This window comes from Nicotiana sylvestris, chromosome 11, assembly GCF_000393655.2.
Source record: "Nicotiana sylvestris chromosome 11, ASM39365v2, whole genome shotgun sequence".
NCBI classification, from domain to species: Eukaryota; Viridiplantae; Streptophyta; class Magnoliopsida; order Solanales; family Solanaceae; genus Nicotiana; species Nicotiana sylvestris.
Window position 1 is genome coordinate 118,894,662 of NC_091067.1, and position 72,089 is coordinate 118,966,750.

Consider the following 72,089-nt stretch of genomic DNA (forward strand, 5'->3'; position numbering starts at 1 on the left):
CTCCTCAAACAAGGCACATAAACAGCACGACTCAAGCACAAATAAGGGCCTTTTGTTAAACAGTATCCTAAGGCATGATATCTAAGTGAATATACAGAAGCCAGGCAGTTTGCTTTATAAACTCAGAAGTAATGACCCTATCAGTTGCCTACTGATTTTAAAGCTTGTTTAAACTAGAACAACATTAAGCCACAAGAACAGTTTTAGAATTGCAAGTTTTGAAAACACCCTACAGGCTTGCCTATACGCAGAATACTGATGACTATATTTTGTATAGTGAAACAAGGTAGGTTTTGAAACAGACTCTTTAATCCCTAGAGACATGATGTCTAGTAACAAATTAAGGTAGTTTTTAAAAAGAACTCATTTCAGGGAAATATAAACCACTTAATTAAACTAGTTCAGAAGTGAACTAAAATACAGATTGGGTTGATTTATTTAAACTAGTTTAGATCTATAGACAGAATTCTGGTGTCATTCCCTATAGGCATGATATCTAATTGTTTAACACTGATTTTAGAAGCTTGCAAGCATGAACACATGTAAACACTTGTTATAACATAATTTGGATTGAATTATATCCTATAGGCATGTCATCTACTTGTAAAGCTGATTTTAAGACTTGTAAACATGATTTCTGTTATGTCATCAATTGAGTCCTATAGGCATGGTTTCTACTTATAAAGGCAAATACATCAAATTGTAAAGTCCTATAGGCATGATTTCTACTTATAAAGGCAAACACAATAAATTGTAAAGTCCTATAGGCATGGTTCCTACCCGTATTACCCCATAAACATATAACTACCCACCCTTTCATTAGTTACCCCAATATTCGTTTACAAATTATTACAGACCATATGAATGAATTACATAAGTAAATAAGGGAATAAAAAGTTATTCTATAGGGAGCCTATAGATAGGCCCAGATTTCCAAAGCCTCCAATAGCCTCAAGTGCCTCAATTCCATAGACAATGTCATAGTCTAGGTGCATCAAAGTTCCCTAAGGATCTCAAGGATCCCGGGCAGTGCTTACACCTAGACTTGGTAACCAAAATTGAATAAGTGCAATGTGGAAGGGTCAGCTTCAGTATGCCAGAGTTCAGAGGGTTCTCAAGAGGATCCCAATGCAGTACACATACTGGAGAGGGCAGAACTTATTGACTTAGGAGTAAAGTGAAAGTTTGCTTGACACAAGTTGAAAGGTTTTAGTGGGAAAACTGTATTAAAAGGAAGTTTGTTTGAAATAATTTAGTAAAATAATAGAGACAGTTTGAAAATATAGTGGAGTAGTAAACAACAGTCCAAACACAACACCCTTAAGACAGGTTCATACACAGCCAAGGGTCACAGAACCAAAGCAAGTTCAGTAGTCATAAACAGCGGTCAAGGGATTTGGGGATACATAGAACACATGATTGTAAACACATAACAAGCAAAGGTCTTAGGAATTGGTACAAGCATGCTTAGACACAACTGATCAGACATAGTCACAGAACTAGCAATTCTTAAGGGGGTTCAGTATAAGATCCACATGATTCAATCCCAGAACCATACTAGTTAGGAGTGCAGACTACTTAGAGGGGGTAACATGCTCATACATATTCTAAGGAAGAGGAGTTCACAACATGCTAATCATGCAAGCATATTAACTGCAGGTTTCACAACAAAACCATAAGTAAAAGCAAACTAGAAACATGATGAACTGAAGCAATAAAAGAACCATATTGTTTTTGGAACTTGAACTGAAATTAGAACATATCAGTAAAGAAGACAGTAGGCAAGAGTGAAAGAGTAGGAGAGCACAATAGTTAGCCCTTCGCTTGTAGCCAGCTAACTCATAATAGTAGCAAGTAGCACAAAAGAGAGAGAGAGCAGAAAATTTAAGTGTGTGAGAGAGAGCTTTTGAACCAAAGTGTTTGTGTCCTTGTGTTAATGAGAGTGTGTGTATATATAGTAGTTTGAAATTAGATAAAAATATGTAAGTTTCATAGTAGCATAGTAATTATGGAACTTAGAATTAATTAGAGTAAAATCATGACAAGTACTCCTTAAGTTAAGGGAATTAATTCAAACAGTAAGAACAAGTAGCATATAAGGAAAGAAATCAGTGTATGACTAATAAGGAAAGAATCAAATCCAGTAAGTATAGGGTAAACAATTAGGGCTAAGTTCAGAAAAACTCTAATTAAGGAAATAGTTCAGTAAGAATAAAGTACCACAGCAGACAAGGTAGGCGAATCAGTTAATTTGAATAGAAAAGGTAAAACTTGAGGGTTTAAAGGAAGGTCTTTCAATCAAACCCCAAAAATAGGGAACCCCGAATCAATCAAAGAAGGAGTCATGATTCAATATTCAACATATAAATAGAGTAATATAGGAATAACCAATCATAGCAAACATGCAGGTTAAACAGTATCGATAGAAAGAGGCAAGTCTGGACAATCAAGATGAATATAATCACATAGAGGTGATATAAGTTAGGCATAAGAAACTCAGTAGAAACACATTCGAAGTGAAATAGTCATAGAAACTCAAACAAGAGCAAGATAGTCACAAAATCAAACGAAAAACCCTAGAAAATTAGGGCTTTCAACATAGGCAAGTTGAAGAGGTAGTAAACTCACAGAATCAGTCGAAGTATGCGAAAAATAGAAGTTTAAACATAAAAAATCAGTTTAAATAAAGTTTCAGAAGAAGTTCCGAAAACCCTAATTTTAGAAGAAGATAAAAACTCTTGAAATCACATGGTTCTTGTAAAGATTTACAAGGATAGTGTAAAACATCAAAAAAGCAAACTCAAATCGTTTTAAAATCGTACAGATCTAGGAGATGTAGGCAGAAATTAGGGTTTCAAAAGAAACCCAAATAGAGATGAAAGAACCTGTCTAGAATCCCAAGGATCGTAATAAATACAACACGATTTTGCTCGAAATCACACTGAAGTAGCCAAGAACAGACTAGTGACGAACCCTAGAAGCAAGTCGGCGTGGCCCTGGGCCCTTAAAGACCTTAGAGAAGGCAAGCAGGCAATAGAGGAGCCATTGGAGGCTTAGGAGTTGAAAGGAGATCACCAGAGAAGATCAGAGAAGAAGGTTGGCGGCTGAAGGAGCTAGGGTTAGGTTGAGTGGTTGAGAGAGGAGAGGAGAGGAGATGAGAGAATACAGATGTGGCGGTCTCTGAATAATGAACTAGGGTTAGGGGTCGTTTGGAATTAAAAATGGTAAGGGCTAATACGGGTCGTTGATCTCTTAGATCAACCGCCATGATTCAATTGATACTGGTTCGGGTAGGCGGGTTTAGGGTTTGGGTCGGGTAGTTTAGTATGAAATTGGGCTGGGGATGGGTTTAATTTGGGCTAAAATTGAAATGCAAATCTAGCTATATTTTAAATAGCCAATTTTTCCCTATATAATTTACAATAAATAATAGATAATTTCTGAAAAATAATTTTGTATACTAAAATGATTTAAAATATATATTTAACATTTTAAAAATATATAAGGTCAATTTTATGCATATAAACGTAATTATACATTAATAAGGCTAATGTTGCAATTATATGCAATTTAGCTTTAAAAATACAGAATGCAATTATTAAAATGCATAAAAATATTTTAACCATATTTTGGCATAAACATAGAAATTAAATGACTAAATCACCCCAAAAATAATTTGAGGGATAATTATTGGGGATTTTATGAGTAAAAGGGAAGGAAATAAATCAATTTAAATCCTTAAAATTATGGGAAAAATTATAAAAACCTTGTGCATGCTTATATATATATATATATGTATCTGCTATTGTAAAGGTATTTATTCATATAAAAAATATAGGAAAAAATTGAGTATCAACAGGGTCTTAAAAAGCAACACGACTAGTCAGGTCGTTACACTGATGATGCCAAAACTTCTAATGAACCTTCTGTAATAGCCTGATAATCCCAATAACCCTCTCAAATGTTTAAGGGTAGTAGGAATGGGCCAATTCTGTATAGACATGATCTTCTGAGGGTCTGTAGAGACACATTCAGCAGTAATGAAATGCCCAAGGTATTCAATCCTTTGAACTCCAAAAAAACACTTGCTTATCTTAGCAAATAACTGTTGCCTCCTCATTTCTTCAAATACCAGTTGTAAGTGTTGTAGATGATCTTGTATACACTTGCGGTATATCAAGATATCATCAAAGAAAACCAGAACAAACTTCCTCAAAAACTGATAGAATACAGAATTCATAAAATCTTGGAAGGTAGCTGGTGCATTAGATAAGCCAAAGGGCATAACAAGGTACTCATAATGACTTGAATGAGTCCTAAAAGTTTTCTTAGGAATGTCATCAACAACCATTCTTAGCTAATGATAGCCTGATCTGAGATTTATCTTAGAAAAAACCGCCGAACCTCCCAATTCATCCAACAGATCTTCTACAATAGGAATTAGGAATTTGTTCTTGATAGTCTGTTTGTATAGATCCCTGTAATCTACATACAACCTCTAAGTACCATCTTTCTTTCCTACCAAAATTATAGGAGAAGCAAAGGGACTGCTACTAGGCTGAATTATGCCTTGATCCAACATTTGTTTCACCAGACCTTCAATAATATCCATCTTTACTGCAGGATATCTGTAAGGTCTTTTGTTTATATGTTCTATTCCATTTTGAAGGATAATCTGGTGATCAAATATCCCCTAGATGGTGGTAATACAGTAGGTTTAACAAACAAATCCTTATACTTTTCTAGCAATGCTGTCAAATCAGGATTATTGCTACAATTTCAATACTAGTCTCCAAAGAATACCACTGCATACTTATATCTTCTACACATGGAATAACCTGAATCATTGCAAGTTGAGGCTGATTACCTGACAACTTAGCTATCTTTCCAACATTGACAGACTTGATTTGATTCTCCGCACCTCTGAGCACATGCTTTATTTTCTTGTAGAAGAACTCCATAGTAAGCTTCTTGAAATTCATCTTGATATCTCCAAGAGTAACCAGCCATTCTATACCTAATACCACATCATAGTTTGCCAGAGGTAATAACATGAAGTTGGCTTCAAACTCAGCACCCTGCAATAGCCAAGACAATCTGCAAACCTTATCTACCTTCATGCCACTACCATTTGCAGCAGCCACTATCTGAGAGCAGGTAGTTGTTGCAGGACACCTTAGCTGTTTTACTAAACCAGAATTGATGAAGTTGTGTGTACTCCCGGTATCTATAAGAATGAGCAGAGGTTTCTTGGCATTATAGCCAGTAGCTCTCAAGCATTTGAACCCCATAGATCCATTCAATACATGAACTGAGATCTCCATATGTTCTGTTTGTTCAGCCAATTCCACTATCTGTTCTGAATCCTCAAAACTCTCAGCATCTTCAGAGTACTTAAGACTCTGCAATTCTTCAACTTCTAATGCATAAACCTGCTTAAGGTTCTTGCATTTGTGACCTGGTACATATTTCTCATTGCAGAAATAACACAATTCTTTGGCCCCTTTTTAATTGGCTTCTTTAACACTTAGCCTTCTTCTGTTGAATCCTCTACTATAGTTTGGTTGTGGATGCTTCTTGGGAGCAGGTAAGGCCAGTAATGGCTTGTTCTGGAATCTTTGATCCACATTCCTTTTAAAATTGGTAGTTTGAGCTGAAAGTAATGATATTCTTTGCACGATCTCCTTTGACTGAGCATCTATATAGGCTTCTTGCATCCTGGTTGCCTTGAGTACTTGAGCAAGTGATCTGGGATTAGTCATTTTCACAACTATGTTAAGCTGCTCTTTCAGTCCTCCTACGAAACAACTGATTGCATTTTCCTGTGATAAGTTCACCCTTGTAAGACTCCTTTCAAAAGCTGTCTTATATTCCTTCACATTACCAGTTTGAACAATCTTTTTCAATTCCTCCATATGATCATCATAATTCTCCCCAAATTTTTTAGTAAGAGCCAGAGCATACTCGGTCCACGTAGGTGGTTCAGTGTAACTCTTATACTTCATAAAGGCCTGATGCCACTCCATAGCTTCACTTTCTAAATGCAGAGAAGCCACCATAACTCTTTCCTGAGCTGGTACTCGATCGATTTGAAAGAACTGTTCCGCCTTGAACAACCATGATCTCAAATTATTTCCAAAAATCTAGGAAATGAAATCTGAGTATATTTGAAATACTGCCTACCATCTGTTTGATTTCCTTCCTCCTCAACATGATACTTCTCAGATGAATCCTTGCTGTTAGATCTAGATTTAGATCCACTAGGGCCAATTGCTTCATCTTCATTCCTTTTCGTAGAGTTCAACATTTGTTCTTTCAATTCATCTACTGCCTGATCCAAGCCCTTCAAGTGAGCAACTTCACCAGCTAAAGAGCCTACTGTTGAAATCAACTGCTGCATCAATTCTCTGTGATCACCCAGTTCTACCACTGAATTTTCAACAGATTTACTACCCTTCATCATTTTTTATATCCGAGAATCAACTGCTCTGATACCAATGTTATTCAAAATGCAGGGATTAAGAGTCATTCGAGGTTTGAATATAGCCACTAGGAGCTGAAACAGAGAAAGCTCGAAGCTCGGCTATAGTAATGAAGAAGAAAGAGAGTGTTGTAGAAAGAATTGTAAAGAGAGAGTGTTGTAGAAAGAACTGTAATTCTTATTATGATTTCTAAAATGTAATACAATCCCAATATATAATGAATTAAGCTGTGACGAGAGATTCTCTTTTAACAACTTCTCAACTAACTCAAGTAACTCTAACTAACTTTTGGCTCCTAACTAACTTACAGAGTTGATCACTAACTATCCTAACTGTCACTCTTCTTTATTTAAACCAGCTCACTTATAGTAATTGCATCACTAATTACAATTTGTATAACATGATTCCTCCGCCCCTATTGTCCGTGCCGCAGTAATTTAATATTCCTCCATTTTCTTTGACACCCCTGCCACTCTTGGTTAGCCCCCTTCTACTTCATCCATTTATCTATTTTCTTGCATAGTATATTGCTATGTCATTTGTGTTGACGGAAGATCTTGGGGTTAGATAATCTTGACAACAAGGTGTTTGTTGTAAGTACTCTTAGACAGTAAGCAGATTCAATTCAGTTAAATTGTTGAAATTACTTGTAGTCCATCCTTCGATTGATCACTATTTCTGTCAAAGTGTATGTGTTCTTGAAAGATAAGAGATTATTGCATTGCTAGGGGTTAGGGCTGTTAACAATTTCTTTTTCTTCCCCTTTTTCTATGAGCATTTTCAATTTTTTTGCTTTCTTTTGTATTTTCTAATGATGCAGTTCGAACCTTATTGGTGAATACAGCTGCTTAGATAAGTCTTGTTGCTTTTGAACTACTATAAGTTTTTTGAGTGTTTTGGATATGAAGGTCTGTCTTTTTCTTTTTCAAACAAACCATAAAAAGAACTATAAGAAGTTCTTCTCTTTGAGATAGCCAATGAATTCAGCCTCTAAGGCGTTGGTCATAATGTAGGCGAGACTGGAGAGGACCGATCTAATTGGATAGCAAGGATCAAGATAATTTGTGATATTATGGTTTAGATTGTGATTTCTTAGCAATTGGATTATTTTAAAATAACATTTTGATAATTTTTTATGCTTAAAATGTGCAACTTTTTTCTAAACCAAAAACCTTGAGATCAATGAAGAGAAAAATGATTTGTCTTTGGGTTGAGACGGTGTCACTTTGATTTATTTTCTTCCGTCTTAAGTAGTTGGATATTATCATTAAAGGTTGTGGCGGGATAAATAGAATTTATGCATAGTTAATCAGAGATCTCGAATTTAAGTCCTAGAATATAAAATCTTGGTAGAGGCACTTTCTCCTTGAATGAGCCTTACGCAATATGAATCCAAATTAATCGGATTTCAATGCAGGTATCAAATATCGGATGAGAAACCTAAAAATAAAAGATCCTCTAAAAGAGTAGTTGGATACTCAATATGCCCAAGTCTAACGGACTTTGAGAGGCTGGGCTATATCATAGGATGTGACAAAGGCATTGGGTTAGTGAGAAAGGCAGTATATCATAGGATGTGAAGTAGGCGTACTTCACGAGTTTGAATCCTCACAGGTACTAAAGCGCACTTAAAGCGGGTCTTAGTTAAGAATGCCACAAATGAAGAAAAAAATGTAGTTACACATATAATGCAAGAAAATAAGCTATATATTTAGACAATTATTATATAGACAAAATATTGAGCAGAGAAAACTACATGAACTAAAGAAAAACCTTGTGCATCAAGTTCATTTTTTTAATTTCTCATTTAGATGCAGATGTATGGTTGTACAGTAAGTTTTATCAAGTAGTTTTTTCTAATTTCTTATTCCTAGTAAGTAGAAAATTCATTCATAGCACTTCCTTAAATTGCTTCGCCAACTATATTTGTTGTTTAGTACTGTCATCCTTTAGCTTGAGCGAAGACAAAGGCAGACATCTCTTTTTTGGAGTTTTCTGCTTCATGAGCTGGAGTTTTGGACTCCTCAAGATCGATCACATGACGATGGGCGCAATGCCTTGACACCTCAGTGCAGGGCACTGAAGTACCTTCTAATAAGACGAGGCATCCAACTTGCATGCACTTTTAAGCAAAGGCTTTAATAACATGCACACTAACATCGGGACCGTCTCATTCCCCTCCTAAAACCTAAATTCCTTTCCACTGCCAAATTGCTGGTACAGAATAACATACAGTTGAACCAAAAAGAATTTCAGAATACATCTTTAACCAAATGAAGGATAAGGTTTAATATGTGTTTTAGTTTATGGTCTTCAATCTTCGTTCTGACCTTTTCCAATTCATCTTCACCATTATCCATTCACCTGTATGCACCAACAGAATGACATATCAGAAATGATGCTATCATCTCTGTGAATGATAAAAATGGAATATCGCAACGTTGAAAACATCATGGAATTGATCCCCTGGAAAAAAGAAGAAGAGGAATTGTATGTAAGGAAGAGCACTTGGCACCATGATCTTCCCTTCTTAGTGGATGATACTGCAGGTAAGAGCAACTGAGTTTTCCTTCTGATAAAGTGATGGTAGATACGGCATCTATTCAATTAAGGCAAGGGATCACAAAGGCCATGAGAACCTATTCAGCAACTTGCTTATAAATCGTTTTAATACATAGAATATCTTTTACTTCCAAAGCATGCATGTCTTCAATATCTGGTAAAATTCTCCCCTGCTGTCTCAGCTCCTTGCATCTGTATGCCACTTAATCATTGGACACACTAGCCGCAAAAAAGGTCGTAGGAAACTTGGATGAGATCTGACAGTGTTTTTCTCACCTTCAATATGGGGAAGGAAAGAAGAATGGAGCAAGGAGTTCAAAACTTTAGTTTTAGGATTTGAAGATTTCCATTGTGTCGTATTAAATGTGTGTCCTTAATCAAAGAAAAGAGCTTCTGATTTGGGTGCTCATGTCATATTTCTTTCAAAGTTTTCCGGTTAATGGTGCTTTACTTTGATTTTCTCCTTCAAAAGTTCAATTATATTCAACTATTTTTTGCTTTACCATGTGGTTCTCTTGATTTAGGATCAAATATACCTAATTGGTTATGAGTAGAGTCTTTGACTTATCCATTATAATGCAAGGTTGAATTACATATTATTTAATAGTTGCTATCAGGGAAAAGTATGACAGTTCAAAGTTAGAATGTTGTTAGGAGTGTGCCTATCCTCAATCAATCATGTCTTGGTCAGTCAAGTCAAATTATAAATTTTTGCCTTCTTCACTCTCTGTATTTTGCACATGAAAAGCAAAGGTTTTGTTCTAGTGCATGGAACAGAAAGGAGGCAAAGACATCTAGTTTTTTCCTGAAATTCTGTTTGGTGCCTTCTGCATTTAGGGAGCTAGTATTTCATCTAGAAGTTTTCTGGTTTTGTTGAAACTCTTGAAGTGGGGTAGTTATTGCTTAACATTTTTGCAGATAAGGCAGAGATGCTGCTCTTTCACGCGGCTGGTCATGATGCTCAGCTGGTGGTGTTTCCTGAAGCATTTATCGGTGGTTATCCACGTGGATCAACTTTTGGTGTCTCAATTGGGAATCAAACAAACAAGGGGAAGGAAGATTTTCGAAAATATCATGCTTCTGCGATTGATGTGCCATGTCAGAAACTCTTTGATTTCCTGACCAATTAACTCTCTACCATGAAATAAGCACCATTAAATTTTTCACTCGTGGTGATTTCTGTATTTCAAATTCAAACGAATATATCTAACTGGAGTACTTACAAAGGAATTCACATATACAAGAAGATGATACAGTCATTTCGCGACACATTCCTAGGATTTTAAGTTATAAATTATCTTTTAATAGTATAACTTAGTTCCATTTTCTAGTTAATTGTGGTTAGAGGAAAATTGAAGGGGAGCCTTGGAGCCACGCTAAAGTTGTCTTTGTGTGACCTATAGGTCACGGGTTCGAGCCGCGGAAGCAACCACTAATATTTGCATTAGGGTAGGCTCTCTACATCACATCCCTTTTGGTGTAGCCCTTCCTCATATCCTGCATAAATGTGGTGGATGCCTTGTGCACCCGACTGCCCTTTGTGGTTAGAGGAAAATTGTAAGTATTCATTCAATATTAAGATTCAGCACCAGGAGAAAGGACCTTAGCTAGTAAATTCAGATCACAGAAGTCAAAAATTGTTTATTTGGGATAAAGAGAATCAACAAACATGTTATGAAATTTAAATTCTCATTCTTGGCTTCTTGGCTAATATAGCTCATCGTAAAAAAATTCTATGTCCTTTACATTTCACTAAACATATGTGTACTTTTTTTTTGTCTGTGTCCCTGCAAAAGCTTCCCATCCTTCCTCTCTTATCTCCCCCTCAGTCCCTCTGTCTTTCTCTCTTACATCTATTTGTTGCAGGTGAGGTTGATCGTCTGGCAGCAGCTGCTGGAAAATACAAGGTGTACGTGGTGATAGGTGTTATTGAGAGAGACGGACATACACTATATAGCACAGTTCTTTTCTTCAACTCTCAAGGTTGCTACCTTGGGAAGCATCAGAAGATAATGCCAACGGGATTGGAGTGAGTTATGTGGGGTTTTTGGGATGGATCAACAATTCCAGTTTATGACACTCCACTTGGAAAAATAGGTGCTGCAATACGTTGGGAGAACAGAATGCCACCTCTAAGGACCGCGATGTGTGCTAAAGGTCTGACATTTGCTGCTAATCTCTTAGGTTCTTCTGTTACTATAACTTCGAGTATCATAGCATTTAGGGACACTTTGAATTGGGAATAAGCTATCCTTTCTCTGTGTTGCCTTTAAGTTCCTTGCACTTGGTGATCAAATTTATCTAAGAAAGCGGTTGCTTCATTTGGTGCTATTAAAGTAATGAACCCGTATGGCTTCGAAGTTCTGGTGTAATCAGATATCGATGCAGCTTCTTGTAATAGAGTTCTGGCATAAATTTTCATCCATAATTCACTGTGCTTATTCATGCTGCAGTAATTTCTGATTATAATGTCTTCAAACTTATGAATTACTGGATACATTATAGGGGAATTCTGCAAGACCTATTGTAGGGCTGTAAAGCAATTCTATTCTAATCTTATGCTTTGGCTCATGAAGCTGAATTTCAATCTCTGTCCACAGGTAGAATGATACATCATAACTTTTGTAGATATGCCTTCTGGAACGATTGTCCTCATTTAATGACCTGTTTTGAGCCCCTTGGGCTTCGGTTCAATGGAAAAGGTAGTACAGTGTGGTAGGTACACGTCACGAGTTTGGAACCTAGTTGTTGCACCAAGTTTGGTATTTAAATGAAGGGTAGAGGAATGGACCCATTATCCTAAGAGTTTCCAAGCTGAAATAGTGGATATTCTCGGTCATAAAAATATGGCCTTTTTTTATTCAACTTGAGTACGAATAGAAAATTTGTTTAATAATGTAACTACGAGATGTATTCATCCACTAATCTTGACCTTTTCAGGAAAGAGAGGGGGGGGGGGAAGGGGGAAGGGGGAAGGGGGAAGTTGTATTTTAAAATAGCATTACTGGGAATGTGATTTTTGGAAGGGGGAAGTTGTATTTTAAAATATCACTGTTGTATAACACTTGTTTGAGAAAAGAATTTTACATGAGATGTCCCAGAAAAGCTAGTGAATTTTCATATAGGAATCGTTGTGGTGATTTTAAGAACAATATCAGGTTAAAATTGGGCAATGATAGGAGGATTAAGTTGTGGACTGACAAGTGGTCAGATGAAGGGTTGCTGAAAGATCAGTTCCCAAATCTGTTTACTGTGGTTTTAAATAAAGACCATCTAATTGGTTATTGTTTCTCCAGATTTGGATGAGGTGTTAAGTTTACAAGGAACTTTAATGATTGGGAACTTGAAAAGTAGGTCTCCTTTTGCAGAAGCTACAGTCAGCTGAAGGGAAAAAAGAGCTTGTTTCTTTTGTAAAACATAGATGTATACAAAATCTGTATTTCTGGCGTTAGGAAATTTTGTAATCAACTTGACAGAAATTATGGACTTGTTAGACTCTCTTGATATGTCTCTTGAAATTTTGTACTTTCTAGAGTACCCTCTTGGTACGTTTTATTCATAAATTACTTCATTTCTTGAAATGAATATGCTCCTAATTGAACTTCCACAGAATTTCTAAGCTCTTTTGTGTTGACAGGCATTGAAATATATTGTGCACCGACAGCTGATGATAGGGATGTGGGGCTGGCATCTATGACGCACATTGCATTGGAGGGTGGTTGCTTTGTTTTATCGGCCCATCAGTGTTGTCGGAGGAAAGATTATCCACCTGCACCAGAATATGTTTTTTCCGGCACAGAAGAAGATCTTACACCAGATTCCATTGTTTGTGATGGTGGTAGTGTAATTATATTGCCATCAGGGGTTGTGCTGCCCGGACCACTCAATGGAATGGAGGGATTTGTCTTTGCTAATCTAGGTACGTTACTGAGCTGTCTTATTTTGCATTCTCTAATTGAAATTAATTATGTGCCACGCATGGAATTGTCACACATCAGCTGTTGAAAAATGATTTGCTCAACTCCTTTGTTAAAGTAGAAAAAAGGAAAACAAAAAAGAAGTCTTCTCGTCCTGAAAAAAAAAAAGAAAAGTGAAGAATGAAAACAGGATTGGTGCTTGTTTTACTTGTCACCAAGCCTATGCCAACTTACTTCTCCACGTAGCATGTATGTGCTTCTCACGAATTGCTCTGCTTAATAACATTGGTTATGGATGAAATGTTTCTTCATTGTGAGACTATGAGGTAAATGTATCTTAGATATACATGTGTATGCCCCTGTATGCATATTGGTTATGCCCCGGCACATTGTTTCTTGTTGTGCATTTAGATCTCTGAGCTCTTGCAACACTATCTTTATGATGATCACTCTAATTAATCCGGTCAATTTGACTATTTTGTGGTCTCTAAAGCTTGGTCTACGTCAGACAGGATGTGTAGTCTGCATTTGCTCCTCTTGCTATGTATATTTACTCGGATAACCAAGTGCAGATGACTGCAATTATACTCTGGTTTCCATATTCAATACGATAAATGAAAATAAAAGAATTTCATTTGCCTTGACCATACCTGTATTGAACAGGCGTGACATGTTTGTTTATACTTTGTATGGATTCTTTAAAGCACACTAAAAATTACCAAACTGCATGTACCTGTACAGATTACTTTTACACACCTGTATCTATGTGTATCCGTAGCTGAATTCATTCAACACGACTCACGCGTGATTGACTTGCATTATCTCCAGACTTGAAGTTGTTAGCTTGACCGTGAGGGATCAGCCGGTGAACCCTATTAGTTTCACTTCTAGACCTAGTTAGGCAGATAGGTCTTCCAAATAACAAGGGTCAAATCTCTGTGTAAGGTGAAAGATTGCTGAAGGTTGTATACTAGTCCTTTATTTTGTATGCCATGTACATTTCTTAAGACTTACCTATTGGCTAACAAATTAGTAAATACGTGAAACATGTTGATATTCAATTTTGGTCCAATCCAGCTTGTTGTCTGTCTTGCTCTTGATTCCTGATTCATTTGCTGGTTTCTGGAAATCTTATAGTTACTCTTCTGTACATTCATATAGCTTACAGTTAATGTATAGCTTGAATTAATTTTGAAATTAATCATATCTTATGATAACAAAATGTTACTTTAAACAATTTCAGTACTTTAAACTCATCAGACTCCCAATACCTTTTGGGATTGTCTGCACGAGACCAAAAAAATAATAATATCCGTGGATTGAAATTATACTTTTCTCTCAATTTTCTTTCTAGTGAGCCTAAGTGACTACAATTTTAAGTCCACGGAGTACAGCTATAGCATCAATCTCGTGAAAACAATTATTTACTGTATCACTTGTTTCTTGTTGAGATTGGTGGATGGGTGTAGAGTGGGAAGAAAACTAAAAGACTCAAATAGGAGCAAATGGAAGAAAACAGTCTTGTAACAAACAAATAAATAAATAAGATGTTGGACTTAACTAGCGCAAACATACTGTTAATATGGTGCGATATTATTCGCTTTGGGCAAAGCCTGTATGATTTCCCTAAAAGGCCTCACCATTAAGATTGTTGAGCTAAAACATCCCAAATAAGTCTTAACATGCTGGGAGGCCTTTTAGGAAAATCGTGCGGGCTTTGCCCAAAACAGATAATATCATACCATGTTAAGAGTATCTTTGGGCAAGTTGAGCACAACAACTGGTATTAGATGTGAGGCTCGTTATGCACACACAAGAAGAAGTTAGTTGCTAGCTTCAGTTGCCATAAATACTCTAACGATGTGGGCGGCACGCAATGAATCTTGGAAATTGACCCGTGGAGCTCAGTTAGAGGGGAGACCCGTGGATCATGGTAGTGGACCATGTAGAACTTAGTTCGACGGGGGAGATTGTTGGGTGTCCGAACAAAATCCCAAATTGGTAGCTAAAAAAATTGGGAGTCTACATATAAAGTGTATGAATCCCATAAGAAAATTTTACATTCTATACACTATATGAAACTATATTACCTTTCCTACTCAAGTTTTACTATAATTATATTTTATATACCCAATTACCATTTATGTACATTTTAAGGGAATTAATGATAATAATTAGTGTCCTAAAATTACTCTAACATATCTTTCACTCCCCCACATTTCTTTCTCCACATCCCACCCCCTCCCCACGTATCTTGCACAAGAGAGCAACAATTCCACCATTGACAACCATTAAAAAGCTTTGAAGCTTTGAATTCGAATTTGGGTTTTCAAAAATCATTGTTTGTTTGGATTGGATGTTGTTGCAAAGAATTGATAATTCTCTCTATCTCTCAATCCCAAATTTCAGTAATGTAAAACAAAGGAAAAGATAGCAGCAATTCCACCATTGACAGCCATTAAAAAGCTTTGAAGCTTTGAATTCGAATTTGGGTTTTTAAAATTATTATTTGTTTGGATTGGGTGTTGTTGCAAATAATTGAGAATATGGTTTGAAGTTTATATCTCAATTTTGAGGGATTTTGGTGAAGATTAGACTTGGTTTTGGCTGAATTTCATATTGAAACTCGAAGAAGAAGAAGAAGACATGACATACATTATACTGCAGAAATTGTATTATGTTGTTTATATATATATTTTTTATTTATTTAACTATTATATGAAAGTTGAACAACATTGTATAAAAATTATATTTAAGTTGTATGATATTGTAGTTGTATATAACTGAGTAGAAATAATGTATGAAAATTGTAGATAAGTTGTATAATATATAATTAGTTGTATAAAATTTATTTTTACTATGTATAACTCAGATACAAAATATACAAAAGACATATTGTATAAAATTTGTATTTAAGTTGTATGTTATTGTAGTTGTATTTAATTGGGTAGAAATAATGTGTGAAAGTTGTAGATAAGTTGTAAATAAATTGTATAAGATATAATTAGTTGTATGAAATTTGTTTTTACTATGTATAAATTAGATACAAAATATACAAAATATATACTGTTGCATTCGTCTTTCTTTTTACCTGCATTTGACTACTTTAACCAAACTTAATTATACTAATGTCTGTAATTAGAAAAAAGAATGCCACTTGAGTAGAAATTAAAAAGAAAACCACTGTCAGAAATGAATAAAATAACTTTAGTTTCCGGATATCATGAATAATGTACATAGAATTAGCACATCTATAAAAGAATTAAAGTTTCCACTTTCAATGATATCCTAGCAGATCTTTTGACATTGGAGGATAAGATTGAAGTGCAAAACTAATTCGTCGTCCTGTAATCTGGAGGGTTGTAAGAATTTGTTTCATATTCATCAGTTTCCTATAAAAAGAAGAGCATGGCCTGGAGGGTTGTATTGTAGGAATTCGAGAAGATGAAGGAGAAAGACAGAATCGGGAGAGGAGAGGGGAGAGAGGAGAAAAAAAAGGAAAATAGTGTAATTAAATCCCTTAATTGAAGGCACTAATAATGGATTGAGAGCCTTTTAAGGTGGAATGTATATATTTTGTAAACAAAACTTGTATAGGTAGGGTAATTTATTAAACATGAACATTTAGGGTAATAAAGTTTCTAATAGTGTATAGGAATGAAAAAAAGGAATTTTTACATTCCTATTCCATATAGGAAACTATATTACTCTCAATGTTTAAGGTTTGATTTAATTACATTTAATATACCTAATTATCAATTCTATACCATAATGTGTTTTAATTGTACAATTAACGCTACCGTATATCACTCCTTAATTAACGCTACCGTATATTCCTCCAAATCCCCACCCCCCCACGTTTCTCTCTCCCAAAACCACACCCTCACCCACGTATCTCCCCACACCCATGTTTCAAACCCATTATTCCCTCTGCTAAAATCAGAGAAACATATGAACACCCTTCCATTAACGTCCAATTTCAAGCTTTTTTCTTCTAAAACCAGTCAAAATTGAAGTCAAATCTTCAAAGTTCATACACACTTACCTTCAGCTTCAAATTTTCTCAATGAAAAAGAACAAACCTTCAAAGAGACAAGAGAGCAACAATTCCAACATTGACAGCCATTAAAAAGCTTTGAAGCTTTGAATTCAAATTTGGGTTTTCAAAAATCATTATTTTTTTTGATTGGGTATTGTTGTAAATAATTGGGAATATGTTTTGAAGTTTATATCTCAATTTTGAGGGGTTTTGGTGAAGACTTAGACTTGGTTTTGGCTGAATTTCAGATTGAAACTCGAAGAAGAAGAAGAAGAAGAAGAAGAAGAAGAAGAAGAAGAAGAAGAAGAAGAAGAAGAAGAAGAAGAAGAAGAAGAAGAAGAAGAACATGACATACATTATATTGCAGCAATTGTAGAAAAATTGTAGACTGTTTTTTGCAGAAGATTTGTAGAAGTTTTAGTCGTTTTGGATTTGTGAAAACAGAAAACAATGCATCTACAATCAGAATACAAATAATCTACAATTTATCAACAAAATATCTACAAACTGGGTACATTAAATTTTAATATCCCAATTCCCATTTAAATTGTAGCATAATTGGCATTTTCGACATAATTGCATTTTTTGCAGAAGATTTGTAGAAGTTTTGGTCGTTTTTGATTTGTGAAAACAGAAAACAAAGCATCTACAATCAGAGTACAAATAATCTACAAAATATCTACAAACTGGGTACATTAAATTTTAATATCCTAATTCCCATCGATTGTAGTTTAATTGAAATTTTCGACATAATTACGTTTTTTGCAAAAGATTTGTAGATTTTTTTTTCCTTTTTGATCTCTCAAAGAGAAAAAAAATAAATTTAGAGATATCTAAATAAGAAATTTTAATGCTACAATGATTCCTTATTTAATGAAATATCTGGAAGAATATTTACTTCCATAATTGTAGCGCGCCTAAATAGGAATATCTGGAAGAATATTTAGTTCCAGATTTGTAGCGCGCCTAATTAGGAAGGAATCAGCTCTTAACAATTGGTATTTAATGAATGGTATTTGTAGAATAACTGTGAACATGACGGATAAATATGAAACTATGCACATTTTTAATAATAAGGTTTCATATATGGTATAAGAAGGAAGAAATCTCATGAAAAAATCTCATCTCTTCAATGGTGTGAGACCAAATTCGTATGAGCTTAGCCCAAAACGAATAATATCACATTAGACCGGGTAAACTCGACACAAAGCTTTATACATCTCATTCCATCCTATGTATAAAATGTCGATCTTTCTTTTTTATATGAGCTAAAGTAATATAAATTGTAAAGATTTTTATACTACTATGATAATTTAATTTGTGATAACGTGCCGACAAGTGAAGATTCTAGATTGCATTTTAAACAGGGAATTGACAGTGCAAAAGGTTAGAATATCACATGAATTCAGGCAGGCCCCTACCAATTAACCTTCAAATTTCTCTTTTTAACTTTACACACTGTCAAGTGTCAACTACCAAGAAAAATAAAGTGTCAACTGCACCTATTTTGCTAGCAAGTCCTTAAAAATTGAAATCTTAGGGGCCCAATTAAACAAGTCCTTCTGATTTTCTAATTGCATGTACTGTCAATTTCTTACTACACTGAATAGTAACTGAGAAAATCTTCTCAAAATATAGTTTTAGAATTGGTATAACGGTCCAAATGGCAGGCAAAACATTGGTAAAAGAAAATGAATCAGCCTAACTTTAGTGGTGTTCGATCACTTTCACTGACACATGTTTTAGCCACCAAAACCACCGTTGGAGCCATGATTTTAATCTTACTTATCTGAATTTTAAAATAACAACTTCAAATCAATTAGCTAATTTTTTTTAGTAGTATTTGGCATTTGCTCCAAATCAATTAATACAAGATATGGTTCAGACCCTTGGGGAAGAAAAAATCCTGGTATATGAATAATGGAGCGCTTCCTCCTTTGATGAGTTTTACGCGGTAAGAATTTAAATTAGTTGATGTTCCAAAGCGGACACTGAACATCTGGTAAAAAACCAAAAAAATAAATTATTACAAAAATGTATCTTTTGCACAAATTTATCACTTGACCATAATTAAGTACTACATATTCTAAACTATTTTTATGATTGGTAAGATTAAATTCTACATTTGATACAAACATCGAGTACAATTAAAATTTTCAATTATATACTAAATTGGGATACAATTGATTTGGCAAATTGCGTTCAGTTGAAGTAAGCTAAGACAAACATGAGACATATACATCGCAATATGTTTCTGTTTTTGTCCTTTTCTGGCCATAGAACTTCGACATTTTGGTCCATACCATGCAATAAAATAAATGTTTTGTTTACTATGGCTACAGAAATCCAATAAATAAATTTAGCATAGAAGCAATGAATTATTAGAAATGATGTATGCACATGACAATCATTCTATGAATTAAAACAACTTAACGTGAACCAAGTGAATTTTATATATATAGTGTGCAAGCAACCGTTCCAAGGAATTAAATAAAGGCATTTTTTAATATTATCTTTTAATTTGTGAATTATTATTAGTTGAATCTTGAAATCAATGAGCAAATGCATTACAACTGGACCTTGACGATAATCAAAGTCATTTGGTCTAAATAATACAAGACAAAGTCATTATTATTGCCATGGAAATATTAATACATCAACCCTAGCTGCCACCCCAGAAACAAGTCATTTTAATTGGTGTATTCCTTGAATAATGATCTGTATTTTTATTTTTAAATCTACTTGATTTTTTATGTACAATATTATGTTAATACTAATGTTTTTGGAAGAAAGTTTTTGAAGAATACATCATTCAATAGCAATACTAATGCCATTGAGTTTAATATTTTTATCATATTATTTTAAAGGCAGATAATATAGTTAAAAGACAATTTTGAAAGAAAAAAAAAAAGACAATTTTGATCAGTTGATTGGTTGGTCAATGCCAACCAGAGAAAACGGTGATGAAATAAAAAGAATTTTTTTTTTGTTTCATTTTAGTGTACAAAAAAAAAAATCATTGCCATCTTCTCTTTTTATTTTTATTTTTCATCAATAGGATAGGAATAAATGCTTGTGGTCTTGCCAGCTCTATAACACTATATCACATGCCTTTATTCCTCGTAAATCCATCTTGAATTTTACATATTCCTCATAGTCAACAAAATAAAGTAGAAATTATCGGGACAGTAATAATTAATATTCAGTTACACTATATTTAAAACCTCAACCAAGATTAGTTAACGTTTTTTATATGAATTAGTTAGTAATATGGTCTTTTTGGAGGTGCTTTTTTAGATTAATGATTTTAATAATAGCGTAAGCACATGGAGAGATTGCTACAATCCAAGAATGGGGTTTTTAGTTATGATTTCAGTGAAGAAGATTTTGTCTCTTCATTTGGTGCGATTTCAACAATTTACTATTTAATCAGTCTACAGCTTTAGACCCCTCTCCTCCCCCCCCCCAAAAAAAGTTTAGTATGTGTAACAAATTTAATAAATTTCTTAACACAAATTACTATTTGAGCAAAAACTAATGGGCTCGAATGAACCTGTAACCGGGCTTCTACACTAGGCTTTTATTCATAGCAGGATTGAAGGCATGATATGAGCTTACCTTACACATCACACGTTGCCTACGTTGCTCGGACTCTTCAAAATGCCGCCGGCTGCATGTCGAATCCTTCTAAAGTGTGCATTTTAGAGCACCCGACACGATTGCAGAAGCATATTTGGTGAGTTCGAGCAAAGTAGGTGCAAGGCTCTTATCGCGAAACCAAAACATTTGGGCAAACACAAAAACTCAAAACCAAGAGGATAAATGAGCATGTTGATAAAAGAGACTAAAGATGAAAAAGTCATAGTATTAAAAGTGAAAATTGTTCACAAGATAGTAGGTAATATACTTATGGCATCTCTATAATCAAAAGAAGAGAATTTGTACAGTTTTATGTCATACAAAGGGGCAAACCACAAAATTGTAATGAGATGGGATGTTTGTTTAGCTATAGTAATTCAGACAAAACAGCAGAAAATATTTTCATGTGAAACTGCAGAAGGAGAGTGATTTAACTATTTCTTCAATTAAGACAGCAAAAGCCTCATTGATCAGCATCATTAGAAGGCGTATTCTGTTGGCTCCAATTCTTAGTTGGACCCGAAAAGCCTTGAGTTGGTGTTTTCCTCGAAGCAGAAGACACGATATGGTCGCGAAGATCCTTGATCATTTTGTACCTCTCTATCTCATCTTCACAATCTTTTTTCCAAACTTGAGAAGAGAAGTCGAAAATCCCTCCATTTTCAAGAAAGTTGGACCTCTCTTGCTCCACGTTCTCTTTCCCGAACTCCCATTCTATGGAAATACTTTGTCTTGGAAATTTCTCTGAAATGGACTTCCTCCCTTTACTTTTGTCAGAAACCGATAATCTCTTAGGATCATTCTCAAGGGTACTTCCCCATTCATAGCTTTTCGTGTTATCATCCATGTTTAATTCAATTGAATGTAGATCACTATCAGCTGAATCATCATCATCATCATCATCTTCTTCTTTATTTACTACTTTCCCGTTTTCCTTCTCTTTATCTTGGTAATAACATGTGGTTGGAAGTGTTTCTCTCAAATGTTTTTCGAGTTCCTTGATTCTTTCATAATTAGGAGAGTCATCGCCACCTTGTTCTTGTCCCTTTTTGGATCTCAAGTAAGCCTCAAGCTCATTCCTTAGCTTATCGACAACTGCATTTTTCTCCTCGAATTGATACTTGGCTTCTGATAGCTTCATTTGAACTCTTTCCTCGCGTAAAACATCAGCTAGTTGAAGCATTTCCCTTTCCTTCTCAACTTCCTCGCGAACTTTAGCCGATTGTCTCTTCAATTCTTCTACCTCAGCTCTATCTTCTCCAATACCTCTAGCTAATTCATCGCATACCTGCTCCAATATCTCTCGTGCCCTCTTTTCGCCTTCAAGCTCTTTGACAGCCTTTGACAGACAAGTTTTCGTATCAGCCAATTCCTTACCGAGCTTCTTGTTTATTCTCTCGGTTTGCTTCCTCAGCTTCTTCTCTATCTTGAGCTCCTTTGCTATAGATGTAATGGCACTGTGAATCTTGTCTTGCTCTTTTAACTTCCAAGCCGCCTTTTCTTCTTCAAATTGCTTCAAGTGGACATCAATTTCACCGTTGTTATATCTTTGTTCGTGAATCAATTTAGTCACCTGAATACACGCACGATCAAGCTCAGCTTTTATAGCCGAGAAAAGAGATAAGCAAGTTGATTGATGCTCGTTAAGTCCCCATACACGATTCAAAACTTTCAGCAGCTCCTTAGACGCGGCTAGACCGTTCCTTACATCCTTTAACCGATGTCTGTTTACAGTCTGTGCATAATTTTGTTGTGTCTGATCAACCTGCATACCGACAGATGTATAATTGTGTATAATCAATGTGTAATCTATGTATACCGACTAGAAAATGTAAATATTTGAAGCAGAGTAGCTAAAGAACAGCAGCAGAAAATGGAGGGCAAAGCCTAAAACAAGGATATTTTTGTGACTATATATTAGTACCATTTTGCAGATGTAGAAAACAAGTAGCCTATGACAAACAAAAGTTTACAACCTACTATATCAATTCAATGTTGGAAAACAAACATATGACATGTTGAATCTGATGGTACCTGAAACAGGACCAACTTACATTATTGGTCCCTTTCAAGGATAGTGAAACATTTGTGCATTTCCTAAAATAAAACTTTGAAGAAGCCAAGGGACATATCCAAATGCCATTTATGTCATTCATTATGATAAAATTTTGAGTGGCTCTTCTTACCTTGCTATTTCAAAGAGTAGGGTAAGGATCAGACACTGTTTTGTTTTTACTTTCAGAAAAATCTATGACAACAAACAATAATTATTACGCCTCAACTCTAAACAAGTTAGGATTTGACGATGTGGATCCTCAGAGTGCGTGTTACTTTATTTAAGTTCATCTCTATCCAATATTACGAAAAGTAAAAAAAAAAAAAAGAGACCAAAACCAACCGACAAAACTACAACTATATGATCAACAAATCCAGTAAAATCCCACAAGTGAGGTCTAAGGAGGATATTGTGTATGCGGACCGTACTCCTATCTTACGAAGATAGAGAGACTATTTCCGACAGAACTTAATCTCCGTTAGTTGCAGCAGCAAATAACAGTAACAGCCCCTCCAAGAAAAAAGAAAAGAACACAAGAGTAGAATTATCCAAAATACTTTTAAGTTACTGTCATAAAAAACTAAGTCAAAACAGTGTATCCAATTAAAATATATTATTTTATTAATAATACTAATAAGTAAAATGGTACCTCAAGCAAGCAATCATTTTGGAGAGAGAAATCAGTCTGCACAAGTTTCTGAGAACCAATTGAAGATCTTCTTCTATGACTTCCCACTTTAGATCTCTCCATTCTCTGCCAAAATTCACCATCAATTTTATAAACAACATTAGCAAAAACTCATACACATAAATTTGTCCCCTGGAATGACTAAGAAAAAAAAAAGCCAATTTTTTTCAAGAAAATTAGAACCCCACCTCAGAAGCAGGAGTATGAGATAATTGGAAAGCAACAGAATCAAATTTGGATGATGACTTAACAACCCTTTCCACTTCATTAAAATTCACCTCTTCCTTTTTATTCGGCGTAAGAACACCATTAATTTCCCACAAAGTAGCACCAAGTTTTCTTGCTGAAACTGACAATATTTCTTTCCCTTTTTCACAACCAATAACTTTTGCTGCTGTTGTTTGCTGCTGCAGAATCTTGAATGACTTACTATTACTATCATTTTGTAATGATGGTGATCTTGAATTATTCATTTTCCACATTGGTACTGGTGTACTTGACCCTCCTTTTTTCCCAACTAATATTGCCCTTTTTAATCTATAACTTTGTATTAATGAAGATGAACTTGATGTTGATCCCCCCCTTTTTCTCACCTTGTTGTTGCATTTTCCTCCACTTCTTCCATCTCCATACAAATTTTGCCTAAGCATATTTTTTTTTTGGGCCAAAAAAAAAATATATATTAATGAATTATATTGGCACCTAGTTTTTGAATCAAAGCCAAAAAATGACTTTGTTGGGATAGGGGACAATATTTTTATAGATCTAAAGGTGTAAATATAGCTTCAACAAGTTGGCAAATTTGTTCCCTTTTGTACTTTGAACTACTACATGTCTGTTGAATATTTTCTTGGGAATGAAAATTAAGAACTTTGATCAGTCAAAAAGAGAGAAATTTGAAGAAGAAGAAGATCCAAGAAAAGAGAAAAAAAAGAAGAATTTAGAAGGTACAACTTTAAACTTTAGTGTAATTTGAAGATACTAAGGAAATATGAAATAGTAGTAGTAGTAAATGATTGCCATGCAAATTAGAGCCCCCCCTTAAAGTTTTGTTTGGCCTTTGGTTTCAAACTTCCAAAGAGGGAAAAAAAGAGACATGAAATAAAGAAAGAGAGATGTAAGAAAACTGTCAAAGAGGAAAAACACAAAGGCAACATCAAGTCTGAGGAGTGACTGCTGCTTTCTTTTCATGAAAAAGGAGAACAGTTTTGTAGGGGTTGTGTGTTTTTTGGTAATAAAAGGACAAGGGGGTGTGGCATACACGTGAGAAAGATTGAGAAGCAATCAGGAACGTGGAAATATGAATGAACGGTTAAGAATAAGAGACTAGGTTCTGTGTATACTCCATATGGTTACTTCCACCATAATTTCAATCTTGAGAAATCTTCATCTTTTGCAATTAGACTCCTCTTATTTAACTTTGCTTACTATTGCTGGCCTATGCTTTTCTAAATTTCAAAGTTCCTAATTTTACGACTGACTTTAAATTATGTGCACCGATAATATGTATTAGTAGGTTAGTAACTAGTCACCCGTCTTTCTTTTATAAACTTGTATTTTCTTCTATAGTTGTAGTACTAGTACATTTTTTAAAAATTACCCCAAATTTTTATATTTTATAAAAGAATACACCATTTATTATTTTGTTGCAATGTTATTTCGTCTTCTCGGTCATCTGATAGTGTATCATGTAGTTCATTATAAAAATGATAATCTTATAGCAAATTTATTTATATTTAGGACTATGGTTTACGATAATATGATGAATGTTATTGATAATGGTACTGTTGGGTATTTGTGATAGTTTTTAGAACTTGTGGGTATAAGTCATGTTTTGTGTTTTTCCAAAATAAATTTGGGAATTTTGAAAACTGATGTCCAAACACATTTTCATCTTCAAACCAAACTTCACCCAAATCAGATTTTTCAAAACAAATTTGGGAATCTATGGCCAAGCGCTAGCTTATTACCTGATGTTTCCTTTGCTTTCTTTTTGTTTTTTCTGGTTGTCACTACTATCTTGCTTTCCATAGTTCTTTGTCATAACCGTTGTGATTTTGCTTTATTGAGCAAAGGGTCTTTCGAAAACAGGTCTGCGTATATATTGCCCTCCCCAGACTCCACTTCTGGAAATACACTGGATATATTATTGATAATATGCATAAATAATTTTTATATTTAAGTTGACATATAATTTTTATATTTCTGTTGACATATATTGCCCTAATATAACCGATACATAATACTAAAATTATAAAAATTCTTTACAGCTTCATTATATAACTTAAATATTTTGATTATTAGTTTTTCATGCTTGCGATGCACCATATCATTAAAAAGGATCATTCTTTTGTGTCTATTATCCCCGTATAATTTTAATCTTTACCTCATTTTCTTTAGCTCTATTAAGAGTCTAAAATAATTAGTTAATCCTTGTAATATATTTGCAAATCTATGATGAGTAAATAGATAGTGACGATACCGAACGTGTTATTTTTTTGTGGTTTAGTAGAGAGGATAAGCCAAAAAGTTGAAAGAACATGTCGTCAAAAATAACATGTTATGTTCTTTTAATTTGTCAACTGTCATCAAACATTCTGAAAAGGATTATGCATCGATCTAATCTAACCTACTTCCACTTAGTATTAACTTTGTCATCAATAGAGATACTAAGTAATAGGCAGTGATTGGAAAATTAAGAAAGCAATTAGACTACTTAAATCAGATAGAATCATCAGCCTATGTACCACTTTTTTTGTTACACCCTATAGTCTATTTAAATTTTATGATAGAGGGTTTCAACTCAGCATAAATTAATGGCCGCTTTTTAAATTATTTGACATATATATTGTTAGGGAGTTTGTATAGGGTAAAATATGTTCATATTAAATGCTCGCATGATAAAGCGATACGTGGAGCCGAAGACAGAAGACAATCAAGTCCGAAGACAACGATCTCTTTTATTATCGAAGAGAAGGGTATTCATAAAGGTGAAATAAATGTCTGTCACCCGGTAACATTTAATGGAGAATATTCTACAACATTAAATACATGGTCCGTTATAGAGATTATGACATTCACTGCATACCATTATACATTCTTCAATGACCCTCATAATTGTTATTAAAAAGGGGCTTGATCCTAAGACTTTGTTCCCTAGGTACAACTATAAATAGTAAGCTTTACAACCATTGTAAGGGACATGAATTTTCTGATAAAGCTAATACTATACTCTGTTCAAAAGTATAATACTATTTTATCCTCTTGCTTATTAATATTGTTCTTACTGCCTCCGGAAGCTCTGCTCCCAGAACCAAGATCTATGTTGTTTTATCTTGATCTCAAGGCTAAGTCTTATATTCTTGTCTAATTTATGTATTATTTTAGGATCAAATTGATTCACTTATCTATAAACCTCGTATAAATACAACTGTACTGTTTTATGATAAACAAGATTGATTTTACAAACCTAATGCATGTAGTACTGAAAGAGCTAGGTGGTTTTGAGGGGAAAAAAAAACTAAACCTTAAATATTGTTAATCATAAGAATATCTCCAATTCGACATATATATCATTTACAATAAAATGAGGTATTTGTTCATATATAATATATATCAGGAAGAAAAGGAAAATCTGAGAAGAGAAAGATGTTGATTAGAGGCGGAGCTAGTATGCCCGTTACAGTTAGTGTCGAATTAAGTAACTTTCCTCCAAATCATATATTTGTCTAAACACACATATATATCGAATCCCAGCTCCATCGCTGATGTTGATAGAACAAATGTGTAGGAATTAATAAGAGAAGGGGGTTAATAATTGTAGGGTGAACTAAATCTCCACAACCACAAATAATGTAGTACATCTGTACCTACATATAGTTTCTGAGATTCATCTCTGTGAATCTTTCCCCATCAATCAAGCTCAATATTTTTGTGATTTTTTGTGTATAGGAAGGAGGGGGGGGGGGAATACTTACACCCAAACACGTTGCATTTAGCATATAAGTACGTTTTAGGAAAAAAATTTGATATAAATATTGAATGTGAAATTATTATTTATTTTTATTCTTAATTTTTCGGGTGCAAGAGAGACTTGGAGAAGCAGAGAAACTAGGAGGCATGAGGTTGGGACCCATTAACGGCTTAAAATGTTTCGGATTTGTTAGGATATCACTGCTGTATTGTTGGGGGAATCAGAAATTTCCCATAAAATACCCAAATCCTTATAATTTATATGGGCCCCTTTCACACGTGATTATCGTCAGCTCAAAAAGTTATACATAATTTATATGGAAATTTCCCATTTTTTTTCTCTTTTTCTTGTCCTCTTAAAATGAAAAAAACAAAACAAAAAAACCTATACTTTTATGAAGTCTTAACCTAATAATTGGGTTATGAGGTCTAGAATCTATGCATGTGATTTTTTTCAACTTTTTATTCTTTGTATTAGTTACTAGCTAGTGTATGTTAGTTTCATCGGGGATAAAATAATAAAATGAGACTAGTGTTTTGTTTGTTTTTTACACTTTTAATATATTTGGCTGGTCGGCTGAAAATAATTATAATTCTTCAAAAAATACACATTGATCATGTATGAAATATGTATATTTTTTGTATCTTAATATTTAATATGTAAAAAATATATATTTTACGGCTATTATTTTAGAGGGCGGCTACACATTATGAATTTTCTTTTTTCTGATAATAACTCTGTATACGGGTAAAACCAGGGCTAAGGCCTCATTTGTTTGCATTTAATGTAGGTCTGAATCTTAATCATTCAGATCCTAGACATTAATTGCATTTGTTTTTAAAGTGTGAATCTTAATTATTCAGATCTTAATCATTAAGTGTGTTTATTTTTTTACTTCACAACCACTTAATGGGTCTAAATATGTCTGTATGATTAAGATCTATAACAAAAACTTAATTTCATTAAGATGTTATTACGTATTCATTATTAACTGCCGCCACCGCCTACCATTATCAACTACCACCATGTTGCCACCACCAACACCACCACCATACTCAACCACTACCACCGCCGCCGCCGCCACCACCCACCACCCACCACCACCACCACCACCATCACCACACCATCATCATCCTCAATCATAGCCTCCATGATCGACCATCACCACCTACTATCCCCACCACTCCGACCACCATCATTCTCACCTATAATCAACACTCATCCGCATTAACTACCACAACTGATCACCCCTTCACCATCAACAACCACAGCCGGCATTGTCCATCATTTTAACCTACCACCATCGATATTATTAACTATCACCACCCACCGCCACCACCTTCAATCATAATCGCCACCACTACCAATCACTCCTAGCTACTAGCATGAACCACCACCATCAACCAAAACTACCACTAACCACCGCCTCTAGTCGGCACTCACCCGTTAGTCATCACCACCAACAATTATCATATCTTAAAAAACTACATATTTTATTGATAGAATATTAGATTAGTTAGTATTTCATTTAAATTTTATGTTTATTAATTTTCAAGTAAAAATAAATTTTATACATTCAGATGGTAAAATTCAAACCGTCTTAATTATTTCTATTCAAATCTTAATACACATCTTAATATATTCAGATGTGTATTCAGATTCAGATATGTTAATCTTAATACACATCTTGGTATTCAGATGTGTATTCAGATTCAGACATCTTAATCTTAAAAAAAAAATGAGGCTTAACACATACCCCGATTTTCCAGTGGGTCAAACGAAGCAAGGATATGACTACATGATATCAAAATTGAAGCTGTGAACTTCTTGTATCGAGGCCCGAACGAAATGCTCGCCACCAGGCCAGATAAGAAAACACTCCCTGAATCCAAAATGAGCTCCGAGACGTCGGGAAGCATGGCAACAGTTGCATACGACTAACAGAGGATCGTGATAACATTTTTGATTATTTGCATTGTGTTGAATCAATTCATATATCTTTAAAATCGCGTATAAATTCAATTGTTATCCGTTTTAAGGGTATACAAACTCACTAGTTTACCATTCAAGTTACAATTTACATTAATAACAAATTATATAGCTTCGTCTCTCCAAGAAGTTGTTCATTCGGGACACCCGATAAAATTGGAGCGATATAGAAAAGATTACAATTGGAGAAATGGTCTCTGCAAGAAGTCTTGGCTTCAAATTATTATGATATATATGTTATTCAAATTGTCGTTAGAATTTGAGAGTTTCTCTCTGGTATGTAGTTAACAAAAATACTATTTAATTAAAAATTTGAAAGATAAAAGAGCAGAAAATGATCATAATTGGAGATTGACCAATAAAAAGGACAAATTCAATGAACATAATGCAGAAGGTGAGGGAATGTAGATTGATTCAATCATAGATTTATTACCAAAATGGGAGGGAAAAAAAATCATATTATTGATTTCGTGATAGCGTAATGGGCAAAGGTGTTGTAAACAAGCTCTACTGCTCTAGTAATGGAAATTTAGAAACATCAAAATAAATAGTTTTATTAGTAGCTACTAACAGATCTCCTCGTGATTTGGCTGAGGAGCTTATCGTGAGAGGATTTCTTGTAACTAATTAGAGGGAATCACGTTATTATTTCCAGCGAATCATATGCTTCCTTAAGTTTTCCACGATGTTGATTCTCATTTTGATTTTTTTCTTCTAAGGTAATTGTGAACTTGTGGCACAAAACACCTCAATTTTACATTACTAAACAGCTCTTTTCTGACCAAAAAAATCGACGGAATGCCATTGATTTTGGATGATTATTGACCAAAAACCGATCGAATTGGATGGGTCGGAAAATACTGGTCAGTAATAAAACTAATTCAAATCGGTCGGTAAAATTGATTGATTTCGATTAATTTTTACGGTCGATAGTGACGATCAATTTTTTCCGCCAAAGTATTAATTTTTGGGGAAAGAAAGCAACAATAACTACTAGAATAAAAAAAATTGTAGTAGTATTTATTATTTTTTTAGGTCTCGTTAAACCTCTATCTCCTACTGCTCGGAGAATATAAGTTGAAAAAAAAGTATTTGAAGTTAAAATTGTAAAAAATTTGTGTGAGTTGAACCTATTTCGAACAAGAACTTCAATTAAGGAAAAAAGGTTTAAGATTTATATGTGGAAACAAAATTTCACTTGAAATACACCTTTAAACAAGAATTTTTATAACCCCCAATGTGGGACTTCCCAGCACAAATTCGGATTTAGTCGGCCCCAATATGAATACCGGACACTGGGTGGGAAACCAAAAAAAGTATTTGCATCTCTCACTAGCCCCTTACTTTTTGTTCTTAATACAGCTTTTTGTACTACTTGTATTAATTTACATCGCTCATTCTTTACTTTATTGCCTTATTTTACAAATTATGTTATGATTGTACTACTAGTGCCTTATACTTCGTAATTGTTGGATTTTTAGTCGTCTCCACAGTAGAATGAATATTACCCCCTAGTTTGTATTATTGGTGAGAAGAAAAGCTACTATTTTAGTAAAGTAGATATATTTCTGGGAAAATAAATTTTTTTTTAAAAAAAAAGCCAGAAAGGAAATTAGGTCTCCATTTAATTTTCTTACTTGTCTCCGAGAAAACTTGTTTGTATTTTCCTATTTTTTGGTTTCCTTTTAACAAGATGTTATGTTGAAGCTACTATTCTCTAAATTAATACTTTAGTAACTTGGTGAAATAATGAAATAGTATGCATTTATAACATAATAATACCGTTGACACCAAATAGACCTCCCCAAGTTTTCCGTTGCAGGAATTTATCCCATGAAATAAATGTGGGACTAATATATACAATTACTCCTATATCTTATTGAGATTAACAATTGGTAAAAAAGGAATAGACAATTGTAGAACTTATTTCAGATACCATATTTGGCAGCTTCTTTTAAGGTTCAGATTGTTATGGACTTAATTAGCCAACTTTAACTACCACTCTTCAGTTGTGCACTTTTTTATTTATTTAAAAAACCTCTTTTTGCATCAAACGTTGTTTCCAATAATGGACCACAATAATTAACTACCAAAACTACTTGTACTAAACCAAATTAACGTCTTCCTTTGTTACAAATGTACCACTCTATATTTTGCCCTATACTTTACATAATCATCGACTATAATTGACAAAACGCAATGCCACAATAGTAATGTTAAAATGTAGAAGACCAATAATATAAAATACATGAGATTTTTTGTAAGATATTTTTATGTTACTTTATTCAAATTATATCTTATTATTTGGCAGGGGCAACCCTTCCATAAAGCAAGTAAAACAACTGCTTTAGGTCCCAAATTTATGGGGGTCCATTTTTTGTTACACCTAATAGGTTATGTATAAATTTAAAAAATATTATGTGAAGTGAAAAAGTTTGATTTCATTATTTAACAAGTATAAAGAAGAAGTATTTGCAACTGCTATGATTTCTGCCACTAAAATTTTACTTGAAATGAATATTGAACCCGAATTTCGTAAGAAACGTATGATATATAGGAAGTAACAATTTGATGAAAATGTTGATAATAAAATCTCAAAATCTTTCGAAGAGTCTTTTGGAGTTGATTGCTTTATACATAGTAGACAATGCTATTTTTTTTTTTACTTCAAAATAGATTTAAACAATTCGAAACATATGAAAATATTTTTGGTTTCTATTTAGCGGTAAGAATTAAGATCACTAGATGATAAAAATTTGAAAAAATATTGTCTTAATCTTGAATGTTCCTTAAAGCATAATAATCAATTAGATAGTGATAGTTAAGATTTATTTTCGGAATTAAAAATATTTAAAAAATAGTAATATTAGAAGATAACAATTTAATTGATATACTCAGTCAAATAAAAAGATTTGATTCTTTTCCAATGCCAATATTACTTATGGAATAATGTTTATAATTCTTGTTATCATTGCTCCAACGGAAAGAAATTTTCAAAATTAAAATTGATAAAATCTTAACTAAGATCAACAATGTCTCAAGAAAGATTAAATGGATTAGTTATATTGTTACTAAGAAAATTATTAACAACTTTATATCTAAGAAATGCTAGAAATATAGATTTCAAACAAATAAATAATTTTATTTTTTACAAAAAGTTAAAGACCCCTCATAAAGTTTGACTTTAGGCCACATAACTCGTCGGGCCGCCCATGTTATTTGGTATAGTCTCCAATATAATTTGTTTGTTTTTGTATTTTGTCAAAAGGTTTTTCCCACCAGCGGACCACATTGATCAACTAGCAAAGCTACTTGTACTAATCCAAATTAACATCTTCTTTTTCTATTTAATTATAAATGGACCACCCTATTTAGACTACTCTACATACCAAATATCGCGACTAAAAATTCCACAATGTCGTCATTGGTAAACCTTGTCAATGAGTCAAATTAGGCCTAAAGATTGGGTCCAGAGGCTAAACCTTAGCTACGGCTATGGACCAACTCGCGTGGAGAGATATCTGTCATAATAATGAATAAATTACGTGCTATGATTGATTAATAATGAAAAGATTATGTATACAAGAATTACTTAATTTAATATCATTTGTATTTTTGAATAATTTGATCTTTATATTGCGATTAAATGTATTTTCATAAATTTAGCTTAATATTAGGCCATGTTCAAAAGCTTAACCATAAAGAAGTGCTCCACGTCTTCGCGGTATATTCTTTCTGTTCTTCGGGAGGTCATGATTTCTAAGTTGGGCTGCTTATAAACTGCTTTTCACTTCCTGGCCGATCATACGATGGCGATTTTGATAATTGTTTTTTATATGCCACTTCAATTTCACTCTCTTGAAGTGCTATATATCCTAAGCGTGTACTGATTCATCACTTACGGATAATTTCTGATCATGTAAGAAAAAAATCTCGTTCTATTTGTTAGTATTAAGTAATATAGCAAAAGAATAGGTAGTAAAGTATTCGGCGATTATTTTTACTTATGTGGTCAGTCAAATGCTGCATTATTTAAGTTGGAATTAATTAGGCAAATACAACCAATTAAAGGTGTACATAGGTCGGGTTGATTCAGATTTTTTAATTACCAAACCAAATCAATGGTACCGGATTTTTAAATTTATAAACCAACCAAACTAATAAAGTCGGATTTTTTAATATCGATTTTTCTCGAATTTTTCGATTTTTTTTCGAGTTTTCGGGTTTTTTCCCGGTAAAGTCTTAATAGCAGAAAATATGTAACTTGTGCTCCAAATATTATTTTAGTCCTAGTAGGATACAACTATATATTAATATATTTTTCAAGAAAATAAAATAATAATATGAGATGAGTCATAACATTGTACTAAAATATTCAATAACATAGATAATAAAATCGCACAAAAAACTATTACTAATTCATACACCATAATAAAAATTAATATAATTTAAAAATACTATATAGGTCGTGCTAAAATAATTACAACTAAAAAGTACTATTAATTACACAACTAAGCATAAAGAAAAAGATAAACTAGGTTATACATTTTCATTGTAAACTAATGCAAAACTAAAAAAACAAATCGATATCCAACACACTTGTCATTCCTAGTGTTGAATTGAATTTCCTTTATTAGCATTAGTATTGATTTGAACTTTATTTGACTTACTACTTTTATGGGCTATAAAATTTATTGGACCATTCAAGAATGTTAAGTTCAAACTTTAAATAATACGTTTAAAGATAAAACTATGAACAAATTTAAGAAATATTTATAAATTATATTACAATAAATATTTGTATGTATAAAATATTTTTAAAAATTGCATAAATATAATGTCGGGTTGGTTTGATTTCGGTTTGACTTTATTTAGTTAAAACCAAACCAAACCAATTATGGTGGGTTTTTTTTCCCAACACCAAATCAAATTAAACCAAACCAAAATCGTTTTTTCCCCTCAATTTGACATGAATTTGTGCAATTTATCGGTTTTCTTTGTACACCCCTGGAACCGACCAAACGACCATGTCAATAGATTCGACGCACATTTTATTTATTGTGTATCATTTCCTTAATTTTTCTGCACATATATACAATACGAATTAATAACGTAAGTGCAATCACAGTCACTATTAACATTACATCGGCCTGATCCTGACCGCGACAATCTTTGTTGGTTGTTGGAATACATGCTTAAATGATAGTTTCCCATTAACGTACCTGTTAAAGATGTGAAAATAGCACGGGCTAGCTATTTTTCGGATTGCTAATCAAAAAATAGTCAGCGTTTATAAAATTATTGAAAAATAGTCCTTGTTTTGCTGAAACACAGAAAGTTTCAGCATAATATACGAGATTATGGAGCTCCTGCATATAAAATTCTAGCATATAATGCTGGAATTTCATATGTAAAAAATTCAATCTCCAGCATATTATGCTGGAATTTCATATGTAAAAAATTCAATCTCCAGCATATTATGCTAGAATTTTCCGGACTTTCAAGGGTATTTTTGTTCAGATTTTATCTTTACATGAAAAAGTGATTAAATTTCGATTACTAATGAACTCGTGGCTATTTTTCAATTACCAATTGTAAATCTGGCTATTTTTTCCCCGTAAAAGATATTAGTATTTTCACGTAAAATTTACTATTTAACTATTATTCTTATGTTAATACATTATTTAAGCATAGTAAATTAAGTTGGTATATTGATCACGCCCAACTCTAGTCCTGTCACGACCCTAATTTTCCTCCGTAGGACATCGTGACGGCACCTAGTCTCTAAGACTAGATAAGCCAAACACTTACTAAATTAATAGAAGAATTCAACCATGAAATGATAAATATGAAAAAGGAAATCTTTATACACAATTTACAATTTCCAAAACCGGTAGTACAAATAATAAGCTCTACTGAGTTTGCTAGAAAATCTCTAAATGCAACTGTTTGGAATGAATTAAACAGTATAATAAAAATATCAAAAGGTGACTCCGAGGCCTGCGAACGCAACGACAGGTTTACCTTGAGTCTCCACAGCTCGACCACCCAGCTAATAATCAACAACAATCGTGGCACCTGGATCTGCACAAAATATGCAGAAGCGTAGTATGAGTACATCATAGCGGTACCCAGTAAGTATCAAGACTAACCTCGCTGGAATAGTAATAAGGGACAGTCAAGACATCTACCAGACTAAGCAACCAGAACAAGTGTGTAGATGAACTAACAGAGAAACATATTAATATAAAGCTAAGCAGGATAAGGAATACAAAACAATACTTGCAATGATACACTAGTAACAACAATATTCAACATGAAGCAGTCAGGTAATAGTGTTGTAGAGTAACTGATCACAGTCTAAGTCCGGGGAAACCAAATAAAGGGAAAACCAACAACAACTCAATAAGAACAGTCGCTTTCACACGAGATCTGTTCAGGCATTTTCACATGGTGCCGAACCTCAAAATTACAGCTCACGGGTCCCAATTCATGAACCCTAATAACTTGGCATCTTGTGCTCACATTACAACTCATACCCGTACGGACGACTCATGTGCCAATAGAACAATCCTCACATAGAAGGCAAGAAGACAAGAGTATATATAATGGATAATGACGTCAGAATTCACCTTTTAAAATCGATATGGGTGATTTAACCACGTGTGTGCTTGTGCAAGTATTCTACCATAATTCCAGTCAACAAATAAGAGTAGAGACAATGAATGGCACGTAAGAAATGACAAATGTACAGTGTAATAAAAGCAGCAATGAAGTTTGAAACAACGACCAACACAACAAGATCAGCTACGTAGAACTGAGCAAATAGTGCAACACGGAGAAAAACAATTAATAGTATGCTAAAGAAAACAATAACTAAAGACAAGCGCACAGAAAAAGGGAAATGACAACAAGAGCCTTCCCGAGGTGCCGCCTCGTGACTTCAAATCGTAAAATGAATCACATCTTTCCTTATATCACCGTGTGAGCCTTCTTATTTAGTTTTGAAAAATCATTATTCTCGAAATAAAAATCCCGCGTTTTAGCCCACCTTATCACACTGCATAGCTTCAAGTAGTTCCCCTACTAGCCACACGTTTCAAGCCCACCTTATCTCACCGCATGCATTTCAACACCCAGACTTTATACCACCGCATGCGTATCAATAATAACAACAGCACGGCAGAAACCTCGTGCAATACAATAACAACTGCACTGCATAAATGTCGAGCAAGCATAATAACAACCGCACGACAGAAACCTCATGCAAACACAATAACAACCGCATGGCAAAAACCTCGTGCAAACACAATAAAAATTCTCTCAACAACAACATGTGTGCCAAAACATAACAACTCAAATAAATGACTTTCACAATATCTGTCCACGTGCCACAACAGTTGCTCAAAACAGTTTCAATATCACAAGTGTCGCGCCCCGTTTTCTCGCAAAAGGGGATTTCGACATGTGACAACTCTTTAAAGGAGGCATTAAAAGAGAAGAGTCGTCATCTAACAATTTTTAAGATGCGTTAGGGCACCTATTTGTAAATAACTCTGTTTGACTAGTTTGTATCATCAAAGATCGGATAAGTGCTTAAATTACCTCAAAGAGAAGGTGTTAGGCACTCTTCGAGGTCCACAACTGTGGGTCCCGGCCGAATTTTAAACTATGTGAATTATTAAGTTAGGAGATCAAATAAGAAAATAATGATATAGAAGCTGAAGATACTTATTACAACACATAAGAATTGGTACAGATCTTTAATGATACAAGGATACATCTACATTGGTTTATGTTTGATGACTAAGTGTAACTAACAAGTATATAAAGAAAGGGGGATCCTAAGTTTTTTAGCCTAAAAGATCACCCCGTGCAACATAAATAATATTTCACAATTCCCTTAAGGTAGGGGTTGTTCATATTATTCAACGAGCATAGACTATCATCTCCTTCTACCAAATTACTATATTGAAGTTGTTACTTAAAGGCGCTCTAATTCAGTTCTAAATTGTATCTTGTGCGTGTGCTACCCGTACCATACCTACGGTCCTGGAGGCCTTGAACCTACTATTTGGGTGGTTCTAGACTTGACCTAGGTTGCTCAAAATGATAAAACTAATCGCACATTCAAAACAAATAGGACCGCACATAAAGAAAATTAAAGGCCTAAGTTAGCCTCCACACACAGGCAAAAAATGCACACGATAGAATAAGCAGTACATATTTTAGGGAATTAAGAAGCATTAAAGCCGTTAAGTCCTATAGGCATGATTTCTATATGATTCCAGTATTATACAGGCAGTGTTGCGATTTCTGGGCTAACGAATTTGCAGATGACATGTATTATAAAACCTATAGACATGCTCTCTAAATTATTTACGCAATGAGGCAGTAAAACTGTTTGAAGGCTTAGAGTCAACGACCTTTGATTTATAGACATGCTTTCTGACGAGGGATAATATTCCATGGGCAGGGTTTGACAATTGACCTTGATTTTATAATACTTTATTACTATAGGCATATCATCTGAGCGGGGTAGTGTAATAAAAATAACAGAAGTAGTCGATTAATTAGTTAGTTAAGACCCTATAATCATCATATCTAGATAGGCAGTACACTAAAAGCAGTAGAAACGATTGACGAATTGATTAGTTGGAGTCCTATAGGCATGGTGTCTAGATTAACAAAGCATGAGTTATTACATCCTATAAGCATGCTATCTAAGTGCACACTAGTAACATAGAAACAGGTAGGGCAAATACTTTGGACTATCATGCTTGAACAGTTTCCCAGTGAGGTGTGTGTAATCCATATAGGCATGATTTCTATTAGTAAGCATCCTACTAAATGAAGCAACATATAAGTCATGCTGAACAAGATAGCAAATAGAGCACGTAGACCCTATAAACATATTTTCTACCCTTTTTATGCAAGAATTAGAATACCCCAACCCCCCTTTTTAGTAGTCTCCATATTATGCGTTATTACATATTCTTATAGGATTAGATAACGAATACGATTACAAATATTACACAAAGGAATAACTGCAGGCATGGAAACAGGCCCAAACAAAGTAACCTAGTACTGACTGGGCCATCAACAGACTTCTTTTAATATGAATAGTAGGCCCAAACCCAAACATATCTCAAATAGGAGAGCACGTCCACTTGCACGGCCCAAGGTCACACATGAACTCATACCAAACCCAACAGTTACTGATCATCCTCTTAACCAAATAAGTTAATGAAACACATATGGAAACAACCTTGATCCACAGTGAGAGTAGCATAGCATAACATGTTCATGAGAAAGTATTAAGTTGAATGTGGGATAACTTAACATGCTGGGCATCAGTCATAAAATCAAAGTTCAAGAACATTACCAAGATCCACAGGATAAGTAGTCATCAAGACTTAGTCCAATTAAACATAGTAGAAAATGTACTAAAATCTTTGGAAATATTTGAGGAACACAGACTTGAACAAATCAGAAGCATACATTATACTTTACAAGTAGCAAAAAAACATGTCATACTGGTTCAAAAGTTCAGGCAATACTGGCATGTGGAAATTACATGCATAGATCAACCACAAAAAAGTTAACAAGTTGTACAGGAATGGATCAATAGGAAGTAATACATTAGTACAAATTCTGGGCGTGCATTAGTTCCCTAAGAGAATCTAAGTCATGGATTCATAATAAGCAACAGAACTTAAGTAACTAGTTATACTCAAACATGAATATGAGCAATCCATTAGGTTGGACACTTATAACGGGCATGAATTGAGGCTAACAGTGGCAAGAGAACATATTAGGCTAAGCATTTAGACAGTATTGTTGTATGGTTGCAGAGAAACAACAAGTTATGTATAAAGGATTCAACATAAAGAGTGTAATTCGGAGCACAGACATAGTTTCCTAAGAGTTTTAGTACAAGAAATCAAAACAAGGTGCAACAAGCATTATTCAGGTTTTAATTACAAATCAGGTAGACAACATGAATCAACTTAGCTAGCCATACATGAGTTAACTTCAAGACTTGAATAGAATTGAAGCCAGTGGAACTACAGAGTGGTACTAAAAAAGGCAAAATTGTATATAAAGTGGCATAATATCAAAATTAACTCAGGGAAATCCAAGTATCACTAGTGCACATAACATAAACACAAATAGAAAGAAGTAGAATTGTGAGAGTATAATGTACTAACCGGTTGCGAACAAGGCGAATAAAGAATGAGAAACTTACAATCTCAGGAATAACAGCAATTGTAGGAGGATAATGAAACCTCAAATCTCCAGTGCTTCAGAGTTCATAAGAGCCTTGAAGTGGCTATGAGCAGTGTTGGCACTGGAGGAGGCTAATGAACAGATTTGGGTGGCCTTGGCTTTTAACCGGCCAAAATCAAAGTCTTAGAATAGTATAGAATGAGTGAGATTGAGAGAATAATGGTAGTAACAGTAGTTAATTCATAAAAAATCCTCCTTTAGGGGAGATAGGAAAAGGGTTTATAAAGTGTTGAATCAGGCAAGTAAACAAGGTAAGAAATCAAGTAAACACGAACACAAAGAGTATAATATCGCATGCAATCAGTAAAGTAACCGAAAAGGAAAAAAAATCAAACTTCAAACCCTAGTTAGGGTTTAATACTCGAAAATCGGCCAACTGGTATGAAGAATCATGCCAATTTTCATGAACATGGATGAAATATTGTCCAAATATCCAAGATTGAGGTTGATTCCAGTTCGATATAGAGATGGTATTTGCTAAAATTGGAAAAATACCTAAGTAATCCCATAAACATGCGACCAGTAGCAGAGAAACATAGATATGGTAAGCAAATAATGGTGGAATCCCATTATCAACGGGATTAGGAGAGAGAATTAAGGAAGAAGCGGCTAGGGTGTTTTAGAAGAGAGAAGAAGAGTAGAGAGGGTTCAAAGGCGGTTGTCTCTAAAGAATGGGGCTAGGGTTTGGGGCAGATGTAATTAAAAAAGGTGGGGTTATTGTGGACAGTTGATCTTGAGAGATCAACGTCTGGATTAAAGAATAGGCGGGGCGGGTTGTTTGAAGTGGGTCACGACCAGGTCAATCACATGGGTCGTTTGGATTGGGTTTTGGGGTTATTGGGCTGTCTTGGCGTGTGGGCCGATAGATCGAGTTCAAAATTGGCTCCAAATTGGGCTTCAAATTAAATGAACAAAAAATAAATTATAAGAGATAATTAACAAATAATAAAAATATTATTTATGTATTTAGATGCTTTTAAAATAATACTTTAACATTATAAAAAATATAAAAACACTATTTGGCACAAATAATGTAATAAAATATAATTATGCACATCATATAGGCTATTACTGCAAAATTATGTAAAATAGCTTTAAAATCCAAATATAATTCTATAAAATAAAGTAAAATATTATGAAACATACATGTTGATGCAAATAATAAATTTGGATGATTAAGTCACCACAAAATAATTTGAAGGGAGAATTAATACATATTCAAGTAAATAAAATGCAAGAAAATCCATTTCAAAGCTTTAAAATTATGGAAAATCATGAAAAATACTTATATGAACCGTTTAAATTAGGTAATAATGCAAAATAAAGTATATGTGACACTTACAAAAACCTGAGGAAAAATTTGGGTATCAACAACAACCACACATAGCCCTCGGCTCAACAACACTGAATACAACAACAATAACGATAACACAATAATACGACAAGTAAATCAACTCAGGAACTCTAGAACACAAAGAGACGGAAGAACGAGCTCACAGAAAGACAAAAAATGAAATAATGGTACAATATAACAATAGCTCAATAAGGAAGAGATAATATGTACATAAGTATAATTCAACGATAAGAGGGATAACATGAATCAACGACTTCAATTAAAGGTAAGTCAACAATGATAATGGATAACAACACTTCAACTAGGTTGAGCAATTGCGGAAGAGATTCAACAAATTCAATTAAGGATAAGCAGATAATGGAAAAGATAATAATAACTTCAACTAATGATAGAAAATTATGAAAAAGACAATAATAACTTCAATCAAGGATAACAATTACGGAACGGATAACATAGCAATAAAAGAGGCAACAACTTCAGTTAAGGCACATAAGAGTTTAATCGACAATAAGGGTAAAATATGGAGCAACTAATTACAAATAAGACATGTAAAAGTGGATTTAGTAAATGGAAAATTTAACATGACAAAACAACTTCATATTTAATGGACATAAGAACCTAAGAGCCCTAAACGGTCAAATTTTCACAAATAAGCCCGAGCACGTACTCGTCACCTTGCGTACACGACCTTCACATGACACAATTAGCACAAATAACTCGAATCCTAAGGGATATTTTTCGCACACAAAGTTAGGCAAGATACTTACCTCAAAGAAGCTAAACCGATACTCTAAAATGACCTTCTCGAGTGAAACAACTTCCGGACGGCTCAAATCTAGCCACGATAACTTCAATTCATAAATACAACTCATAAAAAATAATTCCAGATAATAAAGCTTCAATCTTTAATAAGAACTAAAAAGTCAACCCAAATGTCAACCCCCGGGCCCGCACCTCGAAACCTATTAAAATTCACAAAACCCGAGCACCCATTCCGATACGAGTTCAACCATACCAAGATTATCAATTTACGACATCAATTCATCTTTCAAATCGTCATTTTACACTTTTGAAAGATTTTACAAATGTCCCCAAATTTTCAACTTAATTCTCTAATTTAATGATGAAAACAAAGATAAAATCAAATCCGGGTAAAGATCACCTACCCCAAACAACAAAGTGAAGAATCCCTAAAAAATCGCTCAAATCCGAGATCTCTAGCTCAAAAGATGAAAAATGGACAAAACCCACGATTTTGGAAATATATTCTGCTGCCCAGCAATTTACACATTGCGATCGCGGAAGAATTGCAATCGCGAAGAAGGAAATGGCCACTGCCCATTGTACTACGTGATCGCGAACAAATGCGTGCATCGCGGAGTAGGGAACAACTGATTCCCTAAGAATGTACTACGCGATTGCGTAAGCATACATGCGATCGTAAAGGAGAAGAAGAAAAAAACACCAGCTGCTACAGCTGAGCTACACCGAACGCAGATTTCTGAAGGCGAACACGATGAAAGAGAATGTACACATTCACGACGACGAACCATATAATGCGAATGCGAATAAGGAAAATGGGCCACTCACCAAACAACCTACGCAATCGCATTTGTGCCTCCGCGATCGCGTATAAGGACATCATACTCCAGAACTTCAACATTCCAAAACATAAAAAAATGGCCCGTGGCCCATCCGAAATGCACCTCGGGCCCACGGGACCCCATTGAATTATGCCAACAAGTTCCATAACATAATATGGACCTGTTAGAGGTCTCAAATCATATCAAACAATGTCTAAACCACAAATCGCACCACAAATCGAACTTATGAATTTCCAAACCTTCTAACTTCCAAAACTCGTGCCGAAATACTCAGATCAACCCGGAAGGACGTCAAATTTTCCATGCAAGTCCCAAATGACATAGCATAGCTAATCCAACTCTCAACTCTCGGAATTTCGACTCTGATATCACCAAAGTCAACTCTCGGTCAAACCTATCAACCTTCCAAAACTTTAAATTTCAAATTTTTGCCGAAATGCTTCAAATTACCGTACGGACCTCCAAATCCAAATCCTAACACACGCCCAAGTTCAAAATTACCATACACAGCTATTGAAATCATTAAAAATACCATTTCGGATTCGTTTACACAAAAGTCAAAACTCCGGTCAACTCTTTTTATTTAAGCTGCAAAAATAAGAATTGTTCTTTCAAGTTAATCCTGAATCATCTGAAAATCAAATCTTGACCACACACTCAAATCATAACGCACAATATGAAGCTGCTCGATACCTTATGCAACTGAACGAGACGTTAATTCTCAAAATGAACGGCCAGGTCATTGCAGGTCCAAAAAAGGATAAGCGGTCGCTGCAAATATAATCTGGTCTAAGAGTCTGGAGTCGAATCTAACAGAGAACTAAGGTTTAACTACAACTGTTCACTATCAGTAAGAAGATAAGTTCGAACAATTCCTAAGTTATAAATATTGATATTCTTATATTTAACTAAATTAACTAACAAGTAAAAGTAGTAAATTAACAACTAGGGATACTGAAGGTTGTAGACTAAATTAAGGAGGTCTAAAGTTATAATTTCCCCAGTTGTCGGAATCCTTCCCACTATGTCTTCTATAATTTCGCCTAATTATTCTCTACTGATCATGAGCACTCAACTTATTGTAATTCTCTCTCGAGCAACTACAATAATATCTAGTCATATTCTCTTGAATTACACTAGCTCGCATTTTTCACCGCTCGCTAAGATCATGTCAAAGCTTCGTTATCCCTAATCCTGCTTTTGAACCCGCCGCATTGATCTCTCATATACGTTAGAAGTGGACTTGTTCAACAACCACCTAAATATGTACTCTTTTTCAAGCAATACATAATAAATAGGCACCGTTAATTGAGAGCTTTTTAATTAACTAAAATAAGCACGTAGTTGAGCAAATAGAAAAATTCAAAGACTCAATTATTTCATAACGTACCAAGAATTCATCCTACAAAAGGTTCCATCAAAATTTTAGATAAAAAAATAGCTATTCATAATAGTATGTAAAATTATAATACTAGAATTCATAACCAATAATGAAAATAGAAAGAAGAAAGTGAAAAACTCGTAGAAGAATTCTCCGCCTTGATCCTTGCATATTCTTGACTCCTTAGGTCAAATCCCTCCTTCAAAAGTGAGTTTAAAGACTTTTTATATAGGATAGGGTTAGCATGGGGCGAAATAATACAACCAACTTTGGAACAAACTTTTCTGGTAAGCTCGTTCACTCTCTCGTGCGCACGCGAGAGTGAACAAGCAAAGTACTTCTCTTTTTCTTTTCCTCTCAAATATCTTTTACACTTCCATGCCTTTTTAGCTTAGTTCAATGTTTTTCTTTTCGAGCTTTCCTTGGCTAGCTCGTTCACTATGCCGTGTGCATGCAAGAGTGAATGAGCAAAGTTCTTCTTTTGTCTTTTGGCCCCGTATCAACTTCTTTGCTCACCTTTCGTCCAACTTGCTCCTACACATAACAATACAGATAAAGAGCATAATTCACTACAAAAACTCATGTAACCTCCCGTAACTAGACAAGTTATGAGATGAAAGTACACCGAAAAATATGCATTTTGAGTCATTTATCAACACCCCACACTTAAACTCTTGCTCGTCCTCGAGCAACTTTCAGAATTAAGCACAATGGTAAGAAACACATTTCAACAAAAATTACTCAACTATCACACCAATGACAATGGTTTATACCAACACTTAGAACTCAACATAAGAACTATTGACATCTTTCTTCAAAATTTGACCCATGCCAAAACTATTTATAATGTTGTGTAACTTCTTCTGACATCCTAACCTCAAACGATGACTCCAATACATTCCCTACTATGACTCCTTGTGTCAACTCAAAATGCCTGAACTTTACCAATCCTTTGCAAATCATGTGCCCATACCACATATCAAAAAGAGAAATTAGTCCACACGGTCAATATGCATTTAAGTATAATTTAAGAACTTACAAATCGAAAGAATTCACTCACTCTCACAAAGAAATACATGTGCATCCCGAGGTTGTACCATAGGCTTGCCCGTAGTGTATGTCTCTACTAATCTATGCTTGCAAAGTCTAGGATCAGTTAGGTCTTTCTAGGTTGTAATGTAGGCTAAGCGATGGGTAAGATATATTTTGGTATAGTGACTAACCCTCCTAGTCACTTTAATACACTATACCTAACTTTCAAATACACACTTTTCATGACCAATTCAAGCAATGCCACGAAATCATATGCAATTTGGCCCTTCTTCTTTAAACATAACTATGCATTCACTAGCCCGGATTAAGAGGAATAAGAGGTGTATTTTCTAATTTTTTTCATTTTTCTTTTCTTTTTGTATTTTCTTTGATTTTTTCCCTTCTTTTCTCTTTTTTTTCAACACTCTCCAACTTAGGTTGCCTGACTAATGATCTTTCAAAATATATGTGCACCTTTTGGCCTTTTTGTGGTTCCACTCAAAAGCTACCCCAACTCTCACCTTACTCTTGTAGCGACTTAAGTTCTTTCGGAGGTAAAGGTTCAAAAAGATCTAATTAAGAACGAAAAGGGAATCGGCTTATAATGTAGGTGCCAAAGAAAAGGTTTATAGGCTCAAATGGGCTCTCTAAGGATAATTTTATAGTGGCATACTAGCTCAATGGACAATCAAAGAAACACGTACATCATCTCCTAGACTCAGAAATCTTACTTATTTTGCTTCGACTAACACACTAGCAAAGTTCTAGACTAATTCAAAATAGCACAGAATGTAATCAAGACCTTACATCATATAATGTACGTGATTCACTCCAGACGGCTCAAACCAGACACTCAAGTTAAAAAAACACAGTCATATTATTAATTCAACACATGAAAAGTAATTACAGGAGTCAAAAAATAAACTTAAGCGTCAAAAGAAAGTCATATATATTCTCAAGGCATGTGAGCACATAGAACTTCGAAGAAGATAATTAGCTCAAATGTTACAACTCTAAGTCCCGGTATAAAACATGTCAAAAAACATATGTACTCAAGTTTTTCTCAATACATTATCATTTCTAAAAAGAAAAGAAAAATCTTTTTGTATTTTTTTAGACTTTACTCCCTTAAGAAAACTGTCTAAGAAATCCATCTTCGGAAAAAGTTCAAAATTTCTGAAAATTCTACATAAAAAAACCTACCATCCGATTCAAAAAGTCTTCCCTTGGAAAAGAATTAACGCCATAAGAAAAACCAAGAGGGATTATTTCTGCCTAATTTTTTTTAACATACATAACATAACACAAAAAATACACAAACAGTCTCTCCCATCTGATGTCGCCCAAACTCACACCACAAATATAGGTTGTGAGGCGGTTGAAGCAATAAAAAAAATCCAACGCAAGTCGCGGTCGAATCCACAGGGAGTTAGATATGGGATTAGATATATGTCTAGACTAGGTGTATGATGTACCTCAAATTACACTTCCACATTTTCAATTGTTGTTTCTACTTCTACTGTTAAGTTATTGATTGTAATTGTAAAACTAAGGGACAATATTTTTGGTGTTGTTGTTTTTCAAGTTGATAAAAGGTCTAGGGTCATGACTTTAACCTAGGTGATTACCTAAAGGGTTGTAAACTCTAGGGCAAGTTTGATTGGTCGGGGTTATAATATAGCAATCACATGCAATTACCCACTCAATAGCTCTTGGTAGTTAGAGTGATTTTGCCCAATTTGGCTTTCTCAAATCTAAATGGGTATTGCACAAAACAAGTGATAAATGCTCAATTTGGGTCTTACTATCTCTAGATTCAACCCTTTAATTGGAACTATCAATTTCTTGTTAGCCAAGTTTTCCTAGACTTAGTCTCTCTTTCTCAAGTAAAGAATAAGTCAATTAGGCATGAATCAATGTTTGCAACCATTAATTCTTGAATTCAATCAAGAACTAGGCTAAATATCACTAACTCAATCACAAACAATCCTTAACTCAAACACCCATTAAGTACCCATACTAGGGTTGGGTCACAACCCTAGCTAAAAATTTAGCTACTCATGAAAAATGCAGAAATTAAAGAAGAAATTAAGATAAAATCCATAATAGAAGATTAAGAGAAGAAAATATAATGTTAAAATGCTAATCTAGTACAATGTTACCCAATACAGTAATTAAAAACGGCTCAGGTACTCCCCCAAAACAAAACTTCACCTAAAAATGACAAAAATTCTATTTGTACTAAGCTGAAGATATCTAACAAAAGGTCCGCACAATGAGACTTGGCTTGATAGTTTCCAGTTCTGGGGCTGCACAATTCTCGGTTTCGGCCGCACTCTTTCAACTTCTGCAGACCGCACATTTATGAGTGCAGCCACACTCTTACTTCTGCGGTTGCACAATTATAGTACGGTCCGCACTCCTTGACTATGGGCTTTGGAATTGTGGGACTTCTGCGGACCGTACAATTATGAGTGCGGTCACGCTCTTGGTTATGCGGCCACACAAAAATGGTGCGGTCCGTATTTTTTCTTGACTCTAAAATCCCATCTCTGTAATCTTTGTCTTCTGCGGCCGCACCAAAATTGTGCGGTCCGCATTTTGTGTAGCATTTCTTGTCAGGATTTTTCTTCAAGATTTGCGACCGCACTTAATATTGTGCGGTCCGCATTGTGCCATTTTAGCGTCATTTTGGTCCTTATTCAAAATTACTCCTTCTTTAGTTAATCTTCAGCTCTTTAGCTCATATTCCAACACTCCTACAAGTAGGCACATTTCAATAGTTTTCAGTCACCTTTAAGAAATTTTGAACTAAAACAAAAGTAAAAAAGTGCAAATAAGTAGTCAAAATCCCTACTTATCAACTCTCCAAACTTAAGTTTTTGCTTGTCCTCAAGCAAATAAGGTAATTCCCACCTCCACAATAAAAAAGCAGATTCAGCTATCGTAAAGTGAATGAATCACACATCAATTGAGGCCGACAATTACCCATAATATGTATGAATTATCAACAATGCAATGATTTGACGTTTTGAGTACAATAGTTCTAATGTGACACTAGAACATCAAGAGTTGACTTTATTCTTCAAGGAAACTCGCTCTTTCATATAGGTCATTGTGGATCCCAAACTCCTCCTCCTTTACTCTTCATTAGAAAATATCACTTTAGTATATAACACTCAATTCAAATATAGTGAAAAGTTCGCTCACCTCTCTCAAAAGAATGTCACAAGTACGATTTTAAGTACCATATACTTGACCCTTATGTAAATCATCACTAATGTAAGCTCACTCAACTTGAAATCATGTAGGGCTTTTTCGGATGTAATAAAGGCTTTTTGACCAAGGTAGGACTTGTTGGAATAGAATGGTTTCATCATTCCTTAAGCACTCCATTTTCTCTTTTTATCTCATACTTTGTGTCGACTCTTTGAGTCAATTTCTTTTTCCTCGGGGAAACTAGAGAGACGTAACGTCACTCTTTCTTGGTCATGACATTCATTTTTCTACTTATGTATTTACTCCATGCCTTTCATCCTTGTTTTTCTTTGAATCCCTTCAACTATTACTTTATTCACTTTCTTTTTGGCATTTTTCTTTTTGTTCTTTCTTTCTTTTCTTTGCCTTCCCTTTTCTTTATTTATTTCTCTTCTTTGTACCTTTATATCACTTTCAAACTGTCTCTCCCCCAAACTTGTGTTTTTGCCAGTTGTTTCTCAAGAATGCCAAGGAAAGATCGGGTGCCAAGACAGGGTCATTACACAACAGATAAAGGCTTGTAACGTGGTTATTGAAAGAAAAAGGGCTTAGGCTCAAAAGGGTTGACTAGGGATATCATTTGGTAGGCTATGGAATATTTCAAATTTCAAATTGGATCAAGGAGAGCCTACAATCATTTCTCAAGCTAAGCTACACTTAGACGTTCGCCTAGAAAAACATTCGGGACAAGTTCTATACTATTAGCCCGGGTATTTGGACTTGCAATTCAATGCCTCACCTGTCACGTTGCTGGATTGCTAAAGAAAATGGAGTCGAGGGCCCAAAACAACCCTATCTAAGATTGAGAATCACAAATGGCTCAATTTAACCACTCGATGACTATTTAAATCAACACAAGAGTCAAAAGGTTACAACTAGAGCTATTTTTTGCCAATAATTGTTTTTAACCATAAGGCCGTAGGTAAATATGTTGGTACCAAGTGAAACATGCTTGAAACCTTTTTATTCATTACTACTATTTTTGCCTAAACATAAAAGAAAAATAGACTCAATCCCTTAAGAAGGTTGTCATGCCATCCATTATTGGGAAGAGCCATCCGGTTCACACAAAACCCACCTTTGGAAAGAACAGTGGCATTAAAAAATTGTAGACTTATTGTTCACTCAAAACGTAAAAAGAAGCTAACAAATCCAAAACAAGTTACTAAAGTAAATAAGAAGTTATGCTACTAAGAAATACAAACTAAAAAGCTATGAAATAAACTACGGAAAGTAAGACAAATGAATATACAAACCGAGGAGAAAATGAATATATACATAAGGGAACTAAATATATACATCAAATGAAAGGGAAGAATATATACATACCAAAGAGAAAGTAAATATAAAAGAAAAATAGTATAAGAGTTATTACAAGCCAATATCAATGTCAAATCAATCAAAATAGACCACCCCCAAATGAAAATAAGCATTGTCCCCAATGCTTAACAAAAATAAGAACATGGTAGGGTAGAGAGTTAAGAGAACTCCCTATGTGGTCTCAGTCTGCATGGCATCCGCATCACCCTCGATCTCCTCTAACTGTATCTCATCATCACCTGGCTGAGGGACAATAGGGTTGCTGAGCATCTGGAGCATCTCCTTAGTGGTGTGGGCAGTAGCATCCGGCTCCTTAGACTAGCCAACTGCTTCCTCAGGTACTGCTGGTGCTGCCTGTGCTGCTGGGACTACTGGCTCTATAAACAGGTCAATTGGTAGATCTCTTGTAGATGCTATCTTGGCAATATCTTTTCTCAACTTCTCCACTGACTTCTTTGATGCCTGAGACCTCCGCATCTTCTTTGCTTGCTTTACCAACTCCACAATGGCTTCCCCATGCACCACCAGAGTCTCCACAATAGTCCTCTTGTTGTCCAGAATCTTCTTCCTTGTTTCCTCTACTAACAAATGTACCTATGGTGCTGCTGAGGCTGAAGACTGTGCTGCAACAACACTAGATATGTCAGACAACTTTGAAGTAGCTGCCTGAATCTAGTTGTTGAGACTCGCCAATGTCTGGGAGACTCACAACATAGTCTGTGGCTAAGCGGATGAGGCTGGCACATAATGGAGCTAATGGTCTAGAAGAAGAAGGTGGTGGCATGGTTGCTGTCCCGGTGGAAGGACCAGCTACTGAGGAAGGCATGGCATATATGGAAGGCTCAACAACTGAATCAATAACTACTACCGTTGGCTCTTCAGATTGGTCAGGGGAGGTAGTTACCTTATCCTTGAACTTTGGGTTATCAGCACCCTGTAGGTGGTACCATGAGAAAGGCTTCTTGGCCTTTACTTTTGTATCATACTGCCTCGGCTTCAGCTTTTGATCATTGAAATAATCTGTGAGGAAGTTCGGGTACGGGTATGATCTCTCATCTTTTTGGACAGCTAATGTGAGGTTGGTGGACATGATGGCACCAACATTAATTGGGTACCCAACCATAATAGAAGCCACCAAGACTGCTCAGGGAAGTGGGAGGTTGTTTTCATTTAAGCACGAATCAATACGGCTACACACGAAGGTTTGCCACCCTTTGGCTTCAAAATTTAGGGTGGCTCGGGCTGTGGGAACCTCTGTTGTGAGCCACGGGGGTGGTGGTCCTTGAGCAGCCAAAATCTCATCTAGCCACATGCGAGCTGCATTACCCATAGCAAGATTTTCCAAATACCGGACCACCTCGACTTCTTCAAAGCCCACATAAGCGTTCAAAGCACATGAGTCAAATCTGACTTTCAGGTTTCTCACTTTTGTAACCTTGGTACCCTTCTTAATGTGAGCCACATTGGCATAAAATTCTTTAACCAAGTGGTTATTTGCATCGATCACACTGTGGGTGAACCATTTCCATCCCTTTCGCTCCCGGAATTGTCTAAGGACATTAGGGTTGTGAATATCCAAATCCTTCATTAAAAACTGTCGCTCAAGTGTGAGCAATCTCTGGGGCCACCACTCTCTGAATTTGTTGAAGGCATTTAAGATGACGAATCTGTCTTCCCACATCTCTCTCCTCCTCGACCTCTCTAAACCCCCTACTATAGTATCACCCCCTCTACCATCATTCGGAAGATCATCATCATTATCTACATTGATTGATGCAGCCGGGGCATGTGAGGAAGAGGACTCATAATCTTGGCTAATTTCTTTCGAACTCTCAGAAGAACTAGCAGCGGAAGAGGATTCATCTCTCAAGTGGTATCTACCCGGGACTTGTTTGGGTTGAGATTGGGTATCAGGCAGTGCTTGCACAGAGTTACTCTTAGAAGCTTCCCAGGCGGGAGATACTCACTGGACTTAGAGGGTTCAGGAACTCTGTTGGCAGTTGCTTTCTTGCTTATGGCTCTCTGAATGGCAAGTGGTATGTTACTCTTGCCTCGGTCTCAGCCTCGTCCTTGGGAGGGCTCACCCCTCCCTTTTGATGTATCACCTCTGCCATGTGATCTAACCATTGTCTGCAATACATAGTAATAGGAATTAGTTAGAATTGAAGCTCGTAGTGTATACATATGCATGTTTGATAGTTACAGTAAAGCAGACTCAGAAGAGGTAGTGCGGACCACACAAAAGTGAGTGCATTCGTAGAAAGCCAAGTGCAGACCGCACAATTTCTCAGTGTGGTCGCACATCCAAAAGTGTGGACCTGACAATTTTGAGTGCGGCCGCACAACCTCAGGTTCAGACTACTAGGTCTCGGATCATTCAATAGTGCGGACCGCATATTTTTAGTGCAGTCTGCATAATTCAAGCACACAGATACCCTAATTTAGAGAAATGCATACCGTACAAAAGTGTGTGCTGCCACACAATTTGAATTTCACGCGGTAGTACGTTAGGGTTCATGCAATTTTTCACAAATTGGACTTAGTTGTTGATATCCAATTTTTTTCTGTATATTTTTTATATGCAAAATACTTTCAAAATAACATATATATGCATATATAAGTATGTCCCAATGTTTTATTAATTTTCTTAATTTTAAAGATTTTTAACCAATTTATTCCTCTGTTTTATTCATAAAAAACCCAATAATAATTCCCAAAGTTATCAATCTTGGTGATTCATTTATTGGATTATCATACTTATACTAAAATATAGTCAAGATAATTTTTGCATATTTTTTTACAAATTTATTTAGTATTTTAAAGCTAAATTGCATATAATTGCAATATTAGCCTCTTTTAGATTTAATTGTGTTTATATTTATAAAACATTAAGTCCAGTATTTTTAAATTGATAATTTTGTATTACAAATCATTTTAGTACCTTCAATTTATTTCCAGGAATTAGTTTACTATTTTTTATAAAACTAAAAGTGAAAAGTGGCTATTGCAATTATAGCCCAAATTGAGTTTCAATTATAACTCAAAACAGGCCCCCAATTTCCCAACCCAATTTCAATTCCAACCCGACCCCGACCCAATCTAAATAACCCAACCCGGATCCCCTGCCTAACCATTTCAATCCTGGCCGTCGATCATTTAGATCAACAGCCAATATCAACCCTTTCCATTTTTAACCTCAAACGACCCCTTACCCCACCTCATTTCACACCAAACACCGCCCTTGAATCCCTTTCCCTCTCAACTCTCTCTGCAATCCCTCATGAACCCTAGCCGCCGCCACCTAACCCAACCCTAATACCTCCCAAATCTACGGCTTCTAAGGTCATCAGACACCTGTATCAACCCCCCATAGCTTCTACGAGTTTGATTCTTATGGTCTCAAGGCTAGATCTTGAAAGAGCTTGGTCCAAACCCTATTCGATTTTAGTTCATGACTATTCTCCGGTTATCCATGGCTATTCGAGTTAGACTCTTGACTCTTTTGCTTAGATCGATGGTTTTCAAATCCTATCTCATCACTTGGGGTTCTTCTGAAACCCTAATCTCTAAGGTTCTTTCGATTTCTTTTAGATCTGTTTTAGATCTATGTTTTCTCTGAACTGCTAAGCGTTTTTCTCGAAGTTTCTTTTAAAACTTTGCCTTTAAAACCCCTTATTTTTTCCGATTGGGGTTCTTGTTAGTTTATTTCAAAACCTTTCTCTGATTTTTGACATGTTCTGCTGTGTTTACCTATATCTTTCTTCTACTTGAGTTTGCATGTTAAAAGCCGTAATTTCTTATAACTGTTTATTAGATAATTGTTTGTTTGCGTGAGTTTCTATCCGATTTGTTTGTTTATTCTATTTTAAAAACTATTCTATTGTTGAAAATCCTATGGTTTTGGGTCTGAGGCTGTTCGTTTAAGTGCATAACTCGATTTTTAAGTTCTTTATCTCAAAATCTCTTATTTCTCTGTGTGATTCTTCTGACTCTAGTTTTCTATCATCTCTAAAAATTGATTATGCTCGAAACCCTAATTTTCAAGAGGGGTTTTCTTCACCTGCTACTGTGAGATCTTTACATGCTTTAATATTCTATGTTTTCTTCACTACTTGACCTATTGGGCTATCATGTTTCGAATGTTGCTATCTACTGAATTTTGTGCTACTATTGTATGCTATTTCCTTCTGCCAACAGGCTTGACCTCACATGTATAGTGTTTATGCACCCTATTTATATGCTAAGTTTCCTTCTTTGTTTGACCTTCAACTTGTGACTGATTTCGAACTTTTCCTTTGTGAAATTCTAATTTCACTCGCCTGTTATGGTTAATTGATTTTCTTTTCCTGTTTTGCCTTGCTGAATTCTTTCCAATATTAGTGTATCTCTGTACCTAGACTCGATGGCCTACTTAATGTTTTACTATTTCTTTTATGGCAACTGTCGGCCTGCTTATAAATTGATTTCTTTCCTTATTTTAAACATGTCACTACCCGTTAAGCAAAGTGATCCCTTAGGTAAAGGCAATCACTTGTATAATTGATTCTGAATCATGATTGTTTCCATGTTTGTAGCTTATTACCCTCTCTTACTCATTTTCAAAAAGCTATAAATACCATGTACTTCTTTTCTTTCAAAAAATACGAACACAAGGCATAAACACTTGAGTTCAAACACACACTCCACAAAATTTCTTTTTTCTCTGTTACTACTATATTGCTGCCTTACCTAGCCGGTTGAAAGCCAAGGCTAGGTTGTGGGAAAATTTGCTTATTTTGTGCATTTGCATTTCTTACTGGTATGTTCTAATTAAGTTTTCTGCACCAACAACAATATGCTTATTTACTATTTCTTGCATTCTTGTCTGCCTACTATTTGCATTTAGCCTAGTACTATTGTTTAGCATGCTGTAATTCCCTTTCTCCTATTCTGAATCATTGTATCATGACCTGTGAATTCTAAATCCCTACCCCAATGCGTTTAATACTTGTGGTTAGTTTGGGGAATGACATAATTAGAAATTGCTGTGCATGACCCAAACTTGATCCTCTTAGGATCATAACCTCCATGTTTCTCTTATATGTTGTGTGTTTTGGTTGATTTACATGCATGTCAGTATTTTTTATTGCTGTACATACCCAAAGTTAACTCATGCCTAAATGTATAAGCTCCTTGCAATTGATTCTCAATCCCCTTCCCCCTTTGTGTGAAGTTATTGACTCTCTGAAATGTTAATGGCTGTCTCCCATCACCCTTTCCCTCTCCTTCATTCCCTCAGCTCTTAGAATTCTGTTTCTGCATTTTCACTCTCTTTTTAGACTTAAGTTCTGCCCCCCTCATGTGAGCCTTGCCTTGGGACCAATGAGCTCCCTCTGAACTTGGACATATAAGGGCTGGCATTTTCACACTACACTCATCTCCATTCTGGTTATGTAACTTAGGTGTGAGCACTGTCCGGGGTCCTATTGAGGCCCTTAGGGAGCTCTAACACACTCAAGTCTGAGAAAGGCTTTGGATCAATGGCATTTTGAGGTAGTTTACTCCATAACTCAGAGAGGAAGTCAAGAATCAGGCTTCCTCTAGTTGTAACTTTTCTTTGTACTTTTCTGATGTGATTCAGTATTCCTGGTTTGTAATAATTTGTAATGAACATTTGGGGCTGGCTAGTGAAAAAGGTTGAGTAATTATGCATGCTCAAGGGTAGAAAACATGTCTATAGGTTTTTTTTCTACATGATCAATTCACATTTAGAAAACATGCCTATAGGACTGATTTTAATTCTGCATATTCACATCATATTTAGAAACCATGTCTATAGGACCTACTTGTTCAACTTCACATTTAGATAACCTGCCTATAGGAATTATCTAAAATTCTGCATGTTTGTCACCGTTTAGATATCATGTTTTTTTAGGACCCAATTGGCTATAACCCAGTCCACTGTTAAAATTAGCTTAATGAATAGAAATTATGCTTATAGGAATTCCCAAATGAAAACCCGCCTGTTTCCATTGTCTACTAGATATTATGCCTATAGGGGTTTGACATTATTCAGATACTATGTACGCAAAGGTTTAAAATCGGCAATTATGTCTACAAGGGTCTAAAATCAGTAATCCTAGATACCATGTTCATAGGAGTAAAAATCAACGATAGTGGATATTGTCATCTGCAGAAACTGAAACTAGTCTAATTTAAAATTCGTCCATTCTGAATCTTTTTTTATAATCTGATTCCCTTATTTTAACGAGGTTTAGAAAGCATGCCTATAAGATTTCAAACAATTCGCTTTGAGTTATCATTGTTTCACCACCTTCTGAATTAAGTAGATATCATGCCTATAGGACCCCGTCTAAATACTTAGGCAAGCCTTAGAGTAATGACTGCAAAATTGAGTCCACCTTTGTTAATTGTTACAACCAGCAGGCAGGCCTGATTCAGACTTCTTATTTGAGTTATGTAATAAACAAATCTGCTTCAACAATCAAACTCCCCTCGTCTTTAGTATTTTAATCAGACCTAAAAAGTACGTGCAAGTCATGCTAGTTATGTGATTTTGTTCAAGGAGGTATATTTGAGCCTTTATCTATTTATATGCTTCCCCAACATGCAGTATGTGTTTTTGTATGTCGCCTTAGATTTTTATCCTTTGAAACCAATCAGCTTAATATCCCACCCTTTAGGACTAGTAGTCCTAAGTGCCTCCGGGACAGATAGGAATGAGACGGGTAATAGCATGCAATAGTAATCGAGATCAATCCGCGCTTTAATACCTTAACAGCGTGGGAAGGGTAGATATGGATATGATGACCGGTGCGCTAATGCCATGTGTAACCACTCTTTTGAGGAGTGATTACCGGGTATTGCATTGATGTGATCCATATTAAATATAAATCTAGGATTCCCTTTCCTTTTATTTGCAAACTCTTTTTTTAACTTTTCTTTTAATTGTTCTTTTTTTATGTGTTTAAATCCCCTAATATTTGAGCCCGTACTTGTATATTTGCTAAATTCACAATAACTGTCTGGCCGGGAACCATACTAGTGGATCCTGATGGGTGTCAAACACCTTCCCCTTGGGATAACTTCAAGCCCTTACCCTATCTCTGGTTATTCAAATGACTTAGAATTGAACCCCATTGGTGTCCTAATGCACCTTAAATCATTAGGTGGCGACTCTTCAAAAATGCAAAACCCAGTTCCTGAAAGGAACGAGTTGTCCCATACCAAATGTCATAAACCCGATTTCACAAGAAAAAGGGGGCGCGACAATGGTTTGCACAAATTGACAAGATTAGTGGTCTACCCAGTCCCTAATAAACATATACGAAGCTACCCACATGATTTTGAAGAACAAGGTAAGCACATTTGACATTATTAGGCCTAAAAATAACTAATCTAATCAAAGAAAACAAGACAAAAATTAAGAAGAATGAACAAATATCTAACATCGATTGAACATACCAATAGTGAATGATGCAGGCGAGAATCTAATTTGATGAATTGAGGAAAGATTTAGAACTAATGGGATATGCACTGTGATTGCTTAGGGCTTGGGAGCTCAGAGATCGTAAAGTGTGAACAGTGCATGGAAGTCCTATTTATAGGTTGACCTATTCGGTCCAAAACCTACCTGAGTGTGACCGCACAATTTTGAGTGTGGTCTGCACTCTTTACTTGACCCTATGAAGAAGCTTTGCGGTCCGCACAAAAGTGAGTGTGGCCATATAATTTGTGCAGAGCGCACACTTTTGTGTGCGACCGCAAATTGTTAATGAAATTTGACAGGCCAATCTTCAGAGAGCATGCACTTTTGGTCTTCCAGTTGTGCGACCGCACACAAAATTGTGTGGCCGCAGAGTGATTGTGCGGTCCGCACTTTTGTGACACTTAGCCAATTTTTCTTGCACATCCCCTACAATGCACACCCATTCATGCACACACTTCAAAACTAGTTAGCACAAAATAAAGCCTATCTAATAAATAATAATAAGAAAAATAAAATGGCACATGGGTTGCCTCCCAAGAAGCGCCTGATTTAACGTCGCAGCACGATGCAGATTAACAATCATTTGAAATGAAGAACCGCCACAATGTGGCCATCATCAACCTTGCCAAGATAATGTTTAACCCGATGCCTGTTGACTCTAAACACCTCATCATTCTTGTTTTTCAAATTCAAAGCACCAAAGGGGGTTACATTCACCACTTCAAACGGACCACTCCATTTAGACTTCAACTTGCCCGGAAACATCCGTAACCAGGAATTGAACAATAGCACGAGATCACCTTCTTTAAACTCCTTGTTTTGGATGTACTTGTCATGGAGGTACTTTATCTTCTCCTTGTAAAGGGACGAGCTTGTGTAGGCATGATACCGAAATTTATCTAGCTCATTCAATTGTGCAACTCTTAGATTTGCGGAAACATCCCATTCAAGGTTCAACTTTTTCAAAGCCCACATGGCCTTATGCTCAAGTTCTACCAAAAGATGACACGCATTCCCAAACACCAATCGATATGGAGACATCCAAATTGGTGTTTTGTATGCCATCATATAAGCCCAAAGAGCATCATCAAGTTTTCTTGACCAATCCGTACGGTTGTCATTCATAGTCTTTGATAAACTACTCTTGATCTCCCGGTTGGAGATTTAAACTTGTCCGCTTGCTTGAGGATGGTAGGGGGTCGAGACTTTGTGAGTGACACCATACTTGGTGAGTAAGTTATCAAAATCCTTGTTGCAAAAATGCGAACCCCCATCACTAATAATGTCCCTAGGAGTACCGAACCTTGTAAAGATATTCCTCTTCAAAAATGCCACCACACATCAAGCTTTGTTGTTGGGTAAAGCCACGGCTTCAAACCATTTTGACACATAGTCCATAGCTACCAAAATGTAAGTTTTCCCACAAGAGCTCACGAATGATCCCATGAAATCAATACCCCACACATCTAAGATGTCAATTTCCAAGATGGTGGTGAGAGGCATCTCATTTTTCTTAGAAATTTGACATTCATCACAACTATTGACTAGATCACTAGCGTCCTTGTAGAGAGTAGGCCAATAGAATTACAACTCAACACTTTTGTTGCCATTCGTGCTCCATCATGGTGACCACCGTACGGAGAAGAATGGCAAGCCTCAAGAATTCCCATTTGTTCTTCCTCCGGCAATATTGTCGGATCACACCATCGATACATATTCGGAAAAGATACGGTTTATCCCAAAAATAGTCAAGGCAATCCTGTTTGAGCTTCTTTCTTTGATTTGAAGAGAACTCATTCGGTACAATGCCACTCACAAGATAATTTGCTAAATCGGCTAATCATGGAATCCCTGTCATTGCAATGGCTAGCAATTGCACGTCGGGGAAGTAATAATTAATCTCAAGGCCTTCATATGGCCTCCCTTCCTCCTCCAATTGGGACAAGTGGTCTGCCACTTGATTTTTACTACCCTTTGCGATCTTGAATCTCTAGATAAAACTCTTTCAATAGAAGCACCCACCGGATCAACCTTGCCTTAGAATCATTCTTGCTCATCAAATATCGAAGCGTTGCATGGTCGGTGTGAACAATCATCTTTGTACCCATCAAATACGGGCGAAACTTCTCCATAGTAAAAACAATTGCAAGTAGCTCTTTTTCGGTCACTGTGTAGTTGACTTGGGCATCATTCACGGTCTTGCTATCATAGTAGATCGGATGGAAGATTTTGCTGATACGTTGCCCCAAAACTGCTCTAATCGTCGCATCACTAGCGTCATACATGAGCTCAAAAGGCAAGCTCCAATCTGGTGCGGTGATAATAAGAGTATTAGTTAACTTGAACTTGAGCAATTCGAATGCCTTCATGCAATCTTCGTTGAAGTGGAACTTGGCATCCTTCTCCAAAAGTTTACACAAAGTGTTTACCACCTTGGAAAAATCCTTGATGAATCGGCGATAGAACCCTGCATGACCTAAGAAGCTCCTCACTCCCTTCACGGATGTCAGGGAGGGAGTTTGGAAATCACCTCAATTTTGGCCTTGTCGACCTCAATACCATGCTTTGAAATTTTGTGGCCGAGGACAATGCCTTCCTCGACCATGAAGTGACATTTCTCCCAATTCAACACCAATTTTGTCTCCTCACATCTAGCCAAGACCCTATCCAAATTGTTCAAGCAATCATCGAAAGAATTCCCAACCGCAGAGAAATCATCCATGAAGACCTCAAGAATATCCTCTATCATATCGATGAAAATAGCCATCATACATTGTCACACCTCCTTTTTCTACCCTGGAGGGGTATATGAGAGTTTTTTCCAATTGAAGTGACAATCGAAACGAGATTTATTTATATTAAAATTAGATTCGCCACTTGGGATAATTTATGATGTCCCAAGTCACCGGTTTAAAATCCCGAATTGAGGAAGTTTGACTCTTATTTTTGATCTGCGAACACAGAAATTCGGGTAAGGAATTTTGTTAACCCGAGAGAAGGTGTTAGGCATTCCCGGGTTCCGTGGTTCTAGCACGGTCGCTTAACTATTAATAATTGGCCTAGTTATCTAATTATTAAATATTTAAGACCTATGTGCATTTTATTCCCTTTTTAACCGCTTTTGATTATTTAGGAAAATTCAAGATCGTCCTACACTTGTTTGTTTTTGAAAACACATCGTAAACCACACTACATGAAATGCGACCACGGTTCACGATATGCTTATTTTATTATTATTAGTCATGGTCGGGTCACATGAAATGCACACCCGAATTTGAAAATTACGTATCACAACTACGTCATGGAAATCGTACCCATAGCTATAATAACTTTATTATAGCGCGCCTAAAGCAAACTATGAATGTTCAAAATTAATTATTTCGTTTGAGATTATTGTTGGTGGACCAAGAGTTATGGAAGTCAATTATCCCATACATCACTAATCTAAACATTACAATAACTAATCTTATAAGCCAACGAGATCACCCAAGCTTAGTGCCCAGTAAAGTCTCTTCACATTGTAACAATACGTTCTACCTTCATGCCTAACTCCCACCAAAACTGACTGAGAATAATTCACTCTGCAAGACTCAACTTTAAAGACATGCCTTCATTTACACACATTTCAATCTATGAGCATATACCAACCAAGGAGTGCAAAGATTCAAACAAATTTAATACCTTACCATCATGGCATTTAGTAATCGACAAAGATTCTTTGGTCCAGAGTCCAATTGAGACTTGACTAACACAAATGATTTTAATAGAATCCCAAGAATTGGCGTCGAGTCAGAACACTAACACATGTGCTATTGACCAAAGTTAATACAAATGCGCATTTTAGATTAGGATAGGCAATCAAACAGACTTGGACAGATGCATTTCCTCATCAATTATATAACTTGAAACTTAAACTTTCAGGTTTAATAAAATTAACAATTCAAGCACGTAGGATTCACATCGAGCGGTTAATGTTCACAATCAACTCTAAGCTTTTGACACAGGAATTCCAACACCAATTGTTTCTCGCCTTTACCGTTGCAACTCCAAATCACAAACAGAAAACAAGACTAAACTAATGAAGTTGAGAAGAGATGCTAACAGATTCAATTCAAGGAAAGAAAATGATCAAATAGGACTATTAGTTGGCACAAGGACACAAACAGAGCAAGGAGCAGCAACAAATTTAGATTATCAGGCACGTAGACTAGATCATCAATAGGCAGAAAACATCACTTATTTCCAGCACTCTTTCGAGCTCCAGCTGAGAAGAGTAAACTAAATATTCATAAAAGATTACAAAAGAGCATATCACTAGAATGCGATTCAGCTAATTGTTTCACAACTAACCAAGTGTAACGATCCAAAAATCCCTCCGAAGGAGTCGTGATGGCACCTAGTTCTAAACTAGGTAAGCCTAACATAAATTGAAATAACATTGATGCTTACTAACTTTAAATTACGTTACTCTGAACAATTTACAACTCCTAAAACTGGTGGTACAAGTCATAAGCCTTTCTAAGAGTAATTACACAAAGTAAATACAACTCTTATCCAGAACGATAAGGAATCAATGAAACGTAAATACAAACGAAGGTGAGTCCGAGACCTGCGAATGCAGCAGCAGGTTACAGTGAGTCTCCACTACGACGACCCGCACAACTACTATCGATCAATACCTGGATCTGTACACAAAAAAATGTACAGAAGTGTAGTATGAGCACACCACAACGGTGCCCAAAAAGTATCAAGACTAACCTCGGTGGGGTAGTGACGAGGAACAATCAAGACACCTACTGGTCAAATGAAATGAACAGGATATGATAATAAAATATCGAGATATAGCTAACGAGGTAATACCAACAACAGAGAGAAATCAAAATACAAACAGTAGGAACAATAAGGGAGAACACGGGTAGTAACGAACGATAACCAAGTAAATCAGATAATTAAGTAAATCAGATAACCAAGTAAATCAGATAACCAAGTGAATCAGATAACCAAGTAAATCAGATAACCAAGTGAATCAGATAACCAAGTAAATCAACATTGACATAACAAAAACAGAGACAAGTAAGAATGTATCTAAATAAAGAAAGCAACGCCAACTAAATCAATCACATCATACCTAGTACACAATCCCGACCGTCTCAACCCTCGATTACTCATATCATAATCTCAACTTCTGAACCTTCACCACACACGACACCTTGTGCCCCCATATTTCATTTCTCTTTTCACTTTTAACAAAAAAATCCTCATGCTATACAATACATAATGTCCGTACAATACACTTAATATGTCCAAGAAATCCCATTTACCTAATATAAGTAAAATTGCAATTTCTAAGCTAATTAGGAAAAGCCAGCGAGAAAAGATGAAGTTGTTTCTTTGGAAATCCTTTGAGTAAAGAATGTACCCCTTTTTAATTTAAAATACAACATCGATAGAATTATTACCTTTAATAGGGGAATTGATAACTTAAAACTTAGTAGAAATTCTTTTTTAAGAAAAATACAACCTCAGACGATTTAAGGGGATATAATTGAGAAACTAATTGAATTAAGGATGTAAAATTTATTGAAGCTTGAAGTATTGGAGCGTATAAATAAATATATATAAATACGGTGAGGTATTGAAAACATTATGGGTTCTAACACAAATGATCACAACAATAAAGGAATTAAATAGTTTAAACATTTGAATTGATAACAACAAATACACAACAACAGAAAGTGAACGGCATCACCCTTCGTGCTTTTACTCTCGTTCTCACCATAAGAATCAATATTCACTTTTATTCTTTCTTGTTGCGGCGTGCAACCCGATCCCAATCATATATTACTGTTGCGGCGTGCAACCCGATCCAAAACATATTATCTTGTTGTGGCGTGCAACCCGATCCAAAACATATAATCTTGTTGCGGCGTGCAACCCGATCCAAATCATATAATGATGTTGTGGCGTGCAACCCGATCTATATAATATTATTGCGGCGTGCAACCCGATCCATATAATACTGTTGCAACGTGCAACCCGATCCATTTAATATTGTTGCGGCGTGCAACCCGATCCATTTAATATTGTTGCAGCGTGCAATCCGATCCATTTAATACACCAATCAACAGTAGTCACAGAAGAATCCCGGCAAGGGAACAATAAGGATACAACCATATCCCAGCAAGGGAACAATAAGGATACAACCATATACCGGCAAGGGATCCAACAACATGAGCAAACACATCCCGACAAGGGAACCAACAACAAGGATTAAATATGTACCGGCAAGGGAATCAGCTATAACCAAACTTGTACCGATAATTAACTTCACAATGAAACCTCAACTAAACGATAAGACATAACAAGCACGTGATAACTACACCGGTAATCACGACTATTGGACATGTAACCTATTCGTACGAAGTCATAGAGGAACTCACAATCAAGAAGTATCAAAACAGTAAGGAAAGCGATCACTTCAATTAAGGTAATTAAGGGTCAAGTCAACACGTAGGAATTCGAGGAAAGCTGGCACATCATATGGAGCATATAGAGGCATTTTAAGCAATTATTAAACTCAATCATAACGGAATGTTCTCCACATATTAAACATAAGGACCTAAGATCCCTAGATCATACTTCCCACAAATAAGTCCGAGCACACACTTGTCACATCGCATGCACAGACTACAATTAGCATAGAAGACTCAATTCCTAAGGGGAAGTTCCCCACACAAGGTCAGGCGAGATACATACCTCAAAGACGACAAACCGATACTCTAAGATGCAGTTCTCGAGTGAAAAGACCTCCGAACGGCTCAAATCTAACCAAATTAAATTCAAAGTACAAATAAAACACATAAGAGACCATTCCGGATCATAAAGTTTCAATCTTGATCAAATCCTAAAAATCGGTCCAAAAGTTGACCCCCAGGCCCACACTTCGAAACCCAACAAATTTTACAAAAACTGAATACCCATTCTGATATGAGTTCAACCATATATATTTTATCAAATTTCGATACCATTTGGCTACTCAAATTACGATTTGGCGTTTTAGAATTTTTCTTCAAAAACCAACTCCTTCCCCAACCCCAAACACAATTTAAATGATAAAAATAAAGACAAATTCATGGAATATATTTAATTATAGTTGAAGAACACTTATCCAATCGAATTACGTGAAAAACCCACCAAAACTCGCCAAGAACCGAGCTCTAAAAGTCAAAATATGATGAAAATGGTGAAACCCTCGATTTTGGGATATATTCTGACTACCCAGATTTTTGTGCATCGCGAACGCAAAGAGAGGACCGCGTTCACGAAGAAGAAAAGTTAAGGCTGCCAGGTTGCTCATCGCGAACGCGATAATGAGCTCGCGAATGCAGAGAAGAAGAGCAGGGACATATGCGAACGCGTAGGGAATGTCGCGAAAGCGAAGAAGGAAAATGCAGGGATTCGCGAACGCAAAGGGAGGGACGCAAACGCGAAGAAGGAAAATGCAGGGCTTCGCGAATGCGAAGGGAGGGACGTGAAACGAAGAAGGATTTCGAGATGGTAAGCAACAAGGCATCACGAATGCAAGAGGCTGTTCGCGATCGCGAAGAAGGATACAAGAAGCAGCAAAACAGTAGTTCCAAAAATGGGGAAAAATACCCGTAATCCACCCGGAACACACCCGAGGCCCCCGGGACCCCATCTAAACTCACAAACTAGTCTCATAACCTAACACAGACTCGTTCGAGGTCTCAAATAACATCAAACAATGACGAAATGACGAATCACACCATGAATCGAACTATGAAATTCCAAATCTTTCAAATTCGAAAACTTGTGCCGAAACCGATCAAATCAACCCGGAATGATGCCAAATTTTGCAGACAAGTCCAAAATGACATGAAGGAGCTGCTCCAACTCTCAGAATTGCATTCCGACCCTGATATCACAAAAGTCAATGATGGGTCAAACTTCTCCATTTTCCAAACTTCAACTTTTCTAACTTTCGCCGAAATGCCTCAATTTATCCTACGGACCTCCAAATCCGAATCCGGACGCGCGCCTAAGTCTAAAATCACCATACAAAGCTTTCGAGATCACACACGACCCATTCCAAGGCTGTTTACCCAAAAGCCCAATTTTGGTCAAATTTTCACTATTTAAACTTCCAAAACTAGGTTCCTTCTTCCAATTCAATCCCGATTCATCTGAAAATTGAATCCAACCATGCACACAAGTCGATACACCTAATGTGAAGCTGCTCGAGACCTCATACTACCGAATCAGGCACAATTGCTCAAAACGACTAGTCGGGTCGTTACATCCTCCTCCACTTAAACATACGTTCGTCTTGGAACGTGTCCAGAGTCGCTCCAAAGCCATCGAACCACTGCATGAGCTCACCATACATACACCCGGGGGTGATTCTCCATCACCCAACCTCAGCAGAACTGCCAATATAACTTAGCTGAAGGTCTCATCTCCTCCTTAGCCCATATCCTTAGAACATGACCCAAACCTCAACATCTGAATTTCATCATCGGATCTGAATCCCATGTCATCACACTGCATGAGCCTTAACAAGCTGAATCAAGCCAAATTCCATTCCAGACTACAATCACACGCTGCTCTACACAACTCAAATGCCCGAAGAAATAACATCTTACCACCATAACCGCTCAAAAAACATCCTGGATGCCGACAATATACTTCACATTGAATACAACCTTGTTCCGGACCTCCACATCACTGCTCATGAGAAAGAAACATGCGGGGGCTCATAGCCGCCCATGAAGACAACAAGTCAAAAAACCCTCTCTCCCGTTAGGGCCATTATCCAAATCTTAGCAGAAATACCCACATACTACCAAACACTCCTCACCCCCAATACCATAGTACCACTCTCAGGTCTAAGAACCACATCTCAACCAATACAAGCAGCCCAACCGATGACTCATCATGGAAACACACAAATTCGCACACTACACATCTTGTACGCTGAACAACCAATAACTCAATTACGTAACACAAATAAGGAAAAGCAAAGTAGAAGAATTTTCTAACAAGTGTAACATGTGCAACAACAAAAATATAGTTTTCATCAAATTGTTCTACAGAGGAAAAGCAGAACCCCATATAAACATAAGGAAATGGTATCTCATATAACATCCGCTGCGGCGTGCAGCCCGCTCCCTAATACTCATCGAGCCAAAATGCTCGGGCTAACTGATCATATGAATACTGATATCAAGTACAACAGAGTGCACAAATAAAACTGTGGGAAAAAGTGAATAGAAGTAATAAGACATAAAGGAAACAAGCATAGGTGCTATGAGCAATTAACATCATGAGGGTTATCTCACCACATCGCCATAAGGCCTGAAAAGAATTACAACGTGCGTGGGGAATAATCATAAAATCTCGCCGTGTGGCATAACATAAAAGAGTAGCACATAACATAGGCTAGGGGCGCAAATAATATCCATCCTACCTGGTAACATGATCAAAATGACAACCTCATAGGAGTACACAAACTGAACCTGATACAAAACACATATTCTCGCTGATCTTCCAAATGGGCCCAAACCAAATCCGGATCCTTCCCAATTAGGTAAATAATTTTCGAAAATCAATAGTAACCTATCGTAAATACATGCCGTTAATTATCTCACTCCCAACATTTCTTCACAATCCACTAACAAGAAATAGCCCATATACGGGGACACCTAGTCCCAAAACCTCAGGAATACTAAAAATCCCACACCCGGACTCAACTATGCAGATCAAATGGCTGATACATCACTCACTCCCCATCATCTGGTCTAAGCACTCATATAAGATTCTGGCCGCGCAACAAAACATGAACCTCGAAAGCCTCAAAACCCAATAATCACCATACTACTAGCCACGCACCCGCAAACCAAAACTCAAGGTCCTTTCCAAAATACACACTCTTCACATGTGATAGCCAGTAATTCAAACACTCTATTAATTTCAGATACTGATTCAGGAGAAAACCGCAATGTACCACATATTCTTTATGCCCATAGAAGATACCCAACTCAAGCTGTAGTCAAACTATCTAGAAACCTCCGAGATCCGCCCACATGTAACTAATCCATCGGGACTGCACCTCCCCAACTCGACCGAGTCATACAAACCGTCCAATACAAGTGTGCTGCCACAAATGCCAGTAGAATTCCTATTCAAAAGGACCATTTACTTCCATTGCTATGCTGACCCAACACTACTGAACTGACTCATTTCTTCGGATAGTCAACATGCAATAATCCCAATCAAAGTCCCAAATACAGATAATCCCAATACGAACCACGTAGCTAGAAGCTCATAAACCATTGCATTTCCTTTGAAGCACCCTGTCCTGCCGCAACCACGACACCTACGCTGAATAGACCTTCTATAAATCTGAAGTTGTTCCTCCGACTCCCCTTGATGCTGAAATGTAGACCCATTATTGACGTAGAAATATTGCAAGTCCCAATATCAGCTCATGCAAAATATCTATCCTTGGTCAAATGCAAAATCCGGGAAACCACCAATATTACATATATACATGCCTCCAGCCCAAACGGATATAAGTCTAACTCTGCAATCTGAATATCGCTATTAGACTCCTCCACTTGGTGCAAAGCCATAGGAAACAACGTCTGATAATCCACAAAATTACTCTTCACAGCTCGCACAACACAAATCACAAGGTATTCCAATACCACTAACTACTCCCAATCAACACCCACCTCGTGACCTTGCCGAAAATTGCGACGACTAGTCAACCAATTAAACCTTCCTAGCTCGCACTCATCAACCGGATGTTGAAAACTATTGAGCCTCCATACAATCAACTAAATAGTCTTTCAATACCCCTGGGTCTTCAGTCTGAACAACATGTTGAGATAATGCCTGAGCATCCCTTACTCCTTCGTAGCCTGTCTGTAGCATCACAAACCACCGATGCATGGCGAACGTTGAGAGCGTAATATTATATACGAGTGGATGTAAAGGAACATAAGTTATATACTTTGAGCTGAATCAATATCGCATGATAAGGAATGAAAGAAGGGGAATTTCCTAACGATTCTGTAGCCTCCCGAAGATAAGTACAGACGTCTCCGTACCGATCCGCAAGACTCTACTAAACCTGCTTGTGACTCGTAGCACCCATGAACCTAGAGCTCTGATACCAACTTGTCACGACCCAAAAATCCCTCCGAAGGAGTCGTGATGGCACCTAGTCTCTAAACTAGGTAAGCCTAACATAAACTGAAATAACATTTATGCTTACTAACTTTTAATTACATTACTCCGAATAATTTACAACTCCCAAAACCGGTGGTACAAGTCATAAGCCTTTCTAAGAGTAATTATACAAAGTAAATACAACACTGATCCAGAACGAGAAAGAATCAATGAAACGTAAATACAAACGAAGGTGACTCCGAGACCTGCGAATGTAGCAGCAGGTTATCGTGAGTCTCCACTGCGATGACATGCACAACTACTATCGATCAATACCTGGATCTGTACATAAAAAATGTACAGAAGTGTATTATGAGTACACGATGGTAGTGCCCAGTAAGTATCATGACTAACCTCGGTAGGGTAGTGATGAGGAACAATCAAGACACCTACTGGTCAAATGAAATGAACAGGATGATGATAAAAAAATATCGAGATATAGATAACGACGTAATACCAACAACGAAGAGAATTCAAAATACAAATAGTACGAACAATAAGGGAGAACATGGGTAGTAACGAACGATAACCAAGTATATCAGATAATCAAGTAAATCAGATATCCAAGTAAATCAGATAACCAAGTGAATCGGATAACCAAGTAAATCAACATTGACATAACAAGAATGGAGAAAAATAAGAATGTATCCAAATAAAGAAAACAATGCCAACTAAATCAATCACATCATGCCTAGTACACAATCCCGATCGTCTCAACCCTCGATTCCTCATATCATAATCTCAACTTCCGAACATTCAACACGCACGACACCTTTGCCCCCATATTCCATTTCTCTTTTCACTTTTAACAACAAAATCCTCATGCTATACAATACATAACATCCGTAAAATACACTCAATATGTCCAAGAAGTCTCATTTACCTAATATAAGTAAAATTTTAATTTCTAAGCTAATTAGGATAAGCCAGCGAGAAAGGATGAAGTTGTTTCTTTGGAAATACTTTGAGTAAAGAATGTACCCATTTTTAATTTAAAATACAACATCGAAAGATTTATTACCTTTAACAGGGGAGTTGATGACTTAAAACTTAGTAAAAATTCCTTTTTAAGAAAAATACAACCTCAGACGGTTTAAGGGGATATAATTGAGAAACTAATTGAATTAAGGATGTAACAATTATTGAAGCTTGAAGTATTGGAACGTATAAATAAATATATATAAATACGGTGAGATATTGAAAACATTGTGGGTTCTAACACAAAGGATCACAACAATAAAGGAATTAAACAGTTTAAACCTTTGAATTGATAACAACAAATACACAGCAGCAGAAAGTGCACGACATCACCCTTCTTGCTTTACTCTCGTTCTCACCATAAGAATCAATATTCACTTTTATTCTTTCTTGTTGCGGCGTGCAACCCGATCCCAATCATATATTACCGTTGCGGCGTGCAACCTGATCCAAAACATAAAATCTTGTTGCGGCGTGCAACCCGATTCAAATCATATATTACTGTTGCGGCGTGCAACCCGATCCAAAACATATAATCTTGTTGTGGCGTGCAACCCGATCCAAATCATATAATGATGTTGCGTCGTACAACCGATTCATATAGTATTGTTGCGGCGTGCAACCCGATACATATAATATTATTGTGGTGTGCAACCCGATCCATTTAATATTGTTGCAGTGTGCAACCCGATCCATTTAATATTATTGCGACGTGCAACCCGATCCATTTAATACACTAATCAACAGTAATTATAGAAGAATCCCAGCAAAGGAACAATAAGGATACAACCATATCCCGGCAAGGGAGTCAACAACAAGAGTAAACACATCTCGACAACGGAACCAACAAGTAAATATGTCCCGTCAAGGGAATCAGCTATAACCAAACTTATACCGATAATTAACTTCACAATGAAACCTCAACTAAACGACAAGACATAACAAACACATGATAACTACACCGGTAATCACGATTATTGGACATGTAACCTATTCGTACGAAGTCAGAGAGGAACTCATAATCAAGAAGTATCAAAATAATAAGGAAAGCGATCACTTCAATTAAGGCAATTAAGGGTCAAGGCAATACGCAGGAATTCGAGGACATCTAGCACACAATATGGAGCATATAGAGGCATTTTAAGCAATTATTAAACTCAATCATAACGGAATATTCTCCGCATATTAAACATAAGGACCTAAGATACCTATAGCATATTTCCCACAAATAAGTCTGAGCACACACTCGTCACCTCGCATGCACGGACTACAATTAGCATAGAAGAATCAATTCCTAAGGGGAAGTCCCTCACATAAGGTTAGGCAATATACTTACCTCAAAGACGACAAACTGATACTCTAAGATGCACTTCTCGGGTGAAAAGACCTCCGAACGGCTCAAATCTAACCAAATTAACTTCAAAGTACAAATAAAACACATAAGAGTCCATTCCGGATCATAAAGTTTCAATCTTGATCAAATCTTAAAAATCGGACCAAAAGTCAATCCCCGGGCCCGCACTTTGAAACCCAACAAATTTTACAAAAATTGAATACCCATTCTGATATGAGTTCAACCATACAAATTTTATCAAATTTCAATACTATTTGGTCCCTCAAATCATGATTTTTAATTTTAGAATTTTTCTTCAAAAACCAACTCCTTCCCCAACCCCAAACACAATTTAAATGATAAAACTAAAGACAAATTCATGGAATATATTTAATTATAGTTGAAAAACCCCTTCCCAATCGAATTACGTGAAAAACCCACCAAATATTGCCAAGAACCGAGCTCTAGAAGTCAAAATATGATGAAAATGGTGAAACCCTCGATTTTGGGATATATTTTGACTGCCCAGATTTTTGTGCATCGCGAACGTGAAGAGAGGACCGCGTTCGTGAAGAAGAAAAGTTAAGGCTTCCAGATTGCTCATCGCGAATGCGATAATGAGCTCGCGAACGTGTAGAAGAAGAGCAGGGACCTACGCGAACGCGTAGGGAATGTCGCAAACGTGAAGAAGGAAAATGCAGGGCTTCGCGAACGCAATAGGAGGGACGCGTACGCGAAGAAGGAAAATGCAGGGCTTCATGAACGCGAAGGGAAGGACGCAAATGCGAAGAAGGATTTCGAGATGGACTGCAACAAGGCATCGCGAACGCGAGAGGCTGTTCGCAATCGCGAAGAAGGAAAAGCAGCTAAACAACAGTTCCAAAAATGGGGAAAAATACCCGTAGCCCACCCGGAACACACCCGAGGCCCCCAGGACCCCGTCTAAACTCACAAACTAGTCTAATAACCTAACACGATCTAGCTCGAGGTCTCAAATCACATCAAACAATATCAAAATGACGAATCGCGCTATGAATCGAACTATGAACTTCCAAACCTTCCAAATTCGAAAACTTAAGCCGAAACCGATCAAATCAACCTGGAATGACGCCAAATTTTGCATACAAGTCCAAAATGACATGACGGAGCTGCTCCAACTCTCAGAATCACATTCCGACCCCGATATCACAAAAGTCAACTATGGTTCAAACTTCTCCATTTTCCAAACTTTAACTTTTCTAACTTTCGCCGAAATGCCTCAATTTACCCTACGGACCTTCAAATCCAAATCCGGACACGCGCCTAAGTCCAAAATCACCATAAGAAGCTGTAGATATCACCCACGATCCATTCCGGGGTCGTTTACTCAAAAGCCCAATTCCGATCAAATTTTCACTATTTAAACTTCCAAAACTAGGTTTCTTCTTCCAATTCAATTCTAATTCATCCGAA

General features: G+C 36.0%; 2 protein-coding genes and 1 pseudogene across 2 annotated transcripts; 1 reads left to right on the top strand and 2 right to left on the bottom strand.

The window, feature by feature from the left end:
• Nucleotides 1-4,498: 4,498 nt before the first annotated feature.
• LOC138881562 (uncharacterized) lies at nt 4,499-6,059 on the bottom strand. The gene is made up of 3 exons (XM_070161796.1): nt 5,555-6,059; nt 4,839-5,458; nt 4,499-4,693 (listed from the first exon to the last, which is right to left on the bottom strand). The coding sequence occupies exons 1-3, from the start codon at nt 6,057-6,059 to the stop codon at nt 4,499-4,501; spliced, it is 1,320 nt and encodes a 439-aa protein (XP_070017897.1).
• Nucleotides 6,060-8,640: 2,581 nt separating this feature from the next.
• LOC104235795 (bifunctional nitrilase/nitrile hydratase NIT4A-like) lies at nt 8,641-14,022 on the top strand (annotated as a pseudogene).
• Nucleotides 14,023-20,845: 6,823 nt separating this feature from the next.
• Nucleotides 20,846-24,325, bottom strand: LOC104235796 (uncharacterized protein At5g41620-like). Its single transcript, XM_009789619.2, has 3 exons — nt 23,572-24,325; nt 23,345-23,449; nt 20,846-22,404 (listed from the first exon to the last, which is right to left on the bottom strand). Exons 1-3 carry the CDS (start codon nt 24,031-24,033, stop codon nt 21,103-21,105), a joined length of 1,869 nt encoding a protein of 622 aa, XP_009787921.1. The 5' UTR covers nt 24,034-24,325; the 3' UTR covers nt 20,846-21,102.
• Nucleotides 24,326-72,089: the final 47,764 nt, after the last annotated feature.

What these genes read in the sequence shown, in the direction of transcription:
- LOC138881562 (XM_070161796.1), bottom strand. Translation starts at nt 6,059, where the DNA reads ATGGTGGCTTCTCTGCATTTAGAAAGTGAAGCTATGGAGTGGCATCAG. An exon ending in GCATCCACAACCAAACTATA is followed by an intron (nt 5,459 to 5,554) that starts GTAGAGGATTCA and finishes AATATGTACCAG; the next exon opens with GTCACAAATGCAAGAACCTT. An exon ending in CTCAACTTGCAATGATTCAG is followed by an intron (nt 4,694 to 4,838) that starts GTTATTCCATGT and finishes ACCACCATCTAG; the next exon opens with GGGATATTTGATCACCAGAT.
- LOC104235796 (XM_009789619.2), bottom strand. Translation starts at nt 24,033, where the DNA reads ATGCTTAGGCAAAATTTGTATGGAGATGGAAGAAGTGGAGGAAAATGC. An exon ending in CTCATACTCCTGCTTCTGAG is followed by an intron (nt 23,450 to 23,571) that starts GTGGGGTTCTAA and finishes GAATTTTGGCAG; the next exon opens with AGAATGGAGAGATCTAAAGT. An exon ending in AAAATGATTGCTTGCTTGAG is followed by an intron (nt 22,405 to 23,344) that starts GTACCATTTTAC and finishes GTCGGTATGCAG; the next exon opens with GTTGATCAGACACAACAAAA.